The following is a 72,089-nucleotide window of genomic DNA, read 5'->3' on the forward strand; positions in this document are numbered from 1 at the left end:
GCCCATACTAATACTAATTTAAGCCGAATGAGAGAAAAAATGCTATTAAAGTCAAGACACAAACCATCATTCGGCCAATTTATCAAAGACACAGGAATGCGAAGCATTTTACAGTAAAGTCCACTCGAGGGCTAAGAATCACAGCTGAGATAACAATGATGCATTGTGTGTATCATAAATTGTGCAAAAGTCCCTCCTCGTAGAATTCGAGGACCATCTCCCGAATCCTTCGATGGTATTCAGGTGTTAGCATTTGTGTCATTTGTGTGCTATTGCCAAAATCTGTGATTGTGACAGAATTGAGATCGGGAATGCGATTGGGATGAAATGTAACAGCTGGCATTAGCCACATTGAATTTCCCAGGCCATAGAGCATCTTTCGTTGGAGTTCACGCTTGATGCTGTCCAGGGAGAATTGCATCTCTAAGCGATTGAATGCATCTTCCTGGGCACTTTGGGATGAGAGATAGATATGGAGGGATTTTATGAGGGATTTCTGATAGTCTGTGATTAATTGATCGAGATGAGTTTGACGGAAAGCTCTCACGGTGCTGGTGTAGATAAAGTGAAGGATATCAATCACAGGTGATGTACATCGCATTGTCTGCAAATCCACCAATTTCACATGCTCAGCACATCCTGTTGATCTCTGACGAAACATTAGATTATTAATCCATATATCACCATGGCAGATCACCTTCCACGATTCCTCATTCTCCAGCACATGACGCGACATTATGTCATACATACATCCCTGCATCCTCTCAATTTTCCCAATTGCATCTGTTAGATGACCATCGGAATTTGTTGCTTTCAGACTTGTCAGGGTGTCCCGAAGGGAACATTCCAAGGTGTTTGAGATAAATTCTCTGGCTTCTGGACAGTAAACAATTTCCGATATACTTTGTCTTACTGTGTCAAATGTTTCGGGTTCTTTGACCTTCATAGCCAGAGATATTGCATGGAGATTGCCCAATTCCTGCAAAGAAAATGGTGCAAAAAAAGGAAAGAATCCTTGCTCTATTCCACTTTGTTTTTTTTTTGTGTTCAACAAATCCCTGCGTCAAAAGTCAAACATCTCACTTGCATAACGAGTGAACAGTGTGAATAGTCCAATCCCTTGAGTCTGTCCTCCATCTCAAATCCACTCTCCCGGAGATCCTCAAGAATAATCACCTCCTTCTCGGCATCGTCAATTCCGGCAAACAGACACTTTGGGTAGGGCAGGCGATTGCTGGAGAAACGCCGGAGATGGGGAAGTACTTTTGTGTAAGCGGCAATTTCATTCGCAAAAGCCTCGTCACACCGGAAAAGCTGACGTCGAGATATACTCGATATTTGGCGCTTTACGATGAGCTTTCGTTGGTAATCTGCAAAAGGAAGTTCATCTCAAAATCATTCCCCTTTTTTAAAAATTTAAATTTAATTTAGAGAATTTTGTAAATTGCAATTTCAACATTCCAGTCAAATCCTTATCAGCGATAATTCTTGGAAAAATTTCTTCCGCAAACTCGTTCACTTGATGCATTATTTACTATTTCCCCTGACACAAGACCTCTGCTAATTGATTTGCAAACACATTAATTTTTATGATGATTGGCAACTATTAAACAAGTAAATATTCTTATGGGAAATCCCTGCAAATTCGTAGTAAATGCAATTTATTGAACTTCACGGAGGGAGCGATATAAGGGACAGGGAGAAATTTGTAATTTCGGACAAATCAATTTGAAATTTCGGACTTTAATCCGAAAAAGTTAAAATAACATTCCGGAAATGTTTATTTTACCCTGAAGTATTGATCCGAAATCGGTGTAAATATTATGCTTTTTAGGTGTATTAGAGGTTAAAGCTACCCTTTTTCATGTTAATTTTATCCTTTAAAAGATGTAGAATTGACATTAAAAAATGTTGATATATTTTTACACCGGAAAAGTATTAAAGTTATGAGGAAAAAAAGTTAATCGCACCCCCATTTTTTTCTCAGTGATGGTGCTATTTGAATGATAGGGAAAAACATTTTTTAGTACACTGCTGTTCTCAAGTTCTTCTGCATTATCGATTTTTCTTTGGTTAGTTTTTGTCACTGCTGTTTGGTGGTTTTGAAAAATGACGGCTGTGCAAAATTGTCGAGACAGAAACCAATAAAAAGAAAATTTTATAGTACAAAAGCACTTGAAACCGCTTTACTCTACTAAAATGTTTCTGTATTATCGACTTTGCTCGGTGTTGGTTCCCCAGTTCTTGCCGTGTTTTGAAACCACCAAACAGTCGTAACAGAAACCTAAATAAAAAAAGTCGATAATGTAAAACTACTTGAGACTCTGTGACTGTTCTCAAAAGCTTCTGTGTTATCGATCTTTCTTTGATTTGTTCATATCACGACTATTTGGTTATTTTAGAACACGGAAAAGCTGGAGAAAACAGTCATGACAAAAAACAACACAACGAAAACTCACCACAACGAAACTTGCAGAATGCACTTGAGACTACTTTGCTGTTCTCAAGTGCTTCTGCATTATCGACTTTTTTGCGTTGGTTCCTGTCACGACTGTTCAATGGTTTTTTAGAACTATGAGGACTGAGTAAAACAGTCGAGAAAGGAAGTAACACAAATGGAAATGGATAATGCAGAAGCACTTGAGAACAGTCATGTACTAAAAAAATTTTCAGGAGAAAGACTTTCTCTTTTCATTGGAATAGCCTCATTATCCGGGCACTTAGTTATTTTCCGGAATTCAAATTTTTACTCTAAGCAGCGCATCCCTTCGGACGACTCCAAGCTTCGAACAATCCTTTTTTTAATGTGTTTTCAATTATTTTCGGACATTATAATATTATTTTTTAATAGCTAGTTTAATGCCCCAAATTTTCAAAAAAGAGCTATTTCTAAAATGCATTGAAAACATAAAAGAAACTTGTGTTGTAGCGAAGCTTAAGACGTCCGAAGATAACCCGCTTACCCTTACTTCGAATTTTTCTTTTTTTTTCTCGAAAAAAGTGGGTTCTGTCCGCCCATGTATCCTTATGGCAGCTATCTGAGCTAAGAGCCAAACGGTTAGAGATATCGGATTGAGGGTTTCAAATTTCTTTAAAACGTGACAGAAGCGTTAATAAAGTAATCCAAAATGTACTTCTGAATTGAATTATTACTAAATTATTACACTGTGCAACAATTTTGAACTTTTTTTTTGTCCCTGGGTTCTCGTGCTATTTTTTCTATTGCTAGGGTCAAATGATTTACGAAAATACTTATCATTTTGATTTCATTTGGGTTTTGCGCCTGGAATCTAGGCAAAATAGTTTTTGCCGTTTTTTGATACTTGGGTGCCTATATCTCCGATTCTGCTGAACCGATTTATTTCTTAATATGGGAACATTTGTTCTCCTTTACATGCCCGATAAATCCTCTGAACAGATGAAGTTCGTACAACTGACACCAGGGGCGCTGTAGTCTCAAATATGTCAGAAAACATGGAAAAATCGAACTTTTTAGCAACTTTGATCAAGAATATCTCAAAAACTAAAACTGTCCTTAACAATATGATTTATGGGTTTGATAGAGAATTTTATTAGCTACATTTTCGTTCATGTACAACTTTTCTCTCAGATTATTTTTTAACCTCGATATTGAGGTTCAAACGAAAAACGAGCACTCAGCCAACTAAAGAAAAACTTAACTATTTCGCACATTTTGACTTTTTCTTTTCAAGTTTAGATAACCTAGAGTATTATTTTCACTTTCCTTACAAATGTAGGACTTTATTAATACTAATTGCATTATAAAATGTGTTTAGATATAATACAAGGTAAGAACTCAAACAATATCTTCAGTAAGATTTCAGTGTTATTTCAATCTCAAAAGACTATTACAAAAAGGGCATATTAACTGCATATTGCAAAATTTTAAATATTTCAAAGACTATTTCTTGTTAAATTTACGTTTTAGAATCAATAAGTATCTATTGTACCTTTTACATACCATTTACATATGTAAAACTTTGCAAAAAATCCTTTTTCTAAATTCATTTCTTTTTATAATTCTTTAAAAAATTTTCCTACATTTATCTACAATCCTACAATCTTAACCTCATAATTACGTGATTTTCGTCGAAATAAATCTAAAACTAGTTTTTGAACTTGTAATTGTTACTTTATGTATATCACATACGTTAAAGTTTTATACAAGTTTCCAAATAATAAAATAATATTTAAAAATTTAAAATGTCATATAAAAATCACCATAATATCGATATTTAAGTATTAAATAATATAATAAAAGCTTGTACTGCTTAATTGCGAGGAAAAAGAACAATAACACTCGAAATTGTTAAGGTTTTATTTAGTTGGCTGAATGCTCATTTTTTGTTTGAACCTCAATATCGAGGTTTAAAAATAATCTGAGAGAAAAATTGTACATGGACGAAAATGTAGCTGATTAAATTCTCTATCAAACCCACAAAACAGATTGTTAGGGACAGTCCTAGTTTTCGAGATATTTTTGATCAAAGTTGCTAAAACGTTCGATTTTTCCATGTTTCCTGACATTTATGAGACTACAGCGCCCCTGGTGTCAGTTGTACGAACTTCATCTGTTCAGAGGATTTATCGGGCATGTAAAGGAGAACAAATCTTCCCATATTAAGAAATAAATCGGTTCAGCAGAATCGGAGATATAAGCACCCAAGTATCAAAAAACGGCAAAAACGATTTTGCCTAGATTCCAGGCGCAAAATCCAAATGAAATCAAAATGATAAGTATTTTCGTAAATCATTTGACCCTAGCAATAGAAAAATAGCATGAGAACCCAGGGACAAAATCATCGTTGCACAGTGTTATTAATAGATTATCAAAATCTTAACTTTTACAAAGATTTGTCCGACATTTCGTGCTGTCCGACTTTCCAAAAAGATTTTCCACTTCTGAATGTTTACTAACTTTTTTACGCAACAGTAAAAAATCGTTTAAAAAAAAAGAATTACATAATTTTCTGAAAAGTACCAGTTCAATTGACTTAGAAGTGGTGGAAAATTTGACAACGTGAAATATCGGACAGCGCGTAATGTCTGACACACCAATTTTGACGATCGACATGTTCTTTAAAAAGCGACGCAAAGAATAATCAGATATTTCTCTACTCTATAACTCTAAAATTGCATTCTTACTCAAATTAGTGCTAAACTTTTAAAAAGCATTGTCCGAAATTTTACGCTGCCCGACTTTCCGAAAAGATTTTCAACTTCTGAGAATTTTCCGACTTCTTTCTTTATACTTAAAAATAAAAAAAATCGTTTTCAAAAAAGAAATACATACAACGTTCTGAAAAGTTCCAGTTGAATTGACTGAAAAGTCGGACAGCATGGAATGTCGGACAAACCATTTTCTACATTCGACAATTTCTCTAAAAAATGACGAAAAGATAATTAGGTAATCCTTAAAGTACTCCGAATTATCAAAATCCGAACTTAGGCATAGGATTGTCCGGTATTCTGCTCTGTCCGACTTTCCAAAGTTTACTGAATAATGAAGCATTAATGGGGATAAAAACGATTTTTTAAACAACATATTTGGTCCTTATAAAAGGAGTTATACAAGTTTGGAATACCGATGCGTTTTCCCGTCCGAATCCATGAAATTCATGGCATCACTCGAAAAATTCTGATAGAATCTCAAATGGAATTAATAACATTAATTCCTATTCGGCTTAATACGGCAATGTTCGTCACAAAATTTCTGCCTTGATTGTCCACTTGGACATTAATGACCTTGAATCCTGCCTCTTGGCGTTTTCAAGGTCAAAGTTTAAAGAGTTCTTGGGAACGTATTTCATAACCGATTGAAATAAGTTTGGATGCATTTGAAAGGTCTTGAAATCCCGGACAAGTCTAAATCGGTTTCATACGATTTCAAACCAAAGCTGAACCGTTTTTTTTTCATTGGAATGCATTTATCGTTGCTACGTTACAAAATACCGAACTCTTGAGCATTATGTTTTAGAGTCCAATTGTAGAGCTTTTCTTTGGCACTTTCTCTATTCAATTTTATTTTTCACACGCAAACTCTTTGCCCTTCAGCCTTTGATGGACATTTCTCTCAACCGTAAAAGCCTTTCATTACCATTGCACTCCCTGAGGAAATAGAGAGAGAGAGAGAAACATGTACCCTTTTTTGCAATCCTTTCAACTAGCCTTCGTGGATTTGTAGCGTGATTCCTGGAGCTTTTGCGGGCGAGCTTTCAAGCTGAAATTGGCACTTTATGGAGTGTCGGAATATGAGTTAATTTCTAATTATAATATTATGAATTGAGAGACATACAACTCATCTCGGCTGGTTGCCTTGAATGCAAGGTCGTCAATTGTGATGCTTCCTGAATATTTTATAACGTAATTACTCGAATGCAATTTTCTCTTGTGCGCGGGGGCGTTCCTTTTTGCTCTTCATTCATGGTTTTTCTTTGACGGAGACAAAATCCCGCGGGATTTCTTTTTGATTAATAAAAAAGTTTTCACAATGGCACTTTCCTACCTAAATCACGTCGTTTTCCTTGGACAGCAGCACGTTTAATTAATGACATGTAATTATCACCCTGTCGACTCCCGGGTTCACATTCAACACTATCAATTTTAATTGATAAATCATTTTCACACGATTGAAGAACTTTTTCAATAAAAGCCACATTTTCATTTTCACCACTGTCTTCCGTATCAAAATCCATTTTTTTGGCAGGGAATTGATAAATTATTACTTCCAAAAAAAAAATTGTCAAGAAAGTATAAAGAAATTAGAAAAAAAATTATTGGAGGGAAAATGCGTGTCACTTGGACACCTACAAATCGCACCATCAACTGAGGAATATAGTAAACATTTTCAAGTCATTCGGCTGCATTTTATGCATTTGATGATCCACACAACTTGGTACACTGTTATTTAACTTTAGGCGGAAAATTCATTCTAATATTACTTCGACCAAGTTCTGCCTCGGGAAAATGGTTAGAAAATAAATGGTTATTGGCAGTGTAATGTGACCTTCAGTGAACGCACCAATATACTATGTCTATTGAATGCAATATTTAGTTGCACTTGGCATTATTTTTACTAATATACTGTCGCCTCTATACTCTTTTATGACGTCGTTGGTGTGCACATCTCATGAGATAAATGTCTTATTTTTAATGGGATGCACCATTTGGTCAAAATTACTAACATCCACTTCACAAATGCACTCATTTCTCCACTCCTTTTTCGGCAAAAAAAAGGAAACTTGTGCCACAAGACATTGAAATATCGATTCCTGACCATTAGGAGACCTTCACCTACTTTTATCACGTCTACCCTATTTTTTGTTCTTCCTTTTTAGGCTCTAATTGATATAAATTGATGTTTTGTCTTTTTGCAACTGATTGTCTTTAACCACAACAATGGCTTTCCCAGAGGGGCTTGATATTGAGGAAAATCACGTACAAATTCTAAAGTAATATCTTACTGACTTAGTAAGTGGCAGAAAGCTCGCTCACTAGAAATTTCTCTTAGAAAAGGGCCTAGTTACTTTTTATTAAAATCGTTATCTAAGACCGCTATCTAAACGTTATCTAAGAAATATGACAGAACTTCGTGGCTTACTTCAGTCTTATTTAGTTTTGGTGAAGTACTAACAAAGTTTGTTCGCTGTTTTTGAGTGATATTATTGAATATTCATTGAATATTGTGTTGATTCACGTTACTGATGATTTGTACATTTGACCTGAAGTGAGATTTGCCTTGTGAATTATATTTTTCGTGTGAAAAATGGGAAATTTTTTAAGACATTCACCAGTGAGGTGATGATTCTTATTTTGGACAGGTGTTTTTCTCACGAAATTTCGTGAAGTTTTAGCTTTTGTGATGACTAGGTTGGACAAATGCCTGGAGAAATAAAGGAGCATCATCTCTACGAAAGAGATGTAGCGAGAAATGTCCTGAAAGGCTCCCGGAAAAGTCAGGGAATGAGCGAATCCGCACGTACTTGGAGTATCGAAGTCAACTCACTTTAATGAATGATATGGAAAGTTTCCGGGCTTCTGTGACATTCTACGTTTCCCTTACATGATCAGGAAGAGGACTTGGTAAGATTGGTTCATGAAATGAAGAACAATGGGCATCCTGTTGAGGCGGATTATCTGTCCAAATTTACAGACAAGTTGTAAAAATTAATAACCAAGTTGTCCAAAATAAGACTCAAATTCACCTCTACATATCAATTCATTTTTAAACGTATTAAAACTAATTTTAGTAAAAATGAGATGATAAATAGCTTTCCAAGTTTCTAAACAATCCTTCTGAAAAGAGAGTAACAAGAAAAGTCAATTAGTGTTGAAAATATGGCACTTCAAACTTAGGATATCGATGCTTATATGCAGACTGTCCAAAATTATAAGCACTTCCCCTAGTATATTTGGTAAGAAATATTGGATTCGATGCACTTGCTTAAAATATTACTCTAAAAAATGCTCAAAATCGTAAATTGAAAACGAGTAGTTATTATTTTTCGACTCTATACGTAGCAGTATAGAAAAATACAAAGAACTTTGCGGTTCATTTATTTCACAAATTGCGAAAAATTGCGATTTCAATATAAGTGGCAAAAAGTGGGGCACTGGCAAGAAGTGGTTGTTCCACCCTAACTGCATTTGCTTTGTGTCTACATTTGTTGTAAACGACGCATCGCTGTGTGGCACTTACAACGAAAGTACACACAAAATAAATGCAGTTAGCACAGTTGCTGATCTAATTGACGATATGCTAAACTTTTAAGAAACAAAGGGATGTGAATTTTGACTTTATGAAATTTTCCTGATCTAAAAGGTGTACAGGAGCTTTTAATATTCAATTTTGAAGCCTTAAAATCGGATTCATGAGTTTAAATATTTTGCTACATTATTTTCAGCTAAGGTCCCCATTTTACGTTTACTGATTCATAATTGTTTTATCAACCATAATGCACAAATTGAATTTCTAAAGAATTTATTTCTTTTTACATAAAACTGCAAGCTTTAAATCTTCGAATTTCAGAATGTTAAATTTCTTAAAATCTTCTCTTCGTCCTTTGCATTGATACCGGGACAGACATAGAACAAGATGTTAAAAGCCAATTCAAGATCTTGCTCGGGAACACCCCAGAATCGAGTTCAGATACCTTCTAAAGCGGTAGAGGATTGAAAGGCAAGAGGAATTAAGGCGTATTTTCCAAATTCGTAATCCATATTAGAGAAAAGCAGTCGAAAATAAGTGAAGGGTCTGGCAAAGCGTCCGAGCTTTGTGGAATGCTCGAACTTGTGACTTAGACGCTCACCTCAAAAGTGCTTTCGCATCATTTAGCGTTTACCGATTCTCAACTGTTTTATAAATTACTCAAAAAACACCTTTTAGATCAGGAAAATTTCACGAAGTCGAAATTCTAATTCCTTTCTTTCTCATGTGCTTTGCATATGTCTATCTCATTCTTTCGCATACTTCTTCTTTTAAACATTACTCCAAATTCAATTTAGGTCAATCGAATTTCGTATGTGAAAGAATGAGAAAGTCATATGCAAAACATGTGAAACTATCTCATTTTTTCACATACGAAAAATTGAGCTAAATTGAATTTAGAGTAATGTTTAAAAGAAGAAGAATTATTCGAAGAAATAAGATAGACATATGCAAAGCATGTGAGAAAGCAAGGGATTCGAATTTCGACTACATGAAATTTTCCTGATCTAAAAGGTGTGCCGGAGCCATTATGAACCGATTCAGAACTTATTGGATCCAATTCAGTTTTATCGGAAATTTCAAGACTTCCAACAAGCCCAAACCTGATATGATTTGACTTTGAAAAACGGTTGTTAGAAACAATTTAACGGGATTTTTCGTATATGGGCGAATGAAAATAGTTTTGAGAATAATAAAATTGATTTTCGAATGAAAATTACTTAAGGGTTAATCATCGGTTCATACTTGAGGAGTAATATAACTGAATTTGTGATAAAGATTAGTTATCGTTTATGAACCGGTTCATTACCGGTTCAGAACCGATTAAAACCAGTTCAGTTTTATTAGAAATTTTAAAACTTCCAGCGAGCTTAAACATGATACCATTCGGTTGAGAAAAAAGCTGTCTAGAGCCTTTTACACATTTGACCTTGAAAAATCGTTATTGGGAATTATTCAACGGAATTTTCGTATAAGGACGAAATGTCCGCTTGGATAACCACTCTAAAACATATCCAAAAATGAGAAAAAATCCTAAAAAAAAACATGTTTTCGGAAAAATGAGGGGCATGTTAATGTTAATGGTCCCAGGGTTGACGTATGGGGGGCCCCTCGAAGGTGGTTAGTATCTATCTCTGACCATTTGGGCTCTAAACGTGGTAACGGCCGGACGGACAAACAGCGTGACAAAAGGATTATATACTGCTTTCTCTGTGGAGTTCGAGCAATAAAATAAGCATAAATCCTATTTTAGTTCGATTTTGATTGTTACAAGTGGTTGGGATAGATGTTAAACTTTTTCATTGGTTTTGCAAAGATTTTATATTAGCTTTTTTTCTTATTTAAGGAAAAAGGGATATCAAAAGTTAGCTTCCAGTTTTCTTTAAAATTACTTTTCGAAAGGAACATTATAAGCTTTCGATTTAAAATTATTGACACGAGGACATTTCCACTTAAATGGAAAATGTTCCATTACAACTTAATTCTATCCTAATCTTTGATGAACGTTACACATTGCGTGGGCTGAAAGCTGGCTAAAGACATCAAGAAGGCTTTTTTCTAAAAAAAAAAAGCCGAGAAATTGATCAAAAATAGAATGGAAAATGCTCTTTAGTGTCTCAATTTTTTTTTATAGAATTACTTTTAAAAACTGCACCATTTATGATTATTTTGGGACAGATGCGGGAAACTTGAAAAACTCCCTAAAAGCTCTTCTAAAACAACGTTGTGGTTTTTTTTTCAAATTTGATCAAAAGCTCCTCCAAAATCTTTCCAAAAAATTATTTTGAATTTTTTATATAAAAATTTTGTCCATTGTTTCTTAAAAAAAGTTATGAGAAATCCATTTTTAATCCAAATTCAATGATTTTAGACTTTTTAAAAAGTTCATCAGCTATATCTTAGTATTTTTAAATTATTTAATGTTAGGGGGAAGTGCGGCACCTTTGAAAGTGGGTCACCTTTGAAATTGGGATTTTCCTCCTATTCTTTAAATGGAATTGAGCCTTATCGTGATATAATTTAGCTGCAGAAACAGATTGAGATTGACGGGAAAAATCCCAATTTCAAAGCTGCCCCACTTTCAAATGTGCCCCACTTCTCCCTAAGCTTTTTTCTTAATTTTTGAATGTCGTGTTACGGAGTGGGCAATCGCCCTTTCCTACCCTTTCCTCGTTGCTTTTAGTTTGTGAATTTTTTTCGATCAAAACTTTTTTCGTTTTTAGATTTCAAGCTATATAATGGTAAGTTGTAGATTGAGCAAGGAACTAAGTCGATATTTTTTCTTTAACTTTTCCGAAAGGATTTAGAAAGTGTCCTAACTTTGCGTAATACTCGAATTGAAGATTCTTTTTGTGAAAGATAATAGTAAAATATTTTTGGAAAAGAAAAAATAAGAAGTTTTGAACCATTTAGACATCTGCAGTTAAAGCTTTAAGTAATTTTTTAAAGCAATAGGGTAAGTGTACCAAATGTCGGCCAGTTTGCAATTCCGGCTACTTTTTTATTCTTCAAATTTCCATGATTTTTTAGTTTTTGCATAGTCTAGAGAGTGTACAATGCAAAAATAACAAAAAAAATGTCGCTCGATGAACGAAATGATATGAAAAAGACATTGGAAGAATTCCAAAAGGGCAAGGAACTGTGAGAACGAAGGTGGCCGAAATAGTCCACCAAAGTTGTGTTTACATTTTTATTCATTTTTAAATGTTTTATGAATGATTTTAGAAAAAATGAAGACGATAAATTGTCTACAAGGGTTCTAGCAACACCTCTTAAGAAGAAGTAATAAAAAAAATCACTTTGTATTAAAAATGTTATATTTCAAACTTGAAACTTTGGGGCCTGCATGCAACTATGCCGAAATTCGGCACACTTACCCTATAATAAACTTCGACAGTTCACTATCGTTTTATTATCGACTGGTAAATGGTTGAAATGGTTTAAATATGTACAGAATTCCAAGACCTTTCAAATGAATCCGTTTTTTCCCAAATCGATTGAAGAATACGCTCTCTAGACCATTTTTAACTTTCGACCTTGAAAAAACAGTATCAGGAACGATTCAAGGTCATTTGCGAATAAGGACAAAACATTTATGAGGAATTGCCCGAATACTCAAAGTCGCTGTCTCTAACTGTTTGCCCTAGTTCCTAGAACGTTTTTGGCCAACCCAAAACCTCTGTAATCAGGATGTTAGACTGCGTAGCCCCTTTGATGTTGCAGTGTCCCTGAAAAGTGCAGTGATGATGACGTCACTCTTGGGTAGCAATTGAAATTCTTTAGTGAAACAGCTGGCAGAGAGATAATCCATTAACATTGAACTTTAATGAAAATGGTAGTACCAGGCGCCTCCACGGCAACGTATCAATGTGTAAGTGCAATTCAGTTGGACCTCCTTCATTTTTTTTTTTATTAAATGAAATTAATGCTGGGGAATTTGTTGATTTTGTGCGACAAAGTGGGTTGGCGGGGGGAGGAATGTGAAGATTAATATGGGTTTTATTTGTGCGTCTAACATTGGCCTAGATGATGGGAAATTTATGGACAGTATTTATTTTTGAATAGAATGCATCAAGAATGTGCTCTATGAAAGTTTTATGATTTTCGGTTTTGAATATGTTGGAGATTAGACCGTTTGAGGCTGAGGAAGTCATTTGAAATCTTTGTATTGTTTTGGAGGGTTAGTTGATTATTGTTGAAATGTTGATGCTGTGGATTGTCCGTTGTTGATTGGTCATTTTGAATTTTTAAAATAACGCCATCGTGTTTTTGTGCACAGAAAGAGGCAATATGCGACAGTCAAATGCTCGTAAGTTGCTCGGTGAGTGCGAATGTGTAAAGCGCAAGAGTGTTCGGTATCGTGGTGAGATAGATAAAATAATTCTTACAACACCATTGAAGAAAAAATGAATACAGCTCCAGTGTCATGTATACCAGTGTCAAACAAGATGTCTAAGGTGAAGAAAATCCTCTCGGAGGCTCGTGAAATTCAAAATCGAGAGATTGATTTGGTGGATCTCAATATATCCACCCTTGAAGAATGTCCCAGCCTACGTAAGTTGCTACTTTTGGAATTTATTCCTTTTTTGGTAGTGGTTTTTCCTTTCAGCTTTTCAAATTCAATCCGCCAAAACACGCCCATTTCCACTTGACAGATGCCCAGAAAAATGGGATTTTCCCACACAATTAGCCCTCTAAAAACCTTTTTCACTTTTAGTGAGTATGGGATATATCACGAGATTGACACTGAGCCACAATAAAATCCGGGAATTGCCTCCTGGTCTGGCCAATCTCACAAATCTCGAGATCCTCAATCTCTCCAATAATCATCTAAAGGAACTGCCAGTGTCCATATCTTCAATGCCAAAATTGAGAATTCTCAATGTCTCAATCAACCGTCTGGACACGCTTCCCAGAGGTTTTGGCGCCTTCCCTGTCATCGAAGTTCTGGATTTATCGTACAACAATCTCAATGAGAATACCCTTCCTGGGAATTTCTTCATGATGGAGACTCTAAGGGCATTGTATCTTGGTGACAATGACTTTGAGTATCTCCCGAAAGAAGTTGGGCAGCTCAAAAACCTCCAAATTGTGAGTTTTCCCCCCAAAAAATATAAAATAAGCTAGATTCAGCTTATTATAGGTGAGATTCTTCTAAATACTTGAAAAACCCGGAGAAAAATCGATTAACTCTTTCCGGACCGCAGCATATGCTGCAAGCCAATTTCACAATTTTTAATCAAAAATATCTATGCTCAGGAATTAATTGAGGTCCTATAAAAAATATCTTACATTTGGACATCCTTATAGTTTGTAATCATCCACAAGAATAGGATTTTTATCAGTTCTAAATAATTAAAAAACATTGTTTTTCACAGAACATTCATATGCTGCTTTGGCTACGAGAGTCCCAAAAGAGACGAAAGAGTTAAGAGGGCCAAAAAGCGAATTTTGAGTTGTTTTTCCTTTCGCAGGACTTTCATGAGGACATAGGATGATCCCCGAGGATCAGTCTGAGTCTATTTGTGGCTAAAGGTTTATAAATCTATCTTCCTGGATTAATTATCATATTTTTTTCGTAGTTTTTTGCATTAATTTTAGTAAAAATTGCGATTTATTGCTGATTTCTGGTGTAAAATATAGGTTTTAGCGCCCTCTACAATTATGCAAAAGAAGTCATCAAAATCGGTTTATTACAGATTAAGATATTTCAGGTTATGTGTTAGAAAAAACGATTTTTGGGTAATAGCGCCCATAAAGTCAGTTTGACGAACTTGAAATGTTCTAAAAAGATCAAGTATTTCGCAAGACCTTTCATTTGGGCATAAAATGATCAAAAACTAATTACTAAAGTCATCGAAGATTACGAATTGGCTTTTGAAAGCCGATTTAACAATCTTAATTGACAATTAATGGGAAAAACTTTGATTTAATAATCTGTATTAACGTTTTGAAGGAAAGTGGTATAAACAGTGATCACTTAAGAGAGCAAGTAAAAAGGTAGAAAAGAAAATGGACCAATTTTTACATAAAGTACTAATACTTTTAAATGGGGCAGGGAATTATACCTGCGTCCTGTGATGCTTTTGGAACTATATCGTTGAACCCTAAAGGACCTACCCTTCGTCAAATGAGAAGCCAGGTATTCAGGGTAAGCACTCGTTACCAGACGGTGCAGATAAACAAGAGCATGCATCTGAAGGAAGAACGGTCAGCTAAAAAGAGTTCAGCTCCATAAAAGAAAATAGGAAGTAAAAGCGCTCGCTAGAGGAGTAGGCGGGCTAGATTATAGGGTGTGATGTCCGGAAACGTCGAACGGTGTACAAGAAATAGTTAATTTTACGGCATACTGGAAGTAGGAGGAACAGACTAAGATAGTTTTGTTAAAAACAATACCAAGGTTCCTAATCACCTGATCAGCATACGAAATAACGTTATCGTGAAGAAGGATAGGGCATAGGCTCTGATTAACTGATCTCTGTTTAGAGATAGGAATAGCTTGGGACTTTTTGGGAAGTAGTAGACGGACAAGCAGTGCTCGATACGCGCTAGATTTTCATTCATAATTTCAAATGCCAAGTAAGGGTAGGAAGGATCGCCTTCAACACACCCTGATGTCATCAACATATATCTGATACGATCAACCCAGTAGTGCAGATAGAAGGTCGTTTATGAAGAGAGAAAACATTGAGGGAGGGACCAAGAATTGAATCCTTGGTCCCTTACTTGCTTCGGTCCTCATATTTAACAAATTGTGAACGCTGACTAAACTAAGAAGGCATAAGAGAATCCGCGGAACCGCGATGAAGTCTAGCAAGACTAACTCCAAATCCACAAAACGGTTGAGATCGATAGCCTCCGATACATTTACTTTAAGAGGGACGGAAAAATCCTATAGCCTCTGCGAAAATCAGACTAGTTCGAAAACAGGGAAAGTAGGCGAGTAGATACGAAGGACAGGGTAGTAGGCTAATAGGCCTGAAATTGGATGAAGAGTTCGGTCGAAAGTGACTTCCATCTTACGTTCAAGCGAGTCTTGGCCCACTTGTAACGCAGATGGATACAATTTACCTCTGTTTTAGAGAAATTTGGATTTAGTTGATTCTCCTTGTAGAATTTGCAAAACTCTACAAGGCTGGTCCTAAGCTAGGTGTCCACGTCTTGAAGCGTGTTTTCCGTAACAGCTAGAGTCAAATCATCTGCGTACAAGAAGGCCTTGGATGGCGATGGCAGTGGTTGAGATTTCAACAAAGTATCTGCAGTTCTCTAAGAGAACCCCAATTTTGTGCGAGGCCGCAGTCATTTATGAGATTGTAGATCTTTGAAAGAAGGATTCTATGGTTTACTGTGTCAAAGGCTGCGGACAGATCCGCGAGGGCTAGACCTGTGATTTTACTTTTCTCGAAACCGTCCTCAATAAATTGAGTGAGGTCATTGTCTTTGGATCTAAATAATCCCGTAAAGACTCAGATATTTCCGAATGCAAATTAAAGTGAGTTGCTTCGGCAAACGAAGTGTCAGTGGGCTGGCTCTCGTGAGTTTGAGCATCCCCCAAAGCTGGGACTGTTAATGTCCTGGAGCTTAAACGGTAAAAGATATCAAGTTCCGGTCTTCAGTGACCCTCAATAAAAAGACGATATCTCCAGACGTTTTTTTATTATTTTCCCCCCACCCTCCTTCATCCCTTCCAAAACCATGTTTTTTTTTCGAAAACGACTCCTACGATTTCTTTAATTTTTGGGTATATTTTGGAGGTGGTCCAGGCGAACATTTCGTCCAAACATACCTATGACCTAACAAAATCGCATGCGATGATGTAAGCAATGATTAAAGAATTTAAGGATACAGTCAACAGTGACGGGTCCTAAGTTCAGTTAAGCGAGTATAGGTCGTCAATGCCTGCCGCTTCCCTTTTTTTCATCACTTTATTAGTCTTTGAAGCGACATTTCGAATTGTTTAAGGCTTAGCGGTGGTATTCCTATCCCAACTTTGCCATGCAACTGATAAGTCGTTTGGTTCACAGTGACTTCTGAAAGAGTCTTGTTAGTGGTGGGGTCGTTGCCGAGGTGTCGTACTTATCTTTAGGCCTGATGACTACTGCGAATGAGATTGAGACCCTCAACAATTGATACCCAGCGTCCTCCACGGCTCTTCGCAACAACATGGCTAGTGCACTACCAAGATCTATCGAAGCACTACTAAAAGAATCCTACTGCGCAAGCCCCTGATAATGCACAACCTTGAGATCTCTTTGACTGTCTCCACAAACCGCCCATAATTCTCCGGTTTTGGATCGATGCTTCTTACAGCCAAATAAACATTTAACGAGAATCTTCAAATTGCGAATAAGTGGCTCTCAGAGTGAACCGTGAGCGGCAATCGGCAAAGTAGTGCCGATCTGCGGCTAAAGTCGGCAGATCGGCATTTTTTTGCTAAGATATCGACAGATCGGCACAATTTGGCCAGAGATCGGCAGATCGGCATGAGATCGGCTAAGTGGCATCATTTTTGAAAGACATCGACAGATCGGCACACCGGTGACACAGTTATCTCTCTTTAGAATCTTTACCAATTTGCTTTGCATAAATTGAATTAGGTCTGATTTTTGTTGAAAAAAAATCACCTTCCTCTTTTTAAATGCCATTTTACACAATATTTCACGGTATTTTAAATATTCGGCTAACTTAAGACTATTTTAACTAAAACGTCAAAGGAACGTAAGATTATCGAAACTCTCCCGTCAAATCATTGCTCTACCTGCCGATTTTACTCGGAGGTTTTTTTGAATTTTAACGGTATATTCTAGTACATTCAGAGAAAATCTGCAGATTCTCGGCAGAATTTCTCCCTAGAAAATCTGCATAACCTCCATTACTTCACAAAAATATAGTTGATTTATGAAGAAACTGTAGAAGTTATAAAGAAAATTGTATGCTCTGCTTAACAAGCATTACCGAGTACACATTTTAGATAAGTAAGAAAACTGCGAGCAAAAATACTAATTTCTTAAAAATCGCCAATCGAATGATACAAAAACACGAAATTTTGGTCGACACTCTGTTTAAAGTTTTCACTTCACTTTTCTCTACTTGTAACACGGCGTCGCAGAATTCTTTATTTTATATAAACACCGTGATATCACTAAGAATAACTCTATAGAATTTTGCAAACTTCAGTGAAAAATTTTTCCATCTCTTCTGACACATCTTGTCTGGAAAGTCTGGAATGTAGAAAAAATCTACAGAATATCTACAGAAATTCGTTTAGAGATTCGTCAGAAAATCTGCCGAAATATTCTGACAAATTTTGTCCCAAGCCCAAATAAAATTCGTAAGAATATCTACAGAATTATCTGCAGATATTCTGTAGAGGTGTAGATTTTCTCTACAGAAATCTTAAAGATATCTGCAGATATTATTTGACGGGCTACTTACCTCAGATAGGTTTTTTTTTATAGAAGACCAACCTTATTACGAATAGGTCATCCCCCGCTTTGTCTAATTTCATTTCTTGGGAAGAACAGTATTTTTTTATATTCATTTTATTGTTTTAAAACTCTTAATTTAAGAGTAAATGTTTTAAAAGTATTTTACTATTTTTTAATTAATTATACTTCTCTTATTTAGGATTTATAGTATTTTACAAGACCTTTCATTTGGTTCATCGTTGGTAAAATTCTTCCAATTCAATCAGGATTTATAACTATTTTACGAGAAAAACGTAAAAAATGCTCGTTTAAGGTTAGTTTCAAGAGGCGTTGCTCTTAGGTCGTTAGCGCTAATGTTCATTCGCTAAATTTGGGTACAATCTACCAAGGTTTAGAAGAATCTCTCCCAATTCCTTCCAGAAAATCCTAATAAATTCTATTTCAGCTTGGACTTCGCGATAACGATATCTTGGAACTCCCTCGAGAGATTGGGGAGCTGACACGGCTGAGAGAGCTTCATATTCAAAACAATCGCTTAACACTTTTGCCTCCGGAAATTGCCAAATTGGACCTGTTGGGCAATAAATCTGTGCTTAAGATGGAAGAAAATCCATGGGCTACGCATATTAATGAACAATATCTCTTGGGGATAAGTCACGTTCTCGATTACATTAAATCCGAGGCGTATAGAATGTATGACAAGAAATTTAATTTATTAAAAAAAATTACCTTCCTGAAGATTAAAATTCCTTTCCAGACTTTATAATCGCCATGCGGCAGCTGGAAGGAGTGGATTGACTGTCCCACCGAAAGCTGACAAAAGCAAGAAAGCCTCCCGAGCAAGATCCTAAGTCCCATTGCCTTAAAAAAAACCAAAATCGGAAATACTTAAACTTACGTATTAATTAGCCGGAATAACGAGAAAATGCAATAATCCCGATTTGTGGCTTTAAAAAGAAACGAGTGCCTAATTAGTGACAGAATATCCCGAAAAAACAAGCGAAGATCAACGTTCGAGTATCTTCGGGAACGGTCGTGTGTCATCTAAAACGTCAAATTCAAATTTTGAATGGATAACGGAAAATCCGACACTGCTTCTGTGTATTAATTTATAATTTTTTACTAAAATATTAATTTTAATGTATTGTTTACTAAAAAAAAAAAAAGATTTTGTGAATAAAAACAAACTGTTTCATGCGTAGTTTTATTGGAGTTGGGAAAGGAATAAAAAAAACCTTCCAAAGACTGCGTCTGGGTAATCATAATTTACCAGAATTAGACGTTTGCGATGGATGTACGGGAGATGAGAAAATTACAAGTTGTCTTGGACGTTGCCCTGTAATTTGTGAGTCGTGGAAAATTCTTAAGAAATTTTCTTCTGCCAATGACTCTTGAATCTCATATTGGATATTTATGGATGTCTGTTGAATAGCAAAATTTCACTAGGAAACTGTTTAAAGACGTCTGGAAATTAATGATAATCATCTAGGGCTTCTATGGAAGTTCGAATAGGAAGGCGCAGTTTATTTTATTTTTATTGGTGCTTGAGAAAAAAGTGCTCTTGGAATAGAATTATTGAGAAAAAAAATAGTGAGAAAATACTCATTCATTTTTAGAATTCAAGGACTTCTTTGTCAAGGTCTTTTGGCGAAAAAATACGTCATTTTTTGTTGTTTTATAGCTTCTGCTTTTGAAGTTATAATCAGTTCATCACCTGATATAATCCCTTGAGTCACAGTTTCCAAGACCTTTCCAACAAACCTAAATTTGTTCCAAACGGTTAAGAAATACGCTTTCTACAGTCCTTTATTTTTTCGATTTAGAAAAAAATACACGTTATTAAGTGTTCTCAATCCTAAAATCGAAAATTAAAAAAAAATGCTGGGTCAAAAGAAAAATGAAAAAAAGGAAATATGGGTATAATGAATACGTTTAGATTTGTTTTCAGGATAATTTAGATAAGCTTAACAGGCTTAACACGAATCCATTTTCAGCTTTAGGATTTTATGAAAAGTTTTCAGGAATTGTGTCGAAGATTTTGTACTTAAAGGCTTATTTATATGAGAAAATTTTTATTTCGAAATCCCTTTTTCGAAATAAAAATCTACTATTGAGCCCCGTCAAATAATATCTGCAGATATCTTTAAGATTTCTGTAGAGAAAATCTACACCTCTACAGAATATCTGCAGATAAATTCTGTAGATATTCTTACGAATTTTATTTGGGCTTGGGACAAAATTCGTCAGAATATTTCGGCAGATTTATGACGAATCTTTGATGAATTTCTGTAGATATTCTGTAGATTTTTTCTACATTCCAGACTTTCCAGACAAGATGTGTCAGAAGAGATGGAAAAATTTTTCACTGAAGTTTGCAAAATTCTATAGAGTTATTCTTAGTGATATCACGGTGTTTATATAAAATAAAGAATTCTGCGACGCCGTGTTACAAGTAGAGAAAAGTGAAGTGAAAACTTTAAACAGAGTGTCGACCAAAATTTCGTGTTTTTGTATTATTCGATTGGCGATTTTTAAGAAATTAGTATTTTTGCTCGCAGTTTTTTTACTTATCTAAAATGTGACCTCGGTAATGCTTGTTAAGCAGAGCATACAATTTTCTTTATAACTTCTACAGTTTCTTCATAAATCAACAATATTTTTGTGAAGTAATGGAGGTTATGCAGATTTTCTAGGGAGAAATTCTGCCGAGAATCTGCAGATTTTCTCTGAATGTACTAGAATATACCGTTAAAATTCAAAAAACCTCCGAGTAAAATCGGCAGGTAGAGCAATGATTTGACGGGGCTTTACCTTGCTTCATTCTTCTAGTACATACAAATTTCACTGATAAGTTTCAAGTTCGAAAAATATTCATCGTTAAAATTTCGAAACCGTGAACTTTGAAAATCTGTACCTAAAAAGGACTTCGTTCTAATGGATTTACACTTCTTTCCCAAACGTGTATCATGTGAAACAACTCTTGTCAAAATTTTGCAATATTTAGAAATTAAAGGGAAAGAATAAATCAACAGTAAAACGTTAAAAGTGGTCAGCAAATAGGTAATTCGAAATGATAAGTAAAAAATTTCAATTTTGTCAGTAAAAAGTAAAATTTTGTCAGCGAAAAGTATAATTTTGTCAGCAAAAAGTTAAATTTGGTCAGCAAAAACTTCGAATCGATCAGTAGAAATATTCGAGTTATCAGTAAAAAATTAAAAATAAGCAGTAAAAAATTAAAAATGGGCAGTAAAAAATTCAAAATTATCAGAAAAAAATAAAAAGTGGTCAGTAAAAAATTAAAATTGATCAGTACAAATATTAGAATTGATCAGTGAAAAATTTAAAAATGAGCAGTAAAAAATTAAAATTGAGCAGTAAGAAATAAAATGTTGTCACTAAAAAGTTAAAAGTGGTCAGTAAAAAAATTAAAAGTAGTCCGTAAAAAATAAAATGGTCAGCAAAAAAACAAAGTGTGGTCAGTAAAAAATTAAAAGTGGTCAGTAAAAAATTTAAAAAAAAGGGCAGTAAAAAACGAAAATTGGACAGCAAAATATGAAAAATGAGCAGTAAAATGAAAAAAAGTGGTCAGTAAAAAATAAAATGTGGCCAGTAAAAGTTTTTATTTTTTAATAACTATTTCTTTTTGTTTTTTTACTGATCATTTTGAATTTTTTGCTGACCAAATTTGACTGTACTGCTCGTTTATTGAATGCCGAAATTAAATAGTGTAAAAATCTACTTGAATTTCAATTATAGCACAGATACCCTTAAGAGGATCGTCAAGGAAAAAAAAGCTCCAGATTCAAGCTCTCGCGGAGCTACTCAAAGCATCCGTGATGTCCCCTGGTGGTGAAAAGAGTCATCACCCGCCATCAGCTGTCTCGTTTTTTCTACTGTTTTTTGTTCACGCTCATCGTCTGTCTATTTTTCTCCGAAGCGCTCCCCAGACCCAGAGCACACAAAAAACTCATTGAAAAGGTTGAAAACCCAAAGGCAGATTTTTAGCCTTGCGATGCATTATGAGATTTTGTGAAGGAAAGAAAAAATGAGACATGCATGTTTTACGCATATCTTTGTCTCTAAAAATTGATAAAAAAAATTAAATTTTCAAGTGACAAAATTTCTATTTTTATTTTCTTCATAATCCAAAATTTCTATTTCTTCAAAAAAGACACGTGAATTTGACACATTTGAAAGATAGGGGGAAACAGGTTTGTTTTTTGGCCTTTTTTTTGGTACGGGAAAGTCAAACTAATAAATAATTAACATGACCTTTATTTTTCCTCCATTCTTTCCAAAAAACCATGTTCTTCTTGGGAATCTTTAAAAACGCATCCTGCGATTTTTTTATTTTTAAATATGTTTTATAGGCCGACTCGGTGATAATTTCATATAAGAAAATACTGTTGAATCAAAGATTTTTCAAGGTCAAAGGTTAAAAATGCTCTATAGAGAGCGTATTTTTAAACCGAATAGGGTGACATTTGGTATAGTTCCAAAGGTCATGCAATTTTTTACAATTCTGAAAAGGGTATATTTTTTTATGAATCCATATAATAAACCAGTTATGAAACTATAACTAATTTTAATCTGAAGTCCAATTGTAGTATTGTTAGCAACCCACCCGGCAAATTCTGCAGAATTCTGCAGAAATTCGTCAGATTTGAATTACTAACTGCCGAAAAATCAGCAGAATTTCTGCAGAATTTTGTTCTAAGGTGGATCCGATCGTTGTATGAAAATTCTGCAGAATTTTCTGCAGAATTTCTATAGAAAATTTTAAAATTATCGGCAGAATTTCTTTAGAGTATTTAGATTTTCTTCTACCCTTTCTAATGTTTCTAAACATTATTTTAACTACATAAAAATATGTATTTCAATTTATTTAAAATTCAATTTTTATTCAACAATTTTACGTGAATACTCTCTTTTTTACAATATTATTATAATGTTATAATACAATATTATTAAATCAGCCATAATAGAAAATACGAAGGGGAAGGAAATGGTTAGAAAACACGAAAGAAATTCGCGATGCTCACGAAGTCGCACGACTATCCCGAAGCCACACGAAGTATCCGATTGAATGACAAGAAACGTTAAAATTTCAAAAGTGTAGAATTGCAGATCGAAGTTTTGCTGGGAAATTGCACAATCACAGTAAAAACTTTTGGACACTGACCAAAATATTGGTAAAAATTTTCTTTAGAACAATTTTTTACAGAACAAATATGTACCTAAAAAAGATATTTATTCGTTCCAATATTTTTTTTTCTTTACGGTTTTGTTAAGAATAGTGACAATTGTGTAAAAGTTTTCTTTTAGAACCGTTTCGATACGGTGGAATACCTACAAATTTCAGTAGATTTCGTTTTATACAAATTTGATCTGTGAGTTAGAATAGAATTTTGTTGCGCTCTACTGTTTTGTTCCCACTGTCAGGAACAAATTTGTAGATTTTTTTTATAAAAATACTATCCCTACATTTGTAACATATTCGTTTCAAAAATTTTCGGTATCCGTGGACGATTTAATTTTTGGAACAAAAATCGTTACTAATATGGGGAATCCTTTTGCCTCTCTTAAAAAGTACAAATTTGTTGCTAAAAGTCGGAACCAAAATATAGACATTTTGTTCCAATTATCGGGAACAAATTAATGCAATTTAAAAGATCTCGTCCGTTTCGTCTAACAGTTAAGGTCTATAGTTAAGGTGCCAGTGCTGGTAGCAGGAGGAGAAAAATCTCGCCAATCTCGAATTAAAAAAAAGTGAAACCGTAAATATTATAGCTTGAAAAATGCCACAAATTTAACGTCCTTCTTGCTGCGATGGTGACTTTCGGAACAAATTAGTTACTAATATTGAAAATCTTTTTGTTACTCCTTGAGGGTACAAACTGGTTTATTATATGGATTCATAAAAAATTATACCCTTTTCAGAATTGTAAGAAATTGCATAATCATTGGAACTATACCAAATGTCACCCTATTCGGTTTAAAAATACGCTCTCTAGAGCATTTTTAACCTTTGACCTTGAAAAATCTTTGATTCAACAGTATTTTCTTATATGAAATTATCACCGAGTCGGCCTCTAAAACATATTTAAAAATAAAAAAATCGCAGGATGCGTTTTTAAAGATTCCCAAGAAGAACATGTTTTTTTGGAAAGAATGGAGGAAAAATAAAGGTCATGTTAATTATTTATTAGTTTGACCTGCCAAGATTGTAAAGTTTTTAAATTTCGAATCGTAAGGGTTAGGGGAAAGAACTGTCCTTTCGAACGTTCATGCCTGCGAATAGCGTGATTTTTCTTTTATTTTTCCTAAGAGACTTATAAATAATTATCACATAATCATAAATATTGATGATAAGCTAACTAATATTTAATAGAAATGTGTAGGGGAAGGTCGTCTGCCTTCAAACGAAAAGTGTAGTTCCAAATTTAAGATTTTTTTCTGAAGAATCCACAAAATGGATTTTATTTTCTACTACACCAAAAAATTCTCTTGTTCATTCGGCGTATATGATTACCTCCTTTAGCACTTACAAGTCCTCAGTTTTTCCTTCTGAGGAAATTAAAAAAGTGATGTCAATTTGTATGAAGGCAGCTGGCATAGTCTGCCTTCAAACGCGAGGCAGCTGCCTTTAAATGTTTTTTTTTTCACTGAGAATATTGAATCAATAAAACTAAATGGGCTATAAATGATTAGATTGAAGCCTAACGCACTCACTAAAATCATCACTGCAGTCAAAAGACATTAAACAATAACTTTTCTTCACATTTTTCTGTGTTTGCACTTGAAAATTTGGAAGAAAATGCCATTGAAGTTGACAATTGTCAACTTGAAACATCCCGGCCGGAGCAAGATAGCGGGTTATAAGTATTTGTATGACGTTCGTCAGAGAAAAGTAGGAGTTCGATTTCACATGTTTTGATGTATGGAAAGATAGGATTTAAAGGCACACGACATTAGCATTTAAAGGCTGCTGCAGGGTGATATTTGCAAATTTTTGACACCCACAAAAATTGTGTCATCTGAACTAAAATGTATTAACAGAAATATTAAGCCTGATTAACCTTCTATGTGTCACAATGGAAGATTTATTTGTAAAATGATTTTTACTATGAAAAATCACATGATTTGTGGAACATCAAAATTACAGTTTAGAGCTCATTTTCATTTTTTTTTGATCTAGCATCTAGGAAATAGGAGCTAGGCTCTCCATTTTTTGATGATTTGTGAGGATGATGGATAGCTACCTAATAGTTAATAGAATATAATTTATGCTTTTGAGAACAACGAAAAAATCGCAACATTTAAAGGCTGCTGCATTTAAAGGCAGACGACTTTCCCCTAAGTCTCATACGAAAAATAAAAGAAAATTCCCATTATTCCAAGGCATGAACATTCGAAAGGAGAGTACTTTCCCGTACCAAAAAAGGCCAAAAAATAAACCTGTTTCCCCCTATCTTTTAAATGTGTCAAATGCACGTGTTCTTTGAAGAAATAGAAATTTTGGACTATGAAGAAAATAAAAATAGAAATTTTGTCACTTGAAAATTTAATTTTTTTTTATCAATTTTTAGAGACAAAGATATACGTAAAACATGCATGTCTCATTTTTTCTCTCCTTCACAAAAGTTCCATTTCAAAATCGGGTTTTCTATTGTAGTCTCGAAATCATGTTATGCTTTTTCGCTACTTTTAGGTTTATTTTGTAACTTCGCGGATCGCGGTGTGTTCGTGGATTTTAGTGGGCCGCGGAATTTTTCGTGTATTTGCGTGGATCGCGATGTTGCTCCCGGATTTTCTCGGATCGCGGAATCGTTCACGAATTTTCGCGAACCGCGAAATTTCTCGCGGATCGCGGAATCTTTTGCGGACCGAAGAATTTCTGACGGATTTACGCAGCCGGCAGAATTTATTGTGGATTTTCCCGGACCGTGGATTTTTTCGCGGATTTTTGAAGATCGCAGTATTACTCGCGGATTGCGGAATAGTTTCTGAGCCATTTTGGCATTAAAGTTTTACATGTATTTTTGTGCATTTCTGACAATCGAATGTGCACTCTTCAATTTTCAACGACCTCGAGTTGCACGTATTTCGAGGTTTCCTGTAATAAATCTCAGCTAGCATAAGGTCATCTGGACTTCGATTTTGCCCCCAATTCGAATTTGCAATGAAAGAATCACACATAGCATAAGCCCATTTAGGCTTATCACTGACTTTTTTCTTCTCCGAGAAAAATTATATCCGCATATTATGTAGTCACCGATATTAGCTGGTTTTGTGAAATGCCCATGACGATTGACGATTCAAAATTTTTATGATTTTCTACAATTTTTTGAAACAACGAGACTGATCGTGAAAATCATAAAAATTCGCTCAGCTGTAATTCATAAGATTTCTCACACGCATGGGATGAGTTTTGTATTCTTTTTTCTCCTCCGCCTGATCGCAAAAAACTGCAGGCGTGCTGAAGGTCAGAGAGAAAAGGAAAGACATGGTGAAAAATGCGACGCGTAATCTTGTGGCGATTTGCTGAACAATTTTGAGTAGAATTTCTCGGAAGCTCGGAAAGCTATCAAAAGTTCATGAAAATTTCCAATTTGGAGCATGTTGTTTAAAATTTAATTGCAAAAAAACTATTAGGAGTTTCTCCAATTCTAATGTACCATTTGAAAGCTAATGAAATGTAGATTGGTACAAAAATAATTATAAATCCGGAAAAAATGATATTCTCGGTACAAAGATGCAATGAAAACTGTCATTTTTTGGACAATTTTCAATTGAAAAATACTTGGAAAATTTGTATGAAAAGTGAAAGAAGTGAAACAGGCATTTTGTAGAGCATGTCTTTAGGAACAAAATTAAAAAAAAATATACCTCTCTATCTTTCATATTATAGGAGATAATGCAGCTTCTTTGTGGCATGTTTTAGGAGTATAAGAATGTTTGGAAAATTATATTACGAAAGCAAAACAGTTTTTCAGAAAATTAAAACAGGGAATTCAAAGATAATATAAAAAACTACCCTCAGTTAAATTTTCAAGGAAATATCTCAAAAATTGTAAGACTTGATACACTTTTAATTTTGGGTTTTTGTATGGAGGCGCCATTTTCTGGCTTTTCGATCCTCTTAAGAAGGTTATACCTTTCGTTTAATGGGCTAACAGCGGTGACAGCCGGAGTTTGAAAAATTCGAAGATCTGTTTTAAAAGACAAACAAGAGGCACTGCTTTCTTTTGATATTACTGCAAGGTGGCTCATCTAAGTTCTTGTTCGAATTTCGAAATCTCTTGAGTGTCAATATGACGCTACTTGGATAAGGCAACTGTGCGTTTGCTCTGTGTTCATTTCTCTGCTGTTGGATTAAAAATCTAAACAAGGAGATGTGTAACATAAAATGTGCTGTATGTAAAATACATACAGCACCCTGAGAATAGTTTCAAAATTTTTTTTTCCTTGTTGAAACACCCTAATGTACACTCAGCCACCTTGCGGAATTATCAAGAAGTAAGAAAGTCTCTTTTTTGGCTTTTCAAAGAAATTTTCGAGTTTTTCAATATCTACTTATGGATGGTAAAAATGTGTGCTAGGCTTTCTAATTTTAGTCAAGACACCCTTGGAGAAGTTATAACAGAGGTAGAGAAAATTTATTTCGGAAACGAACCACTAGGAGAGATTTCCCGAGACTCACACTCAGAAAAATAATTGAGTAAAACTTACTCGAATCGACGTTGAATTAACTATTTTTCGTTGTGGTTTGCGATTACCTATATTTTAGAGTTGATTTTACTTCTATTTAGATGTAATACAGTAGACTCTCGCTAATTCGGCTCTTTTAAGATCGAGCTACTTTTTAATTCGGGCGGCAGTTAAATTAGAAAATAGATTGTTGACATTTTTCAAGTTTGATTCTGATTATCAAATGAAGCAAATATGCTCAAATTTGTCAGGATTTGTCTTAGTTTTGATGTGATTTTGCATTATTAAGCGGTTTTCATACAATTTATAATAGCAATGAGCATGTAAACTCAATATGAGTATGCAAATGAACAAAAAATCGTTACATTTCAAACAACTTGACGCCCGAAATTCTCTCTAATTCGGTTGACGTTTCAATCCCAAATGCCCGAATTTGAGAGAGTCTACTGTATTCGGAAGAGTTATTTTTAACTTTTTTGTCCTAAAATTTACATGACAAAAGAGAGTGTAAATAACTCTATTTAACACTGAAAATAACTCGTTTCAAGAGTTAAAAAATTCTTTTTTTGGAGTCAAAATAACTTTCAAATCCCGAAATGGATAGATTTTGCAATTTCATGTTTTTTTTTATTTTATCATTTTCTTTATTACTATTTTCTTGACTTCAAGTTCTCTAAGTTCCTAGCGAGGTATTACGTATAATGCACGCACATATATTCATGAAACACTGTTAGGCATATTTCTTGTTGATGTTTCATATGAACTTTGTTATACGAAAATCTTCTTGACTGAAGTGTATTCTTAAAACGAAAACACTTAAGCATACAGGGGAAGTGTGCCAAATTTCGGCATAGTTGCGTGCAAGTGTCAAGGCTTCAAATTTGAAATGTAATATTTTTAATACAAAATGATTTCTTGTTACTTTTTTTATAGGGAGTGGTGCTTGGTACCTTATAGACAGTTTATCGTATTTATTTTCTCTAAAATTATTCTTAATACATTTTAAAATGAATAAAAATGTAGACATAGTATTAGTGGCCTATTCCGACCACCGTCACTCTCATAGTTCCTTGTCCTTCCGGAATTTTTCTAATGCATTTTTCAGACCATCTTGCTCGTCGAAGCTATATTTTTTGTTATTTTTTTACATTGCAATATAATCTCTATGCAAAGACTAAAAATTCGTGGAAATTTGAGGAACAAAAAAATGTGGCCGGAATTGCAAGCTGGCCGGAATTTAATACACTTAGTCTACTTCAGTCGAGATGAAATTTACATGGAAAAAGAGTAATATTTACATCGATTATCCGACGAATTAATTTAACTCGCACGAAGAGTTTTTTCAACTCTAGGGGAAAGTACTCTCCCTTCGAACGTTCATGCCTTCGAATAATGTGAATTTTCTTTTAGTTTTCCTAAGAGACTTACACATTTCTATTAAATATTAGTTGGCTTATCATCATTTGTTGATAATTCCGTGATAATTTAGTGTAAATCTCTTACGAAAAACAAAAGAAATTCACATTAATCGAAGGCATAAACGTTCGAAGGGAGAGCACTTTCCCCTACAGTTTTTTTTTTCTTAGTGTATGTGTAAACACTGAAAGGTGGATTTTTAAATATCTCCGTTTAACTGAGATTTTATATGAATTCTAATCAAGGGATAACTCATACCAATTTTTTCCGGCAAGAATTTCTGTTTTCTCGGATTTCCCGATGCAAAAATTGGATTTCTCAGGTTTCGTGAAGCGTTTCTCGGACAATTGACAAGGGTTTCTCAATATGAATTGCCCCTTGATTCTAATGGATAATTCGAGAGCTAAACGCTCTCACAATCAATGCTTTAAGGAAGTAGACTTTAAGGAAAAGCTTGATCGATTTAGAAGATATGAACATTATTATTAAGGAAAATGCTGGACACAAAAAATACTGTAATAAAGTCTACCTGTCTAACGTCACTCGGAAAGCTTCACAAATCTACAAAAAAAATCTTACAATGAGGTCTTTCACCGTTTGCAATGTAAGAATGGGTTGAGTCATTTAAGGTACTAGAGGAAGAAATAGCCCAAAAGAGAAGGAGTCAACTCCTCCGGCAGTCAGGCAAAAAGTTTGCAATGTTTGCAAACTTTCACTCTCTCTTGGATATTCGTTGGTAATGCAACAACTTAATATAGGTCGGTTAATTGACTTTTAATCTCTGAACTCTACTCCCTTGATCGATTATCTTCCAAAATTAACACGCTCCGCATTTTTTGATCCACTTTGTGGGGATGTCCCAGAAAAATTTCGCCAGAGTTTATGCTAAAAATTATTTTGATGGAAGGGAACTTTTGTAAAAAGCTCGTGCTTCAACTGGCATCGCAATTTCCTTTTGAAAAAGCAATTGCACTGGGTACTCGTGGCTTTCTCGTACGATTGCCGTAACAAATTTTTGCTTGGGCTTGGGAGAATGTTTTATGCCGATAGTCTCGGAGTGAGCCTAGAGGCAGTGTTATATGGAATGATTTGGAAGTTATCTCATGAAACGAATTGCTTAGGAGAGTAATCGCTGTTGGTGCTTCGCACTGGCCCGTGGAGTTTCAGTTGGTGAATGAGACTCGTTCCGTGTGGATGTTTCTTTTGTGTCTCGGTCGGAGGTGTTTTTTCTTTCTTTTAATGTTTTAAAATCGTTCAGCACTTTCTTGGAGGTTTTTGGAAGAATTTTTGGGTTATTGAGGGTGTCCTTCGGTGTTTTTTTTTGTGCGCGGAAGAAATTTGTTGCTTAGGCCTTTTGATCCAATTCTGTTTTGGGTTGAAAACCTATTAAATTTCTCAAGTTACAAAATCAACTTTTGAGGCGGGAAAAAAGGTCACCATGAGCGTTTCTTGGGGATATACAGCAACGAATGGTAAGGTGTCTCATTTTTTTTTACTTAGTCTCACTAAGTCGGGTTGTCGTGTGGTCTTGTGCTTTATACGAAAGTCACTTTTGACCTCAGAATGGCCTGAATTTTAAACTCGTGCCTAATGATGTTATTCGAAAATTTAAAGTGACAAGAACATGTGCAAAAAACGGGGAGGGTTCTATTGGATTTTCCATGTTTCACGTTTTTTCGGCTGTTTAAACTTCCAAAAAGTATATAATCATTTATTTCCCATTAATCGCGTTGTGTACGCTTCCATAATTCTGCCCCCATCCTCCTGCCCCAGAGTCACAAAGAATCACGTGCACTAAAAGTCTGACGAAGGCACAATTCTCCAGTTTTTCGAGTGCACTTTATTTACTCTTTTCCACAACATCACTCGAACATTGAACTTTCTCTTTCTCTGCGTGCAATTTTTAATGATTTTCCCCCATTCCCCCAATTTACAGTAAAATCAACTCACTCTGTGAGCACACCAAATGAAAAACCCATTTTACTTGATAAGAAATCATTCCATTGCAATTTCCTATCACTTTTCTGATTAATGCCACATTAAATCACCATCGCACATTGTTAGAATGAAAAACTGCGACTCTTTGCGTTATCACAGAAAAAAATGGCACTATTCTAAAGTTGTGCTTTTACTTATGTATCTGGGCAAATGAGAAAAGTGCCACAGAAATGTGCATAAAATCAATGTCAAGTCATTTTTTTCTCAATACACATCAATGAGCAGTTTTTAATGCAGCCCCACAGTCTGTATTGGCGGTTTATTGTGCCATGATCTGCACTTGTTGGAAAATACACGATCAAGGCTCTTTGCATCAATTGTACAATGTTCTCGAGCACTTACTTACAGTCACGTGCAAAAGAGTTTACTCAATCTGCTGCAAAAAGAGACTCTTTCTAGACAGTTTTTTTGGAGGCCGAAATGAGTAACTGAAACATATAAATTCAAATAAAATTGTATTCGTCATTGGACAGATCATTAATACAAACAGAAGACACTGAGAAAAATATTTGAGTTTTTTAGCCAAGACACAAAACCTCGTTAGAACGTTACGGGCTTCAGACGGCTTAGCGGTCGGCTTAAATTTTCTGATTCATTAAATTCTGAAAACTGATAAAATTGATTGTTATTAAAGATTTTGAGACCTTAGGAAACTGGGATAATCCTCTAGTCTAGATCGTTGTTGAGTCCGATTGTTCCGTTGTTACGTTGTTGAGTAATGTGCGTTGAGTAAGTTGAGTTAATTAAGAAAAATTTATCAGAATTTGTCGTAACTTCCATTTTTGGGGAAGTTACGACAAATTTTCATACAAAATTTTCAATAATCAGCATTTGTCGTAACTTCTTTTGCTCACTTGCGTGGCTTGTAATTTGCAGCAAAATTGCAATATTTCTCAATAAAACGTTTATAAACTCTTCCAAATATCGAAAGACAGTGCGAATAGTGTAACATCAAATCATTTTAATTCAATATTTGCGAGAAAAAAGTGAGAAAAAATCCCTACCCATCTGTCATTAATTCAAAACAAAACAAGCCACGTGGCGCACAAAATTTATTCAATAAAACTTATGAAATATAAGCTTTTAGGGACAGGGATAACAGTATTATTGACTAATTTAGTAAAATAAAAGCATTTATTATCACTAGAATAATTCAAATTGATATAATGCATTTTAGAAAATTGTCGTAACTTCCAGAATCTCCATACATTGGATGTTACGGCTTTATAAACGATGGAAGTTACGACAAAATTATTGTGTTTCTTCTAACATATTTCTCAATATTGCAGATTTTAAATAATTTCATAAAGATTTTCTCGAGTTAACTTACAGTTTATTAGTGCCAATTTCATTATTTTGACTCAAAAGCATTCGGGGCTCATTTTTAAGAAAAATAATATTGAACTGAAAATTTTGTCTCCTGAAAAGTTGTCAAAAGGAAGTTACGACAAATGCTGATTTAACTAACGATATAAGTCTCTTTTTATATTGAAAACACCAAATAGGGCTACAAGACGATCCTTTGGAGTCATTCCCTTTCGAAATTAGTAGATTTTATTACAGTTATTCAATACACCAACCAATCCTTTCGTTGTAAAAAATAGAATGATTTTTATTCAGAGACTCTGGATACTTTTACTGACTTTTTTTTAAAGTTCTGATTAGTTTGTAATTTTCCTGAATTAAAACTATTAGCAATTAGGGAAAAGTGGGTGTATTTTGAGCTCTAGGAATACATTATATATATGATTTTTTGACATAGTTCTTACTTTGCTCTAGTTAAGTTTATTTGAATTATCTAAGACACCTATCTGGCTTTTGATGACATTAAAGTTGAAAAGAAATATACGATCTTCACAAAGAAAACAAAAATATATGAACTGAAGGCATTGTTTTAAGAAGCGGTAGAATATGTTTTATTCAATGTTACAGAGATGCTATAATTTATTCACTGCTTTGACTTCTTTTAATTCGATTTTAAATAGCAAATACACCAACCTTTTCTGCGAAATTGGTTGAACTTCTTTTAGAAGTATGAAGGCAGGACGCGAGTGTCCCTTCCGGAAGCGTCAGTGGAGGACTAGTCCAGGGGCCTCTCGACATTCATTTTTCCATACATATTTCTATAGAGGCACTGAAACTTAATGGCAAGTATTTTCCTAAAGAGAATTGGCTTTTCAGTCTGATATATTCCGAAATTGTGTATTAAAAGCTATCTAAAAATACATAATTCATATTGTTCGCCAAAATAGTACAAAAACTACAAACAAATTTCTTTAAGTCTCAGTGCAATATCTGCAACATTTTTACAAGGAAAAGTGAAAAATAGCTTCACTTTTTATTAGGCTTGATGGGCCCCTGACTAGTCTCTTTTAGAAGTTATTGAGTTTCAGTCCGAATGAGTGAATACCCTATCTTCAGTTCTCATCTGAGACTGGAAAAATTCCTGCCTCCATTCGGATTTGAACTGAGGACATAAAGCATGAAAATCGTGATTTCCAGCAAATTGATAAACAATTTGATAGCAAATATTCCAAGACCATTTTGAGAGAAAGAGTAAAATGAAAGAGAAAACGATATATTTTGCAACGCCATTTATTGAGAAATTCCCATGAAAACCAGATTTTGAGAAAAACGTTTACAGGAATTTTGTTAATTCATTTTTGGTGGCTTCGGTTTTATCAAGATTTTTTGTTGAAAATGAAAAGATTTTACGAGATATTTTTTTCAGAGTAGAAGTCTTTGTAATCAGTAGACTTTATTATAATTATCCAATACACAAACCTTTTTATAAGACCTCATCAAAAAAAGAACTAAAACCAAGCTGTAAAAAAATTGCTTTAATTCAACGTTCAATGATAAAGATAATTCTTAGTTTTTCTTGTTCCTTTTATTGAAAATTTATTACATTTGGATTAGCCAAGACACGGACCATTTTAGCGAATTTTCGACTATCTCTTTGACCCATAAAAATATGGCTACGATTTTCAGAGTAAATATTAAGAATCAATTACAATGTCAATGAGATATACATTCTGTATTAATTAAAAAAGAAAGAAGTACGTTTTTTATTATTTTATTTTCTATAGCAAACACACAAACCTCTTCCGGGTATATTGCAAACTTTTTATATTACATATCACGATATATTACATATTGCATGTCACAATTGAGAATTTGAGACATAACATGAAGAAAATAAAAAAAATAATAATTTTATCTGCAAAAAGTATCATACCTAATTCCCCTAATTCCCTCTTTGAGTAACGAAATTTTTAAATTGAGAAGTATTACGGCCTAGTCGACTCTTAGTCATTATTTGACTAGCTCAGATTTATTCTTACAATTTGGATTCTAGATTAGTAAAGAGAAATATTTAAAAAAGGAATCAAAGAAATATCTTGAATTTTAAAACTATTATATTTTATTTGTATTGAACTAGAGTAGCCAATGCATCAACCTTTTCTAGGTACTTAGGAACGGCCACATAAAATTTGTCTATTAATGTAACTAACAATATTTTTTTTGTGAGAATTGTCCGCATAATAATTCTAGCTAAAAACTTTAATAAAGTAATAACTTTATTATCTACTACTGCAGACTAAATTATTAAAAGTTATTGAAATCAATAAACTGATACAGGACAGGCCTTCCCAAAGCAATTTATGAACGTTTTTTGTATTATCGAAAATTTACTCTTAATGATTTTTTCGCTTTAAAATTTACATTTTGTCATCTCAAAACTTTCTGGCTTAAAAATATTTATATGGGGACTACATTTATATTATCCAAGACATAAACCTCTTAAAACGACTATAATTTATGGAAGATGTCGGAGATGTCTGAGACCTTTTTTTAATAGTGTTCTGTGCATTTCGTAGACTTATTAAGAAAACATATTCACAATGTAGGAAACTTTAGCTCATTTGCTTATATACGAGGAGGTGCGGTAGTTTCAGACATGCATTGTTTTCGAAAATACAAAATTCTGCATATTTTGAAATAGCTTATTATTATTAATCGTATCGGGATACTTGTTACAATGTAATCATTTTTTTATATTGCTGTTGTATCCCGTGTTGGAAGAATCTGCTAAGTCTCAATGTGTAGACCGTCCAGGAACGCCTTCCCCGTAGTGTGGATGCGTCTTACATGCCCCTGAAATTTTGTGGGCAGAGGCGGTGCATTCTTGCGTTTTATCACAGTGAAAATGTCTTTTTCTAACATTCAATTGTGTGCACCGGGCGGGACTCGAACTTACAACTGTGAGAGTCGAGTCAGAGATCTCATTCGCCCAAGACCCAACGGTCTTGCCTACTGCGCCACTGAGATCCCCTTGAAATAGCTAATCTTTCCGTACAGAAGTTAGATGTTGAAAAAATCGAAAATCTATTCGAATATCCAAAGAAGAGACTTTCTTACTTCTTAATACTTTCGCAAGGTGGCGATAGTTATATCTTGTTCGAATTTCGAAGTGCACAAGTGTCACAATGTGACGGTCTTAACATTGTTGTTAAGAAAAAAACAGAACAACGACGTTTACTGTTCTTGCCCCAGTATTTAATCACTCCATAATCACTGAGTAAGTCTTCTGCCAGCTTTTTAATGGGATATTTGATAAATTTTGCCCACTTTGTTCGAAATTGAATTTGAATTCTTCGAATATCAACGACTTTTTGTGCAAATAGTTCTATTTACCTTTTATCCAAGACACTATTGGAGAATCAAAATCTACTTCTGTTTGTGCTCAATAGCACCAAATACTAACCGGTTTCAATTTAACTGAAAACAAGTAATTTCAGCTGAAATTTGCTAACATTAAAACGACATTTGCGAAGCAGTGCCATTTCCATACGTTTGGTTAGCAGTTTTTGTTTGAGAACTGCTGACCGGTCAGCGTATTTTTGCTGATCGACTCAGCAAAAATATGCTGAAAACGTTGTCTTTTTCAGTTATCTGTACTCCCTGGGTAGTTGAACTAAATTTTCGGTGAATACATCTTGAGGAAAATCTAAACTGTCCCATCCTTCGAAATAGCCAAGACACCCACCTTTTGTTAATTTATTACAAGTTAGTTATTTATTTCAGTAATTGTGGGAGCCTTTTAAATTAATCCTATTAACACAATTACTATGAATCCCCAGAAGATATTCAGTGATCTTTTGATTTAATAAAAATGCTTCTTAGGGTTTTGCCCCCATAAAATACTTCAGAAGTCCAATAAACTCTCTTTTGTGCAATCATTTGCGTTGACGAACATAAATTAATTGACTTATCTGGTTTTTATTAAACCCTGTTCCACTGTATCTTTACAATTGCTACAATTTTTTTCTCTCAATTATCATGCGTCAATCTTTTAAGATACCTTGACTGTGAATGTCAAGATTTCTGCAATAATTAAAAAATATATTAAATGACAATCAAGTGAAGAGTTTTGCATAACACTGTGCAAATTTTTCCACTCATAAAATTCCTCAAGTGGAGGAAAAATGTGAAATTTTCCTTCTGGGGTTTGAGGAGGGGAGTGAAATCTCACAATTATCACCCACAATTTGGTCATATGATATTTTTATCGTTGATGATATTTTTTTGCCGCAATACTACGCTAAATTAATTTTTTGGTTAAATTTTTTTCTGCTTATTTCCTTGAGATTATTAAACGTGATAATATGCTCGGGTTCAGTCATGGACCATTAGTAATCAGAAATATGTAATAATTTTTTTTAAAGTGATTGACACGTTTCCTTTTAAGCACCTATCTGTCTAATAGTGCTAATATGTTCTAATTTGTGCCGCAAATCCAATTTACAGATGTCTTTCGCACCTTCTTTTCACAAAAAGATGTTCTATAACTGAGGCAGTTTAACATGTGTCACGAACTCAGCAAATATTGTTCATTAAATATTTCCTCTCGAATTTCCATTCGACTAAAAATGGATACAACACCCAAAGTCACGAGATAATAGAGAAATGTGCTTCTCTTGTCTCGTGCTTTTGTCACGGCAGTGTATTGTCTTGCAATTGATCCCAGCATCTTGGTTGATTCTTTTTTATACGCACGAGACACTAAACCGGTTGCCTTAAGTGAGCAATTCAGCTTAAAAAGAAAAGATGATATATATGAAAGACTTTGCCTCAGGCTCAATTCAAAGTATCTTTTCTGTGTGTTCTCTCTGTCGAATTTGTATGGCACAAAAAGCTTAATCATATGACTCGTCACGTGAGAGCATTCATGCTTCTTTACCTGACTTGTTGACAAGAAATTGCTTTTTATTAGAATTTTCTCCTGTGCTGAAAAGAATAGAATTTTTCTAATTTAATAACTACCTTTTTTTATCTAATAGTGCATGGGAAACCGTCTGAGAGAATTTCCAAAGCTAGAAAAATAGAGATCGTCACGAAATCACGAAAGAAAGAGGAAAGAATGCAAAAAAAAAAAAAACTTTTTAATAGTTATGGGAAAAAGATGGGAAATACCGATTATATTATTGTTATTTTTTTTGCAATACTCGGAGACACAGCAAAATGTCACTCGTTAAGTAAACAAAAAGGGGAATTATCTGGTTTTCTGTGCTAAAAGTTAATCTGTTTATTTATGACCATAACTAATTTCCTTTTTAAATGCAAAAAAAAACAATTTTGTAAAATCATTTTAAAACTTATTACATTGAACGGTTTAATAGACTTCGTCCCATCGAGTCATCTGATTGGCTGGAACTTAAAAGCTTTCGGAGTTTTGGCCAATCAGAAGCCACCACGTTCAGTAAATAAAACAGCGATAATCGTTGGTTTGGTTTTGCGTAAGACAATTATATTTAGAACGGTGGCAACCAGAAAGCCGAAATCCAAAATCCTGCGGAGCTAATAATTTCCTTTTGCCATATACAAAAAAAATCCTTTGTCCTCTAAAAACGAAACTAATAATTTCTCAAAACAAAAAATTTCCCTTTGCTGCTGCAAAGTGAAACTAATAATTTCCCTAAATCTAGAAAATTCCCTTTGCTTCTACAGGAGAAGTTAATAATTTCCCAAAAACTAGAAAATTTCCCTTTGATTCTAAAAGCGAAACTACTAATTTCCCAAGGCCCAGGAAATTGCCTTTTGTCCCAAATGGCGAAACTAATCATTTCTCTAAAACACAGGAAAATTCCTTATGCCACTAAAAGCGAAATTAATAATTTCCCTGAACCCATAAAATTGCCTTTTGTCTCAAATGGTAAAACTAATATTTTCCCCAAAACACAGAAAAGTTCCCTTTGACTCTACAAGCGAAATTAATAATTTCCGCACAAAAAAACACAAAAAAATCCCTTTACCTCTTCAAGAAGAATTAATACTTTTCCAATACTCAGAAAATTTCCTTTTGTCCCAAACGATACTACTAATAATTTCCCAAAACAGACAAGATTTTCCTTTGCCTCAGTAAGAATAACTAATAATTTTCCAAAACCCAGAAAATTTCCGTTGTCCTCAAAAAGACGAAACTAATAATTTCCCAATACTGAAAATTTCCCTTTCCTTCAGCAAGTGTAAATAAATTTACCAAAATTAAAAATGTCCCTTTGTTTCAACAAGCGAAACTAATAATTTCCTAAGATACAGAAAATATCTATTTGATTTTCGAAATATAAAACTAATGATTTCTCGGAGTTCAAAAAATTTCCTCTTGCGTATACGGACAAATTAATAAATTTCCCAAAAACACAGAAAATTTTCCTTCCAGCAAGCGGTAGCAGCGGTAGTAATATTCATAAATTTTGGCTTTTCAGGATTTTAGATTATTCGGGATTTTATTCCTTTCGGGGCTTCGGTTTTGGGATTCCGACTTTCGGAATTTTGACTGAGCCCCTTTTTTAAAAGTTATACAATATATTTTAGAGAAATATCTAAAACTATGTACAGTAGAGTCTCGCTATAAGCCATCGCTCTATAGTCCACAATTTATCGACTGTTGATTTCAAAACACTGATTTTAAGTTAGGTTATGTTTTTTTAGTACGCGACATGCAATGTTGTCATAATTATTTTAATATTTTTGGCAAACTTTATTAAGTAGTTGTGATAATTGTGATCCACAATGAAGAGAGCGAGGACAAGTACCACAATCGCAAAGAAAGTGGAAGCCATCGAGCAATTTCAATACTAAAAGTCGTTGATAATTTTAAAAAATGACATGTACTATAGTGCAACCCAAGTGTCAAATCTGAAACCAAATATGGACTATAGCGAGACTACTGTAGTAGTACACTATATAACTGAAATTCAAAATAAGGAACTAAATTTCACAGTTGTGTATATTTTGTTACACATTTTGCATAGATTGTGAGACCAATTGTGTAAAAATTACATTAATGTGTAGAAGTACACAAAAATTACACATTGCTGAATTACATTTGTACTTATTCTTATGTGTAAATTGTGTTATTTTTAAAACTAAATTATATCATAATAAGGTCCAGTTTCATTTAAAAATAGGAGAAAAAAGCTCAATTTCAAAGCTGCCCCAATTCAAAGGTGCCCCACTTCCCCCTATGCTTGCAATGTGCCTCTTATTCATTTGAGCAATTTTCTGTTTAGTCGCAAATCGATAATTGGCCCTCCAATGATATTAATGGAGAAGTTTTTCTTTTATTAAAAAAATAAATACAACACATTCATTTCAATTGGAATTAAACCACAAAATGCACAGTTCATTAGATTTCTATATAACCTCTCTATGACATTTTAAAAAGTCATTTTGGTTAGTTTTGTTTTTGAGGTTAGCAATTGATGTTGAACATGCAAAATAAGTTGCTCAATTTTCTTTTAAATTCTATTTTCATTTTTAATAAATGTCTCGTTCTCTTTCTCAATCAAATTTTAAATGTTAATATTTCTGATGAGTTTCTGAGGTTAGTTCTTCTTTCAACATAACCTCAAATTTTAAAATTATTTAATCAAATGTGACAAAATAAAATCCATTTTCTGAGGTTAGCATTTGTACTCTACGCCTTAAAATTTAAAGATAAATAACCAAATTTCTCCAATTTTCCTGGTTATCTTAACATAAATTTTAAATTATGTAGAATTAATAAAAGTTTTACATTGTTGCGTTTAAAATATCGCAGTTATCAGGGTTTTAAATGCAAAAAACTTGGATTTATAAGTCTAAAAGTATCAGATTCGGAAAACTTAGGGTTTATTCATTCCCATGATACCAAATTGTCTCAATTGTTAAGTCTATTAGAACTTTTACAATTGAGGCCCAAGCCCTGAAACGCAACAATTTTAGCCATGTTTATCGTTTTTGAGGTTAGTTCAACATAACCTCACATTTAATAATGTATACTTGGTTAAGCGTTGTATTCAAATTATTTTTTGGTTATAAATTCACCAATAAATACTTGATAGGAAATTCTCTCCAATATTAATTAAAAGAGATTCTCTTTAGGCAAACCGCAATAAACTTTACGGAATATTAATTGCTCAATTGGGCAAATTATTATTCCTGTAACAGTTCATAATAAATCAATCAGTTAATCATTAAATAAATAACCAAGAGGTGAATAATTAAGTGTGGAGCTAATTTAGAAGTTCTGTGTGTCGCAATCCAGAAAGGTGAACAAATAAGCAATTCTGAAGAGATTTTGGTGATGACAAGATTCTGTCAGAGATGAAAAGAATATAGCATGATTATGTATATGAATCTCTGTGCGTAATTTGGGAATATTTCTTCTTTTATTGTGTAATTTAGGATCGTCAAGAAAATTTATATTATCTCACAAGATAGAGGCATTGTCTGACGTGAATGCGAATTTAAGAGTCTGTATTATTGCAGAAAATTGGTGCTATTTGTTTTACAATTTTTCTCTCTCAAGCAAAATGAAATAAAATGAAAATACTTCAATCTGTTCACACTGCAGTGCAAGGTCATTTGATGGAAATTGATGTAAAAAAAAATTGGTTTTCTATTAAAAAGCGTGAATTACTTGTAACATCCCAACAGCTGAAGGTGCTTCTGACTTGTATGGGGAAATATTGCGTCATAAGCTAATCAAATAATCAGTTATATCTATTTAAATTTAACTAACATTTATTCAGCATTTACAAATTTGACGTCTTCATCAATATTTTGGCTCTTAAATTAAACTTTTAGACAATTTTCCACTGTTTTTTCTTCTGTTTTAGTTTGTTTGGCTAATTCTATTTTAGTTTGGGTCCAATGACTCATGAAAATGACGATTATTTTAATTTTAATTTGCTGTTGCGCCTGGAATGTAGGCAGAACAGAATTTTCTGGTTTTTGGTATTTAGGGGAATATAGCTCAAATTCTGCTGAACCGATTTCTTTCCCCATAAAGAAAGAATTGAAGGCCTTCGGATAGGCTACAATTTATTAGAATAAGTGAAGTTTGTAAAACCGACACCATAGGCGCTGTACTCTCATATAAGAAAATATTGAAAAATTACATTCTTTTTTAGGAAATTTTAATGAAAATATTGTATAATTTTGAAAACAAAAAGTTAAGAAAATTCTAACCAGAATGAGAAGAGAAGTTGAAGTGAGGAAAAGTTGTGAAGCTTTTCTTGATTTCATCGAGTGCTCCGGTTTCCTCTGAATCCAAGGGGTTACTCATAAAAAAATCAGAGTGACTCGAGTTGACGGGTCCTTGAAATGATATATGAGTTCCCAGAGTTCCTCGGGTTTCTTGAAAAACGTATGGGTTCTTCAAGTTCCCTGACAAATGTATGGGTCCCCCGAATTCCCAGAAAAGTTACATGGGTTCTCAGGGTTTCCCTGGCAAATATATGGGTCCTCCGAATTCCCTGATTTTCTAGGGTTCTCTGAAAACTGTATGGGTTCCCCGTGTCTCTGAAAAATTGTATGGGTCCTCGAATTCCCTGAGATCCTCGGACTTCTTGAAAAGAGTATGGGTCCCCCAGGTTCCCTGAAAAATGTATGGGTTCCCAGTGAGTCCCCTGAAAAATGCATGGGGTCCCCAGGTTTCTTGACAAATGTATGGGTCCCTCGAATTGTCTGAGTTCATCGGGTTCTCTGAAATCTGTATGGGTTCCCCGGATCTTTGAAAAATTGTATGTGTCCACGAATGTGTGAGATCCTCGGGTTTCTTGAAAAACATATGGGTCCCCCAGGTTCCCTGAAAATGTATGGGTTTCCAGTGAGTCCCCTGAAAAATGCATGGTTTTTTGACATATGTTTGGGTCCCTCGAATTGCCTGAGTTCCTCGGGTTCTCTGAAAACTGTATGAGTTCCCCGGGTCCCTGAAAAATAAGATGGGTTCTCGAATTCCTTGAGATCCTCGGGTCTCTTGAAAAACATATGGGTTTCCCAGGATACCTGAAAAATGCATGGCTTCCCTGGGTTTCTTAACTCTTTCGCGTCTTTAGGGTCATATATGACCCGGGGAAAAAAGTTTCTTTTTGGCTATTTACATTAATTGAAATCTAACTGGAGTCTTGAGAAAATGAGCCAAGAATCTTACATCCTTCTATTATGATGTCGTGCACGAACAGATAGATTTCAATTAATGTAAATACCCAAAAAAAACTTTTTTCCCCGAGTCATGACATTACCCTAAAGACGCGAAAGAGTTAACAAATGTACGAGTTTCCTGAAAAATGCATGGGGTCCCCAGGTTTCTTGACAAATGTATGGGTCCCCTGGATTTCTTGAGTCCCCAGAATTCCCTGAAAAATCCAGTGGGTGCCCTACGAAATGCATGGGTTCTCCGGGTTTCTTGACAAATGTATGGGTCCCCCGAAAACACTGAGTTCCTTGGGTTTCCTGAAAAAATCTGGATTCTCAGTGATTTCCCTGAAAAGTGTATGGGTTCCTCGTATGTATAGATGTGTGTATAGATTTTCTCCATTTTCCCTAAAGATTGTATTGGTTCCTCGGGTTCCTTAAAAAAATGTATGAGTTCTCTGAATTCCCTGGGTTTCCCATGGATCCCTCGCCAGGCTAGCTTAAATTCCCTGAAATGACTTACCCCTTGTCTGAACTCCAATATCGAGATTTAAACAACAGAAAAGTTGTTTAGAAACCTGATAATAGCTAATAAAATTCTCTGCAAGAAGTAAAAAAGCGAACATGAAAATCTATTTTGATTTTCAAGACAGATCTCTTTAAAGTTTCTTGAAATAAAATTTTATTTTCTCTTCGGATATTTATATAAGACCATAGCGCCTCTGATGTTAGTTTTACAAACTTCATGTGTTTTAGAGAATTGTCGACAATTCGAAGGCCTTTAACCTTTTCCTTTGTATAAATTAATTCGGTTAAGTAGATTTTAAGTTACAGTCATATTAGTGCCAAAAATTGAGAAAAAATATTTTTGCCTACATTGCTGGCGCTAAAACGGATGTAACTCAGAATGATAAGTAGTTCCGTAAATTAATTGAATGTAATATTGAATAAAAGGGGGCAAAGACGCATGCTTTTACCCGTGGATGACTAAATATTTGTGAAGAATTAAATTTAGACCTTTCTTATCATTGTGTATAGGCATTGCGATAAGATGCACTTTCGTAAGACACATGCTCTTGAGACACCGTGGTGTATTCATTTTTGTTTTATTGCTCAGGAAACACGTGATAAACACTCTTGTGATAATTTATGATAAGAGACATTTGGTGCCAATGAGGTGTTTTCTCCCTAAATCAATCATACTTGAGGCTTCTAACACGTTCAATGCGATAAATCAATCCATTCAGTCTCACGGGGGCATTTGATAAAGTCCCCAATCAGCTCTTCATCAACCAATTCACCTGGAAATTTATCATTCTACGAGCTCTACGGCATATTACGTAACATTGTCTCAATAGTTCTGACCAGAGGTCAGTGAAGACAGTCGTAAATTCTAATCAAATAAATTCCTAATGCCATCAATCACAGCCATTGAGAACGGAATTAGTCAGAAAAGTGATTTTGATAAAAGACTCCTCAAATATCTCGTTTTTATTAAATTCGCAAAATACTCTTTAAGTGCAATTCCCTATTAATTTGCTATCAATACCCAATCAATTATCTACAATTCATCATTTTCCGATTGCAATCGAAGTTGATCGAATTCTCAGATTTGATGGAAGACGTTTCTCTTTTGACGAGGCCCATGATGGACATTTGGATGTTTTTTTTTAATGCTTTGTGAACATTTTTATTTGATGAATGCGTTAAAATATCTTCATCTATTTTCGTCATGCTGTTTTGTAGCTTTTGTTGTAGGCAACAAAGTACATTTGAAATTTTAGAATGAGGCGTGAAATGTGCGGGAGTTTTCACAGGAATTCCACATAAAATGTTTACTGAAGTGTGAGAGTGCAAATAAGAACAGCGATTTAATTCCCAGATTGATAATGATTCAATGATTGTAAATGTCATTTTGCGGAAATTGCTTGAAATAAGTCGTATTTTTCAAGCAGATAAAAAAAATATAAAAGAACTTTATTTCACTCACCTATTAAAAACTAGGTATTCTTTCATAAATAATTTTTAACTGTGAAAGTCTAAAAGATTTTGGAGACATTTAGCTTTTATGACATTTTTCTGAATGGTGATTTTGGAACCATTATTTCATGAAAATATTTCATAAAATCAATACTTTCACACATACGTGTTAATCAGAATGGCAAGTGGAGACTTCCTCCCCCCCCCCCCCCCCCTTCTCCGTCAAGTATAATGTCAAAAAATTTACAAAATTCTTTTGAAAAGGAAGATTAAAGCTAAATATTTAAAGTCAATAATAAAAATTTCCTGTACTGAATTAAATGTCCTTTTTAAGATATGTAGACTTTTATTTCGTTCTTAATCTGATTTATTTGGAGAGTAGAGTTGATTTGAAGACATTTGAAAATTTAACAACTTTAACAAAGACAGTAGATTTTTTTTTTATTTATTTCGAATTTACATTATTCTTGAAACCATGGATCTTTTTTTAAATTCATAAAAAAGTAAGAGATCAGCATTTTGGAGACTTTTGAATATCTCACTATTTCGAAAAATACATCAAATAATATTTTTAGAAAATTTTTCAAGTTTTAGCATCTAATAAGAGTGTTAAAATTAGAATTATTTACTGCAATGAAATTCCAAATTTTGTTAAGTCTTTTGGAGACTTTCTCTAAAACTCATAATGATAATTTCTGACATGTTTCTGCATAATATTTTTTATATGGGTTATATTGAATTAATAAAATTTGAGGATTTTAAATGATTTCTCTTTTAATCTTGAATTACTTACAGAGAATATTATTTTTGTAGACTTTTGGAAGATTTCTTTTTAGGAAAAATTGTTCTGTTTTCTATGGAATGCTAAAAAATAGCTTAATTGAGGAGCTCAGAGCAAAAAAACGCTATTTTAATAGGGAAATGCATACGACTTAGAGTTTTTTTGCTCCGAGCGCCTCAATTATCAAAATATTGTAAAAGTTTAATATTCTTTTAAGACTTTAAACAATTGTTTAAAACCTCTTTGTAGATTTTGTAGGCTTGTACTTGTGAAAGGTTTATAGTCCTTCCGTAGGAATTACTAGCTGAATAAATCAATCAAACATTCACTGGCTGAGAAAAAACTAAAAATATAATATTTTCTTCTTGTCGTTTTTTAATTTGAGTTATTTAGAGTGTAGTCTTTATTTGTAGACTTTTGAATATTTTGAAACTTTACTAAGACAGCCGGTATTCTATGTGTTTTTAAATGTAAATCACTCTTACAGTCTCGAAATATAAAGCATTATTCGATCCCTCTCGTACTTTGAAAAAAAAAACACACATGAAATATTTCTAAACTACAATTTTGTAGACTTTCTAAAACTACTTAGATTTTGAGAGACAATTAATATAATATTCTTATTAGATAGAGCTTTTTGGAGACTTTTTTTTAAATGCGAATCTGAAATATTTGGAGCTTCGTATTATTGTAGACTTGCTGCATGTTTGTGATAATTTTCTTTAAAGTTTTGATAAAAACCATGACTTAATAAAATCCAAAGATTTTGAATGATTTATCTTTTATTCCTGGGAAAGGATTCGAGGTTCTTGTAGAGTATTATTTTTTGTAGACGTTCTAATTTTGATTCTCAACTAGAAAACACGATTAATATTCTTCCGTTCAAATATTGCGGAAATTTTTGGGCTTTTAAAATAAGAAATAAAAGTTCATCATCGATATTTTTTAAACATTGAGATTAGAGGATTTTTGTAGACATTTTAAAAATTGCTTTAACAGTAATTTTTTGAACGTTAAACGAATATTTGCAATATTGTGTGAGATTACTGCAAAAGAATTTTTTTTCCACCTAGAAAAAAGTTTGAAATATTTGGAGATAAGTCTTCTTTGTAGACTTTTAGAAAACTTTGGTTTTTTTTTTACTATTTCTTGTTATTTCCATTTGTTAAAAATACAATCTGGTAATCATCATAATGGTAGGAAAATATTTTTCGTGACTTTTGCCAAATGTTTTAAATATTTGCAGACTTTGTAGACTTGTGTAGAGTTTATATAATCCTTTTAACAAAAATTAAAAGTTGCAAAACAAGTTGAGTAAATCTTGTACACTTCACCTAAATGAGCAAATTAAGATAATACAAATAAAAATTGTGGAAACTTATACAGTTCCTGTTTTCTTATTCGAATAATTTGGAGACAAAATGACAGTTTACTTCATTATTCGGATAATTTTTTTTCAATTCTCAAAAATAAGATTTTTTGTAGGATTTAGATGATTTCTTTTTAAAGAAGGATTAACTTAAAATACGTTACTAGATAATTTTTTTTTAATAATTCTTTTATTAAGCAAAAACTTCACAAATTAATCAAGTTTTTTTTTACAAAATGAACTATTCATTTTAAATAAAACTGTCAAGATGTAATCCGAATAATTCCGATCTTAATCTGATCTTGAACCATAATATTCTTCATTACGACTACAGTAGACTCTCTCTCAATTGGGCATTTTGGGCAAAATGTCATCCGGTTTATCGATAGATTTGGGCGTCAAAGCCTTTGTACATTCCACAAAAAGCGCTCAATTATAAAGAATTACGATAAAGTAAGAGGAACTACAGCGAATTTGAGCAAATTAGCTTCATAATTAAACTTGAAAATTGTCAACAAAATTTTTCGCCCAATTGAAAAAGAGCCGATTGAGCGAGAGTCTACTGTAATTTTGATTTATTCTTTCTTCTTTATTTTCTTATTTTCTTCTTCTTATTTATTTATAAATTACTTAGAAATTAAACAAATTAGAAATCTCTAAAGTAATTTTTGACAACTATGTATTTGACACATTTTTGCTGGATTTCATTTTGTAGAATTTTTCTTCCTTCAATCGGGCAACCCTTGGAGAGAATTCGCCATTACGAATAGATTTTACTTATTTTTTTTCTTTTTTTGCCAAAAATAAAGAATTAAAAAATATATTATATTAGCCCTTAGTATAGTTGATGTTACGAGGAAAGGATTTAAGATACGTTGCTTTTCTAAATGTACAATAAATGCTTACAGTTTTAAGTTCTTCAGTAATGTCAGGGCTTTTGGATAATTTTAAATTTTCAAGGATAATGATTTTTCAAAAATAATTTTCATAAATTTCTAGAAAATTTTTGATCTAGGTAATCTAGATATTTCTTTTCTTTTTTGTTGAATGGTGCGGAAAGCTCATACAATCTAGAAAGAGATTGGTTTCCAATCCTAAGACAGCGGATCAATATGAAATTCTCAAATCTCTGTGTCTCTGAAATATTCTTTCAAGAACACTGTTTCAAAAGAAAATAAAAATTTAATTTTAGTTTTTAAAATAGCCAAAAGTGTCTTACTCTCCCATTTCTGTTAAACTCTTTAATTAAAAAAAATATCTATTATTCGGAATGGCTTCTCAATTGAATGTCTGTTTACTTCAATAATTTGCTCATTGGGGAGAATGGGGAAAATAAATAAAAATGCAAATTAACTTTATTCGTTTTATTAAAACAAAATGTTCACTGAAAAACTGACAAAATATTTATTATTTGAGTCATTGGGAGAGGCCTCCTACATAGATGCTCCCCATCTAAGTTATGCTAATTGCTGATGAATTGAAATCTTTTGCCCATTTGTGATTAGGAGCAATTTTTCTCAACTGGATTTTTATTGAGTGTGATTTATGCCGAATTAAGTGCCTGAAGTCTCATAAACAATTACGCGCATTTTCTCTCCAATTCCAAATCAAGCAAATATTGTGCTTTGGTCTTATTTGTGAGTTCCTTCCATGAGAAGAGAGAGAATTGGCATAAATTTGCATACTGCAAATTTTATTCCACATGCCATTCACAATTGATGCACTTGTGATCTTGGGATGGGGAGGAGGAGGAGGAGGAGTGAGGAAATGGCTAAATATGTAGGCTATTTAGCTGGCGAGAACAATTGTCCAAATTAACCCTGATGAAACTGTTACGACAAATTGAAGTTAATTTATGGGTGTTCCGGAAATTTATCTGAGGCTCAATTTCTGAGATCAATGTGTCTCTTGTAGGTCCACAGAAGTGGCCAGAGTGGTTCCCTTCGGCATCTGGCCATCGTCAGTCGCCCATAAATATCACAACAACAGCCAGTAAGCAGGACAGTGACCTAAAATCTCAGCCACTGCGATGGAAGTACGTTCCGGACAATACCCGAAGCCTGGTCAATCCTGGCTACTGCTGGCGCGTGGATGTCAATGGGAAGGGATCAGAATTGACTGGAGGACCTCTGGGCACGGACAAATACCTTCTGGAGCAGTTCCACTGTCACTGGGGATGCTCCAACAACAAAGGATCAGAGCACACAGTCGATGGAGTCTCCTACTCCGGGGAATTGCATCTGGTCCATTGGAATTCCACAAAATATCCCTCCTTCGGCGAAGCAGCCAAACAGCCCGATGGTCTGGCTGTTCTGGGCGTCTTTCTCAAAGTAAGTCAAATTTCGCTGAACTCATCCAAAATTTTTTTCCGCGCATTATCGCAATTTCCCCTCAACGGCCTATTAATAAAACAGTCCATGGCTTGAACTTGAGAGAAAATGATAATACCCCGTCCTTCGTTGTGTAATTTAGCAAAAAAAAAACAACTAACACGTTTTTCAGCCAGTTTCTCGGCTGACTTGAGAAATTGGGAGGGGCTAAAGTGATATGATTCAGTGGGAACATTTTACTTTTGAACTTGATAAGATTATTTGGAAAGGTTCTTCCTGATGCAACAGTCACGCTTTTGGGATGCTCTGAGAGATTTCAGTTGCCATGAGAAATTTTTTATGTTTCCCTATTAATGCCCGAGATTAATGGGATTGATTCTCTTAAAGAGGTTATGAAGGAATTTGAGGTTATGAGTCACCTAACCTTGAAAAAAAGATCATGTTTCTAAGCATCATTCTTTTAATAATTCCTAAGAAATCCGTTAAAAAAGTGAGGTTATCTTGTACAAAACTATTAATAGGACTGATTCCCTTAAAGAGGTTATGAAAAAATTTGAGGTTATGAGTCACCTAACCTTGATAAAAAGATCATGTCTTTAAGTTTCATTCTTTTAATAATTCCTAAGAAATCTGTTAAAAAGTGAGGTTATCTTGAACAAAAGCATTAATAGGACTGATTTCCTTAAAGAGGTTATGAAAGAATTTGAGGTTATGAATGACTTAACCTTGAAAAAGATCTTTTCATATAAGGATTAATTTCTTTCTTTATTCCCAAGAAATAAGTTAGAAATCTTGGATTACGCTGAACATAACCTTCAAAATTGGCATGGTACAAAGTTTAAAAGGAAAAAAGGGAGGTTTTGTTTACTTGACCTAGATAAGATTATTGGGGAAAGTTGTTCCTTAAGCAGTAGTCACGCTCTTGAGAAGCTTTAAGAGATTTCAGTTGCCATGAGAAATTTTTGGGTTATGAGAAGAATTGGGTTATGAAGGAATTTTAGGTAATGAGTCACCTAACCTCGCTAAAAGATCCTCTCGTAATGCTTAATTCTTTTAATAATTCCTAAGAAATCTGTTAAAAAAGAGAGTTTGTCTTGAACTAAACCATTAATAGGATTGGTTCCCTTAAAAAGGTAATAATAGAATTTGAGGTTATGAATGATTTAACCTTGAAAAAAATGATCTTCTCGTAAGGATTAATTTTTTATTTATTCCCAGGGAATAAGTTAAAAATCTAAGGATATGCTGAACATAACTTTCAAAATTGGCATGGTACAAATTTTAAAAGGAAAAAAAGTGAGGTTTTGTTTACTTGACATCGATAAGATTATTGGGGAAAGTGGTTCCTGATGAAGTAGTCACGTTTTTGAGAAACTTTAAGAGATTTCAGTTGCCATGAGAAATATTTGGGATTCCCTATTAATTCCTGGAATTACTAGGATTGATTCTCTTAAAAAGGTTATGAAAGAATTAGAAGCTATGAATTACCTAACATTGTTAAAAAAAAGTCTTCATATAATGCTTAATTCTTTCTGATAAATCAGTTAAAAATTTGCCAATAACCTTTAAATTTGGCGTGATACAAACTGTGAAAAGAACAAAAGTGAAGTTTTGTTTACGTGACCTTGATAAAAATTATTTGAAATGATTATTTCTGTCACGCTTTTGGAATATTTTGAGCTACAGTCGAGTTCCTCAAATTTGAACGACCGATGGTTAAACTCAAAATGTAAAATTTGAGGTTATGTGAAGAAAGTTTTGGGTGGAGTCTGAATTAGAACAATTTATCTCTGATATTTCCTCAATATTATCGTATTATATTAACTTCCGCAACAAATTCCATTTATTTCACAATAAATTAAATTGATATATTCTATAAAGATATTTTTCTTAATTTAGGTAAAGTGCATTTCACATGAATTCGTTACGTTTTTGAAAATATTGTTCAAATTTGAGGAACTCTACTGTATTTCAGTTGCCATGAGAAAAGTTTGGAATTCCCAACTGGAAATCACTCGGCCTGGTAATCTTAAAGAGGTTATAATAGTATTTGAGGTTATGACTGCTTTAATCATGCAAAAAAGATCTTCTCTTTAGGATAAATTCTTCCAATAATTCCTTTATAATTTGGGGTTATGTATGATTATAACCTAATCTTAAAAAAAAGATATGATAATTTCAATAATCTCATTAAACCAACAAGTCATTTAAAGTCAGCTCTGGCTTAATTTCCCTCTTTATATTCAGCTAAGAAACTAAAATTCAGTATCAGGATATTTTGAGCATAACCTTGAAATTTTGTACAATGAGAAGCTTAAGAATTCTCCGAACATGTTAAAAATTATTCTGACAAATTTGTCTTTATGAGAGACAAACAAAATTATTTTGATTTTTTTTCATTTAACTATGTGTTCTTTTTTATGTATAATTTACGTTTTTGAGGCTAAAATTTGATACAAATAAAATTTAAATTGAGTCTTAAATTATTGCTCATGAAAATCCTCTACACAGCAGACTAAATATATTTTGAATTTTTGAGGTTACGCTCAATATAACCTAAATATACTCAAAATAACCTATTAGAGCAATAAGAGAATAAAGCCCAGTACGAACTTTAAAATAAAACAAAAGTGTCTCAAATCGCTTTATTTGTCTCTTAAATAGAACAATTTGTGATAAAATTTGTTTCCACACAAGGAATGCTAGCATTCTTAAGCCTCAAAATGCCTCTAAGATTTTTTAGGTTACGTGAAATGGATGTAAACATAACCTAACTTCGCTAGCGGAATCCGAGAATAAGGTCCAATAAGAAATTTTCAATACCACCCTTTTCTAGTTCTTTTCTACTTAAAAAAAAATTACAATGCTGTTATTTCATAATTTGAGACACTTTTGAAAAATTTTTGAAGGGGGTCTGATATACTTCAGAGGTTAGGATGTGAAACATTTAGTATTCAAAGTACTTTTTAGATCAGAGTTATTTTATTCTTTATTAAATGATTAATATATAAGTTCTGTACAAGACTGAATCAGTGATTGGTCTACATATTAAATGTTGTATTTTTGAGGTTATGTTTAACATAACCTAAAACTATTTAACTTGATCTCTTGATTTGATATAACAAATATAGGAGAATGTGCCATAAAATCAATGAGCCATTGAGAGATATTGGGCAAGGATCCTGCTAATTTGCTAAATAAATCATTCTTAGAATTTGAGGTTATCTAAAATAACTTAACCTCCCAGAATTCTCTATTTTAAATTTACCATGTTTTTTTTTTATAATTCATAAATCTTAAATCTCCTTTCAAAATCCTTCCAAACCTCTGCTTCAGAAGATCATAATTTCGTGGAATCACCGCCAGGGGCTCTGTGATAGAAGAATACATTTTCAAAAATTCGGTATCGAATGTCTCCAAACCTTTATAAACGATATATCGCATTTCTCTGTCAATTAACAATTAAAATTAGAATGATCATTTTCCTAACTAAATTAAAGGTCTCGTAAAGCGATAGAACTTCTGAAAACATCTGAACTTTGTGTCTAAAGGGGTGCTAAAAACGAGAAATCTGCGGTGACATGATAACTTATTTTCGATACTATCGACTGTCGATTCTGCAAAATTTAAACGATAGCAGGACTTCCTGTAACTAATATAGATATTTATCAACAGTCACATTCTTTTGAAAATGCCATAATGTATTAGCCAACAATGCGTTGAAAGTCAACATTCACTTAATCTAACAGATATAGATTTATCGATACTATCGATTCGATAGTGTCGAAAAGTTATCGTTTCACCCCTGTATTTACAAATCTATTTCGAATATCTCGAAAGCTTTATTGTCAATTTAGATGAAATTTTAGTACTTTTAGCTGAGTTCTAAACCTTTTTATCGATTTATCGTACCTGAACCGATAAAAGGTATTCGAAAATAAAAATTCTAATGATCATTATTCTAGTTCTAATGGCCAGAATTGAATCATTTGGGGCTCAAATGAAAGGTCTTGTGAAATTCTACAAAGATTCAGAATAGAGTGGACTCTCGCTCAATCGACTCTTTTTCAATTGGATGAAAAATTTTGTTGACAATTTTCACGTTCAATTACGAAGCAAATTTGCAAAAATTCGCTGTAGTTCGTCTTATTTCATCATGATTCTCTATAATTGAGCGCTTTTTGTGGAATTTTGCTTTGATGCCCAAATCTATCGATAATTTGGTTGATATATCAAACTTTGATTTTGAATATTTCGAAAACTACTTCATAGAGTTTTATTAAATTTTAGTATGTTGTATCTGACCTGTAGGCCTTTCAATCGGAAGGTATCATAAGTGTGTATATGGTTTCCGGCCGGAGCTGTTGAGGATCAAAATTTATAGCTCCTGTACTCACCATAAAGAGCAACTCTCTGAATTTTCCAGACTTGACAATATTTCAAGGGTCAGGAAGATCACCTTGTAAAGAATTCCAGCTTATCTCTCTTCATTCTTTGGGTTCTTTGTCAAAAAAAAATGCATTTATCATCTCTCCTCATATTTCTTTATCTCTTTTCTGGGAATCCCTCCGGTTTACCAATCTCCACAGAGAATTTTTCGACCTTGTTTAATTTCTTGGAGATTGCAGAGAGGGCAGAGAGAGTTAATGAATGGTTTCTTTCTCTTCCAGCCTGGGAAGCATCATGCGAATCTGGACAAAATCGTGCAGCTAATGCCCTTCATCACACACAAAGGCGACAGAGTAAGAAGACAATGACAAAAAAAGTGGCTTTTTTTTGGGAAAGAAGTTTTTATTGAGAGTACTTTTTAGGTGACCCTGCCAACTCCATTGGATCCGGGAACTCTTCTGCCGCCCACTTCTCGAGCCTACTGGACGTACTTGGGCTCCCTCACGACTCCTCCGTGCTCAGAATCGGTGATTTGGATCATCTTCAAGGAGCCCATTGAGGTGTCTGAGGAGCAATTGAATGCCTTCCGGAAGCTACGGTGCCACGATGTCTGCGAAGATACTCCACGAGGGGATCCGGCTTCTTCCTTCTCAGACGGTCTCGTGATGAATAACTACCGTCCACCGCTGCCGATGGGCAACAGAGAACTGCGAGAAGTCGGTGGCCACTGAAAAGGGAAGGAGAGAGTCATCCTGAAAAGGGGATGAGATCATGCTCAAAACAAAAAAGCCATAGCTAGAAAGAGTGCTTTCTCGAAACTTTTACTAATGTTGAAGCCGTTTTTTTTTGTCCAGGAAGTAGATGAAGCACATTCTCCGGATTTGGAGGATGTCTGAAGGAGGAGGAGGAACTGCACAAGAGATATTCTGTTTTAATCGAAAAAGCCTTTAGAAGTGCCTAAATTTAGTGAATAGACTTAGTTAAATTGTACCACTGAAAATGTTCTAAATGGGGCACCAGATGCTCTTGCATCTCCTGACCCTTTTGTATTTCACTTTTAATTTACTGCAAGTTATATACTGTATAATTGGTGTTGGTGGAAAATTTATTTACCATTTTTTTAAGGGTTTTAACTAACCTTGAGAAAATTTTATCATGTGAAAATTTGAAATGTTTTTTTGAGTAGAAAATAAAACTGTGATCTAAAAGGGTGTTTTAATGGGGCTTCTGGGGGGATTTTCCAGGGGATTGTCTCCTAAATAGGTTTGACAGGGATCTGAGAAAGGTTTTGAGGGAAGAAATCCACTTCCGGACAGAGATTTTTCAGTCTTTTCCCTAAAAAGGATCGAGAAAACCTTCCCGGAATTGATGGGAAATGAGAGTAATCCAGTAAAATGTCAATTTATTTATCCCTCTGGGCGGACTTTTCAGGGAATTGTCCTCTAAATAGCTTTGATAGAGATCTGAGGAAGGTTTTAAAGGAAGAAATCCACTTCCGGACAGAGATTTTTCAGGATTTTTTCTTAAAATGGATTGAGAAAACCTTCCCGGAATTGATGAGAAATGAGAGTGATCCAGCAAAATTTCAATTTATTTATCGCTCTGGACGGAATTTTCAAGGAATTGTCTTCTAAATAGGTTTGATAGGAATCTGAGGAAGGTTTTGAGGGAAGAAATCCACTTCCGGACAGGGATTTTTGAGGATTTTTCCTTAAAATGGATTGAGAAAACCTTCCCGCAATTATTTGAAAATAAAATTTGATCAGGAAGAATATCGATTTATTGGTCCTTATTGATCTGAGGAAGGTTCTCAAGAACAAAATCCACTTCCGACCAAGGGTTTTCTAGTATTCTTCCTTAAAAAGTTCTGTGAAAACCTTCCCGGAATTGATAAGAAATAAAATTGGTCAGGAAAAATGTCGATTTATTTGCCCTTTTGGTGGGGTTTTCTAGAAAATAATCTTCTGAATAGCTTTGACAGGGATATGAGGATGGTTTTTGGTGCTAAAATGCACTTCCGGATAAAGATTTTTCAGTAGTTTTCTTTAAAAGGATTGAGAAAACCACCCCGGAACTGATTTCTGGAGGGATTTATTGGAAGATTTACTCTCAGGTGCCTTTATTGTCTATCTTAGTAGGATTTTTAGTAATAAAATCCACTTCCGGATTGGTAATTTCCAGAGTTTTCCCTCCGAAAAAGCATGAGGAACCTTCCTGGGATTTTTACGAAATAAAGCGAAATTAAACTGCTATTTCATTGCAACTTCTGGAGGAAATATCCACGAAAATATCTCTCCACTAGGTTTATTAATTTTTCAAGAAGCTTTTTCAGTGAAAAAATCCACTCCCGGATTGTGAATTTCCAGAGATTTCCCTCCTGGAAGCATGAGAAACCTTCCCTTAGATTGGCATAATAAAACTGATTTTTAATACATTTTCTGGAGAAAATATCCTCAAAATACCTCTCCAGTAGCTTTATTAATTTTCCAAGAAGGATTTTCACTCATAAAATCCACTCCCGGATTGTGAAATTCCAGAGATTTCCCTCCTGAAAGCATGAGAAACCTTCCTGGGATTTTTACAAAATAAAGCGAATTAAAACTGCCATTTCATTGCAGTTTATGGAGAAGATATCCTCAAAATACCTCTCCAGTAGCTTTGTTAATTTCTCAAGAAGCATTTTCAGTAGGAAAATCGACTCCTGGATTGTGAAATTCCAGAGTTTTCCCTCCTGAAAGCATGAGAAATTCTTCCCTGGGATTGGCAAGATAAAACTGATTTTTTAATGCAGTTTCTGGAAGAAATATCCTCAAAATATCTCTCCAGTAGCTTTATTAGTTTTTCAAGAAGGATTTTCACTCATAAAATCCACTTCCGGAAGGAGATTTCCAGCGTTTTCCCTCCTAAAAGCATGTGAAACCTTCCTGGGATTTTTACGAAATAAAGCGAAATAAAACTGCCATTTCATTGCATCTTCTAGAAGAAATATCCACGGAAATATCTGTCCAGTAGCTTTATTAATTTTCCAAGAAGGCTTTTCAGGCTTTTCAGTCATAAGATCCACTCCCGGATTGTGAATTTCCAGAATTTTCCCTCCTAAAAGCATGAGAAACCTTCCCTGGGATTGGCGAAATAAAACTGATTTTTTAATGCAGTTTCTGGAGAAAATATCCTCAAAATACCTCTGCAGTTGCTCTATTAGTTTTCCAAGAAGGATTTTCACTCATAAAATCCACTTCTGGAAGGAGATTCCCAGGAGTTTTTCCTCCTCAAAGCATGAGAAATCCTTTCTGGGACTTGTGATTTGCAGGTAATTAAACTTCCTCATTTTTTTGCTACATATTTTTATTGCCTATCCAAGTAGGCTTTTCTCAAACAAAATTCATTTCCTGGCATAAATTTTTCAGCGTTTTCAGTGCTCCGTCTTCCTGCATGCATTTTTCTCGATTTTTCCAGAAAAAAGCGCCAAAAAATGTACGGTAAATTCAAAAAATTGCATCGTGAAGTTAGCAGTGAAGCATTGCAGAAATGTCAACTCAACATTGAGGTTATGCGTGTCTGTGAAAATTTGTGTTTCGTTCTTTTTTTGTGGTGGATGTTGATTGGATTTTTGTGCCGTATAAAAGTGCATTTTTCACCTGAAAGAAAGTGCTAAGTGTGCATAAATTTAGTCAAATTGTGAACTTTTTGTGCCCCCAAGGGCATTTGTGGTGAAATTTTCCTGGGAAAAGGTAAAATTCTGTGTGAAAATTGCATTTAGTTTTTCAGTTGTCAAGATATTTTGCCCCTCCATGATGATTATCGATTGTTTTGTTGTGAATCTCATGTTTTCCCCGAAATTGCTCCAAATAGGCAGATTTTCTGGGAAATTTTGTGGAATTGTGAGAGTTTGGGGGGTAGGGAAGGGATTCCGGGGGGTTTTTCTTTGATTTTCCGGGGGATTCTCTGTGAAAATCGAGGGAGAAAAATCGCTATATATATGTATGTAGTTGTGAGATATTTTGTTTTTTTTTCGGTTTGTGTTTTATCACCCCGGAAAATCAAAGCCTCCGTGATTTTCCGGATGATTAATTAATTGCTGTGGTTTTCTTCTGTTTCCAGAAGCCCTGAGGGCAGGAAAATGATGTAGATTAGTTGGTAAGTTTGAGAAAAATCCCAATAAGACTGATCGTGATTGCTAAACAAGTGCTTTCCCTTGCTTCTAGATCCTGGAAAACTGTGTCAGTGAATGGAAAAATCCTCCGGGAAGGCCGTTCAACTGATTTCCAATGTAAGTCCTTTTTAATTTTTCTCATTTTCCTTGCCAAATGATTCATTTTGGGGATTTAAGAACAGCTTTGGAGACTTTATCCAAGACAGAAAGTGTCTTGGGTTTTGAGTCTTGGGAGTTCCAATTGGAATTTTTCAGTGTTCCCTCCCATCTGTTCCCAATAGGAAATTTATGGATAAAATTTTCCCAGGATAGTTTCTAACAATTCGACGAGTTGTATCCTTATCCGGGAATTGTGCTCTTGCTAATGTGACATTGCTAACCCTTTGGATAATGTGCCTTCACTAATTCCGTCCCTTTTTCGAAATTATCCCCAAAGTCCAAACACTTTTCGAAGGATATGCAAGAATCCTTTTCCCTCCCCGTGGTGAATATTTCCCAGGACCCCCTCCACTTTTAGACGACTCCCAGTGGAGGGGTAAAAATGAAGCAATGTGTAATTTGAAAAGTAAACAGTCATAAAAAGGACAATAATTCAGCTGAAAATTATTGACAAAATGGGAATGGGGCTAAAATGCAAAAATTCCACAGGGATGGGAATACCCCTACCCCGACCCAGAAAACCCTTTCACTGGGCCGAAGGAGGCTGCGTTTCTGGGGACAAGTGACAGAGGGAAATTTGTGCTCAGGGGCTCTCTTGAGATTTATCTAGTTTGGGTGACTATTTGGCAGGATGTCGTTAGAGATGTAGAGTTAAATGGAATTTGTTAGAATGTGGTGTAGGGTAGAGACTCCAAGAGTTGAACAATGATGAGCTCCTATTTTTGGGGAAGGGATGCTCAATTGGACGATATACATCCTCGTCAGTTGTAGTCCCCTAGTTCCTCATTCATACTCATGGGATCATGAATGGCATAAGAGAGAGAGAGAGAGGCATGAGGAATGGGGTGTTGGAAGAAAGAAAGAGGAAAAAGCCACAAGAGAGAAAAAGGGAAATAAAAATCACACAATCTCATCATTTTTCCCACCAGTGTTATTTTTCATCATGAAGTTCATATTAAAAGAAAATATCGTCTGTCTAAATTGGACGGTAATGAAGCCTGTATGGCCAAAAATACAATTACTCCAATTAAAATTCTTCTTGCCTAAAATATCAGGATCTTTTTTTCTTCTCTCAATTGAACCGTGGTAATATTTATCAAAAATTCCTTTCAATTTCCCAGAAATTTGTTTTTGCGCCTGTAAAATCTGAGCAAAACAATTTTCTCGGTTTTTTGGCACGTTAAGGATTTATAGTTGCGGTTCTAGTAAATCGATTTTGGTCTTTGCAAAAAGATCGTTAAGGTTTTTGAAATGTTCCTAGTTGAATTTCTGACAAATAGGGTAAAGTGGTACAAGTTGGACAGTGGTACAAGTTGGACAATGGTATAATTTGGACAGGGCTTTTCGTCTTGATAAATTTACTACTTCATTTTTATTTGTATATTTTTAATGCTTTAGTTTTATAATTTGGTTTCTTGTGCTTAGAAACAAATTTTGTACTGTATTTATCAAGAAAAAAGCCATGTCCAACTTGTACCGGCGAATTGTCCAACTTATATCACTAATTCCAAATTATACACTTTACCCTAAGGATAATCATAGTAATTTTTGAATTGAAAGCCAGTGATAAACCTAAATGGACTTAGGGTAGGTGTGATTCTTTCATTTTAAATTCGGATTGGGGGCAAATTCGGAGTTCAGATAAACTTATGGTAGCTGACCGTGGTGTCACATATAAGATTAATATTAAGAGTAAGAAAAGACAGAAAGAGAAGTGTATAGTATGCCAAATACCAAATGGAAAGTCACGTGTGTTAGAAAAAGTACACTCTATTGGAGTAATACGATGAGTAAGATATTACTGTTCGTATTAATTGCTTTCTAAATCGTATTACAGGCATTTCGAGCAATTTTCCATGCGTGCCAACTGTGATTCGGTCAGTTTTCGAGGGAAACGCGAAAGAGAGGCAAGATAAAACACTTGCCATCCTTTGTTGGCATTCTAGCAGTTCACAAAGTATTAATCTTAATATTAACCCATTCCTTACTGACTGATTTAAGATGATTTATTTCTGGGCAATTGATATTCGAATTTCTGTCTGGAATGGATCTTTAGTTACTTTAGTCCTTCAATTACTTGGAAAAAATAGCACGACAGAGATGGAAATACATTTTGTTGTTTTTTTCTCGCTTCGCGGAAAGTCATGCAAAATTTTTGCTCAAAATTGCGGACGGAAAATTCGACATCCCGTCGAATTTGTTAAAATTGACCTCCATCCTCTTTCCTGATTTGAATTCTAGTTGCCAATTTGTTTTCTTGGATAGTTACTCTATCTAAATCAATAGAGTTTGTAATAAATTAATGTACAGAATTTAAATTCAGTGACCGTTAAGACGCGTGTTTCAGGGCGGATCCCCGCGCCCCCATAGGGTAAGTGCTCATAATTTTGGACAGTTTCTAAATTTGGACACTTTGAGGGTAAAATTGGACACTAAAAATAAATTGATTAAAATGATGGATTTTTATTCCAATATTTGATGAAAAATGAATTCTATCTAAATATTTGTTCTTTTTGTAAGATTTTAACACTAAATACGTTAAATTTTGAATATGATTTGAGTTGAAATTGCTTTGTTGAAAATTCAGTGTGAGCAATTGCTTACGAGAAATATGACAGAACTTCGTGGCTTACTTCAGTCTTATTTAGTTTTGGTGAAGTACTAACAAAGTTTGTTCGCTGTTTTTGAGTGATATTATTGAATATTCATTGAATATTGTGTTGATTCACGTTACTGATGATTTGTACATTTGACCTGAAGTGAGATTTGCCTTGTGAATTATATTTTTCGTGTGAAAAATGGGAAATTTTGATGAATTTGAAAATGTGATGATTCTTATTTTGGACAGGTGTTTTTCTCACGAAATTTCGTGAAGTTTTAGCTTTTGTGATGACTAGGTTGGACAACTGCCTGGAGAAACAAAGGAGCATCATCTCTACGAAAGAGATGTAGCGAGAAATGTCCTGAAAGGCTCCCGGAAAGGTCAGGGAATGAGCGAATCCGCACGTACTTGGAGTATCGAAGTCAACTCACTTTAATGAATGATATGGAAAGTTTCCGGGCTTCTGTGACATTCTACGTTTCCCTTACATGATCAGGAAGAGGACTTGGTAAGATTGGTTCATGAAATGAAGAACAATGGGCATCCTGTTGAGGAGGATTAGCTGTCCAAATTTACAGACAAGTTGTAAAAATTAATAACCAAGTTGTCCAAAATAAGAGTCAAATTCACCTCTACTTATCAATTCATTTTTAAACGTATTAAAACTAATTTTAGTAAAAATGAGATGATAAATAGCTTGCTAAGTTTCTAAACAACCCTTCTGAAAAGAGAGTAACAAGAAATGTCAATTAGTATAGAAAATATCGCACTTCAAACTTGGAACTTCGATGCTTATAAGCAGACTGTCCAAAATTATAAGCACTTCCCCTAATGGATTTTTTTTTCTTTTCAAAAAATTCATCTATTAATCTGTTGGAAACTAATTCCAAAATATGAATTTTCTATCTCAAGTTTTTCTGGTACATTGACTGAATGGGTTAATCTTATATGTGACATGGTCATCAATCTTCGTGACCATGTCACATATTTCTGAACTGCGAGAATGGAAAAATAAGATAGCAATTGTTTTATCTTGCCTCTTTCGAGTTTCGCTCGAAAACTGACCGAATCACAGTTGGCACGCATGGAAAATTGCTCGAATTGCCTGTAATACGATTTAGAAAGCAATTAATACGAACAGTAATATCTTACTCATCATATTATTCCACTAGAGTGCACTCTTTCTAACACACGTGACATTCCATTTGAATTTTTGCAACTATATACCTCTCTCACCGGCTTTTCTTAATATTAATATTAATCTTATAAATGTAACACCACGGCCATTTCAAGCAACCTCGAAATACATGCAACTCGGTGTTCTTGCAAATTGGAAAATTCCTATGCTAATTCGATTGTCAGTGGAAATTTAAAAGTCAAAATATCTTAGAAAACTGTGATAGATAGAGACCTCAAACTTGACATCCATTTAGAGCCTTCATTAGGTTTAAGATATGCTAAGTTTCATTTGGAAAGTTTCGCGGTCCGCGAAAATCCGCGAAATATTCCGCAGTCCGCGAAAAATTGCGAGCTCCGAAAAAATCTTCGTGTTGCGGCCTTGTGCATCTGCCTCCGTTTTGTTAAAATATGTGAATTTCTCCATTTTTCTTCAATTTTTCATCTTTTAATTCATATTCAAATAGAAAGGGACAGATAATCCTAACCGGCTTATGTGGGTGAGATTCTTAATGTGAGCTAACTCGGAGTGCATGCAAATTCGTTTTAGAGCTGAAGTTGGGGTACGCCATTCAGTTATCTTGAATCAAATTCATGAAATTATACAAATTTTGTATTAAAACCAAAATATCAAGGATTTGAATGAACTGACAGAAAAGTGATATATGGGTGAAACGTAGACCGGAAAGTTCTCTATAATTTTGCCGTAGAACTTGATCTCATCGATTAATCAGAAGCCGAGATAATCGAAGTTGTTTGTTTCTGAACTCGTTTTTTTTTTTGACCAGAACGCCCCAAGTGTTCATTTGATGAACTTCACCTACATCAAAGAATTGTTGTATTTTGTGAGACTTTCCATTTAAAATCCTATTTTAAGTGTCTTGGTCGAATAGAGGCAGTCAAATTGGCATCTGAGTGGTTTAAAAGCGTTATTATGGGAAAAATCAATTTTTTTTCACACTTAAACGACAAAATCGGACAGATAGCGTAGTCTGATCGGAAAGTGATGTAAGGTAAAGTACCCTTACTCGACCGGGTTCCTCTATTCGACCGGTGGGTCAATTTTTGAATATTTGATGGTGAATTTCATCAATTTCTATGAATTTGTCACTGATTCGTATTATTTAAAGAATAATTGACCTATTAATGTTAGATCATACACAAAATATTATAGCAAATATAATTAAATTGAATAAATAAATCTACAGGTCGAATAGAAGAACCGGTCGAATAAAGGGTACTTTACCTTATAGAGGAAATGTAGATACAAATGTCCTCTACAATTATGTCGAAGTAATTATCAAGATCGGTTCAGCGACAGTCGAGATAATTGAGGTTATGTGATATTGAAATTGGTTTTTCGACTGTGGCGCCCCTGGTGTTGGTCCCACGAAGTATAAATGTTTGAGAAAGTTGTAGCGTTTGATGAGATCTTTCATTTGAGCCCTCAATCGTCAAAATCGGTCAAATAGAACCGGAGATATGATTTTTTGAATTTCGTGAACTTTGACCCCTCATATCTCCGGTTCTATTATAACCACAGTTCACTTGCGCACCATTTTGGAAACGTCCTAAACTGGACTACAACATACTAAAATTTGATTAACATGCACAATGCCGTTTTTGAGAAAAATTAGTTTGCATTTCGATGAATTTTGACGCTATCGCAGCGCCACCTGTGGTGACTTTTTGAACTTACATCTAAAAGTGCTCATCGAGACGAAACCAAAAAGGTAAAATTTAGCTCAAAATGTTAATTAGAACCGGAGATAGAGACCGGTCAATGTTCGAACTTTGACCCCTTATAGCTCGGGTCAGGGGTTATGGATCGACTTAAGTATTTTTTTTTGTTTGATAGGTATAATCAGCGGCTACAACATACTAAAATTTCAGCCCGATTGCATAGCGGAATTTTGAATTATGTAACTTAGAAAATTGAAAAATCTTTTTAAAAATAGCGCCCCTAGCGGTGGTTTTATGAACTTGTGATGTAAGAAAGGGAAGTGGCATTTCATGAGAGCTTTCCAATAAGCCCTCACTTTTTAAATTCTGACAATTAGAACAGGAGTTATGGCCATTTTAAGAATTGATTTTTGGACCCTTATTGCTGGGGTCAGGGGGGTCGGGGGACCTTAAGTTTGGTATTAGTCGAAAGCTCTAAGACCCAATTATAACATACTAAAATATGAGCCCGATCGATGGCGTAGGGGCGAAGCCATTGAGAAAACAAAAAAAGGGGAGTCTTCAAAATGGCGGAAGGAGGGGTGGGGGGTGGGGGGTCAATGCACCAAGTTGCAATTTTCACCCGATATAAGGTAAAGTACCCTTTATTCGACCGGTTCCTCTATTCGACCGGTAGATTTATTTATTCAATTTAATTATATTTGCTATAATATTTTGTATATGATCTAACATTAATACGTCAATTATTCTTTAAATAATACAAATCAGTGACAAATTCATAGAAATTGATGAAATTCACCATCAAATATTCAAAAATTGACCCACCGGTCGAATAGAGGAACCCGGTCGAGTAAGGGTACTTTACCTTATAACCTTTACCGAAAACCACAAGTCGATATCTCTTTTAGTTTAGGAGCTATTAAGCTCCAAAGACCTGACGAACGGATGGGAACGGTTTTTAGCCACCCTTAGGGGGAAGTACTATTCCTTCGAACGTTCATGCCTTCGAATAATGTAAATTTCTTATGTTTTTCGTAAGAGATTTACACTAAATTATCACGGAATTATCAACAATTGATGATAAGCCAACTAATATTTGATAGAAATGTGTTAGTTTCTTAGGAAAACTAAAAGAAAAATTACATTATTTGAAGGCATGAACGTTCGAAGGAGAAGTACCTCTATTCATGGTCAAGAAGTGATGAAACACATTTTGGTCAAGATTGAGCTCGATCGGACGACATGAAATTTTGTTAGGATTATAGTAGGTGAGATTATTAAGAATCTCACTTAATAAAAATCAATGTTAAAATAGGAATTTGTGTTTTGGTTATAAAAACGATATTTATTATTAAAATGTTTCCATTGAGTTTTTTTTTGCAACAATTATTGCTTAAAACATAATAGAAAATATAGAATATTAAAATGATAGTATTACATTTTGCTAAATTTGATTGGTACACATTGCATTGCCACTTAAGTGACCAACTAAACTTAATCAAATAATACCATTTGAATGGAAGAAATAGAAAAAAAAATATCACTTTAAAACTTTTATGACAGAATTAAAATTGTCACAGTTTGCAAAATGAAGTATTTTAATTTGAGTAAATGAGAAAAGTTTGAATCAGTATTGCCAAAAAATAATTTAATTTTAAACCAATGATAAGAGATTTTAATATTATTTTCTTCTTTTCTATTAATAGAAATCACTTAGATATTTCAAATAGTGCAGCGACCACAGACTAAGAAAGCTTAAGTGCCATTTCGGAAAATAATGAATATTGAGCTTGATCGACAATTTTTCGAAAATATTCAATTAGCGTGAGAGAATAATTCATGAATGAATTCAAGAATGAGAGAATAATTCATGTACTAAAAGATTTCATTTAGTATTTCTATAAAATAATTTTAAATTTGCCAATTGAAATCATTGAAAAACTTTGTTTAATGTAGTTAAATTTGCAAATTGAATTTGAGTAAATTTACCCAAATTTGAAGTGTTAAGCTCAATGAAAATAATATAGAGTCTGAAATATTTGTCTTTCACTTGTCTATTATTCAAATAGAAACAAGTCAGAATGTCTCATAATGTTAAGAATTTTGTATTGCTATTAAAGAATTTTGTCGAGAGTCTAATTTCCTTCGCTCTTTTGAGTTCTGAGGCAAAAGAAACCGGAATGTAAATTAGGTTTCTGTTAAGAACCATCTTCTCCTTTTCAATTTATCTAAAATTAAACACAAAGGTCAAAGTTTTCTCAGAAAGTTCACTTGTAATACAAGCAAAAGTGAAATGCTATACCAAGGGCTAAATTCTAAGAAAATTTCAGGCATGTGATATTTTAACGTAATGGCAAAGGAAAATTTGCAGAATGCCCGTGTTTTCGTGTTTGAACACTGAAATTTTTGATTAGTATATTTGATTATCAAATACGGATTGCTAAATTACACATTCGGATTTTTGATTACAAAAACGGATTGTGACATTTACAATCCGAGTCTTGGATTACAAAGCCGGATTGTAACATTTAGAATCCGGGTCTTACCTTACAAAGCCGGTTTGTAACATTTACAATCCGGATTTTAAATTACAAAGCCGTATTATAGGATCTACAATTAGGGTCTTAGATTACAAAGCTGGATTATAGCATTTACAATTCGGGTTTTAGTTTACAAAACCGGATTGTGGCATTTATAATCCAGGTATGAGATTACAAAGCCAGATTATAGGATCCAGAATTTGAGTTTTAGATTACAAGACCAAATTTACAATCTGGGTCTTAGATTACAAAGCTGTATTGTATCATTTGCAGTTTGGGTCTTAGATTACAAAACCGGATTGTAACATTTCCAATCCGGATTTTGAATTACGAAGCCGGATTATAGGATCTACAATTAGGGTTTTAGATTACAATGCCGAATTGTAACATTAACAATCCGGGTCTTTAATTACAAAGCCGGAGTGTAATATTTACAATCCGGATTTTGAATTACGAAGCCGGATTATAGCATCTATAATCGGGATCTTAGATTACAATACCAGATTGCAGCATTTAAAATGAGGATCTTAGACTTTAAAGCCAAATAGTACCATTGACAAGCCGGGTCTTAGATTTCAAAATCCGGATTGTAGCATCTACAAAACGGGTTTTAGATAACAAGGCCAGATTATAGTATTTACAATTCGGATCTTAGAGTACAAGGTTGAAGAGTATCATTTAATATTCGGGTCTTAGATCATGAAGTCGGATTGTAGCATCTAAAGTCTGGATCTTAGATTACAAAGCAGGATTGTATCATTTGCAGTTTGGGTCGATTACAAAACCAGGTCGTAATATCTGCAATCCGGTTTTTGAATTACGAAGTCGGATTATAGGATCTGCAATTTGGGTCTTAGATTACGAAGCCGGATTATAGCATCCACAATCTGGGTTTTACATTACAAAACCGAATTGTGGCATTTACAATCCGGGCCTTAGATAACACAGCCATATTATAGCACCTACAATCGTTAAGTATCGAAAATTCACGTGACTTTACATATTGCTTTCCTACTGAATTCGAGCAATAATGTATCCTCTTATATTTCTTTTGCATTCAATGTAGAAAACCCCAAAGAAATTGTGAATCAAATCATCTCTGGGATACCTGAAAAATCAAACTATCTACTTGGAAAATTTCTTATGAGAGTATTTTTTTTTCTCTGATATATCTCCTTCGAGATGAAAGTATTCCTGAAGAATCCCTGGGTAAGATAGTGAGACAAATTTGGCACGAAGAGGAAGTTTCGTCCCTATCTCTCGAAAAATCACATTGGATTTTTGATATTGCACTTGAAAATCTATCAAATCAGACGCATTTTCTCATGTGTTTCCCAGGCACACAAAACTCCAATGGGTGCAGGCATTCGCTTGATAAATCGCCAAAGAAGATGGAGAATGTGTTGCAGTGCGAAGCAAGAACTTGAAAGCTCTCTCTCACATTGAATTCCCACGACAGATTTTTCTCCTCTTTTTTTTCTCATCCCTGCTTATCTTTCTCAACATCTTTTTGGATTCTTTTGCACTTTGTCACACATCTGGATTTTTCTTATGCTCAAAAATCCCACATTTCTATTTCGATTACAGACTGACACAATATTGTGATTAAATTTAAAGTGCAGCCGTGCAACTTTGCCATTTCTCCATTGATTAATAGAGCCATGAGTCGTGTCGGGACCGTTTGGGCAATAGTAAAAGTGCTGAAAGGTTAAAGATATCTATTGTAAGAAAATTATGCGTTTTTTTTTATTTAACTTATTGGAAAGAAATTTACATGAAAACGTAAAGTATCACATTACTTAGTAAAATCGATAACGTTTAAGTCAATTTGGGTAAGTTTTAGAAGTTGCCTAGGTGAATATTTCGTCCAAATTCGAAAATAATTCAATCTCTGATTTCCTCTTTTCTGACTACTTTATTTACAAAAATCAACTACATTGAAATAAAACTAATTTTATTCAATTATTCCTCTAAGGCAGAGATGTGCAAGAACCGTTTCAATCTGAACAAACGTCAAATGAACCTTGTACGTCAATTGTCAAAACGCTATCTGAACAAACTTATTTTGACGTTGATTCGGTTTCAAACGGTTTCTGCACACCCCTTCTAAGGTATCTCCTCCTCTAACTGTAACAAATTTACAAGATGATTTGACTTGTTTTAAAGTTCTAAAAATTTACCAATTGATAAAATTAACTTTTCAACTGAACAAAATGCTTTTTATGCTAACTAAAATCGTTTTTTTTATTGACCAAAAGCATTTTTTTTTACAAATCATAATCGATTTGATTTACTGATCAAAATTGATTTTGTACTGACGAAAATTTGTTGCTTTTGCTAATATAAATTATAGTTTGTACAGAACAAAATTGATTGCTTTGCCTGATTAAATTTTATGTACTGACTAAAATTGATTGTGTTTGCTAATCAATATTGGTTATTTTCCTGACAAAATTTAATTCTTTCACTGACGATTTTTTTTCATTTTTACTGACTAAGATCGATTTTTTCTCACCAAAATCGACTGTTTATACTGACCAAAATCGAAATTTTATTGAAAAAAGCGATTTGTTATATTAATTAAATTTATTGGTTTTCATTAAATGACCAAAATAGATTTTTTAAAATCAAAATAATGTTGATTTACTGACTAAATTCTTTTTATTGATCAAAATTGATTTTTTTACGGATTAAAATTCATTTTTTTGCTGAGCAAATTTGATTTTTTACTAATCAAAATCTATTTTTTTTATCAAAGTAAACTTTTTACTGATTTAAATTTATTGTATTTACTGATTAAAATAGAATTTTTGTGGACCAAAATCGATTTGATTTACTGACCAAAATTGGCAGTTTTTAATGACAAAATTTGATATTCTTACCCTCTATTATTTATTGGTCTTAGCTAATCAATATTGTTTTACTGAACAAATTTGATTCTTTTAGTGACCAAAATATAATTTGTCTAGATCAAAATTGATTTTTTTTTTTGTTAATCAAAGTAGGTTTTTATTATTCGAAATCGATTTGTATTACTGACTAAAACTTTACTGTTTTTAATGACAAAATTGTATGTTCTTGCTCACTAAAATTGGCTCTTCATGCTGATAAAAATTGATTATTTTTGCTAACCGAAACTGATTTATATTGACCAAACTCGTTTATATTATAGATTGAAAGCGATGCATGTTACTGATCAAATTTAGTTATTTTACTGATTGAAATTGACTGTTTTTAGTGATAAAAATTGAATTAATTTTGACCAAAATCGATTTGTCTTGCTAACCAAAATTGACAGGTTTTGCTGACCAAATTTGATGTTTTTATCCCCTAAAATGGATTTATCTAGCCAATCAATTTTCTTCGCTCATTAAATTAATTTTCTTTATACTAACTAAATTTCATTCCTTTACTGACCTAATTTAGTCTGTTTTACTGACAAAAATAGATGTTTTATTTATAAATTTCGATTTTTTTCTGACCAAAATCGCTTTGTTTTAATTTCGTTTTTATGGCTCCGGAACACCTTTTGTTATGATGTTTAAAAGAAGAAGAAGAGTGCGAAAGAATGGTATAGACTGATGCAATAGATTTGAGAAAGAAAGGGATGCGAATTTCGACTTTATGAAATTTTCCTGATCTAAAAGGTGTGCCGGAGCCATTACCGACTAAATTTCATTTATTTTTTACTGCAATTAATTTAGTATTTTTGCTGGCAAAAATAGATTTTTTATTTGCCAAATTCTTTTAGTTGTCCTGATCGAAATCTAACAAGGGAAGTACTCGAGTCATCAAATTCAGAAAAATCTGAGGCTTTGCTCAACTACGCATAAAGGCATCAAATTAAACGTGGTATATTCAAAAAGTGCGAAATCGGGTTAATTTTTTTTTAAAAATTCCCCAAAGTTGAAAATGACACCTTACGCAGCACATAATAAAGAAAATTCGTATGGGACTACAAGCGGCGCTGGCTCAGCGGTAGCGCACCGGACGTTCAACGGGAGTGCCGCGGGTTCGATCCCTGGCTCCTTCTGCTTTTTTTTCCTTTTAATATCTTTTTTTTTCAATTAAACATTCTATTCTTTATTAAGTAGTATTATTGTAGTGTAAATTGCTTATCTAGAGTGCTGAATTAAAATCCCCAACAAATTTTTAAAAGCGATGAAAGTGCATCCCATAATTTATCAAATAATCAATTTACTAGTAGAAAAATAAAAAATAAAACCTGTATGTACTTACAATCAGCTATCTGAGGATCGTTGTAAATATTATTTGAAGTTTTTATTGAAATTTTATAAAAGATTAGAAAGGTCGAAGACCCAAACCAATTTTTTTGGAAAAATTCATTTGGAAACCTGTGCTCAAATAAATGTTTAAGCCACACTTGTAATCCATATGCTCTCGTTGTGGTACTTTCTGTTTTAATCATTACCGAAATCCACAATACACGAATTAGTTTTTTTTTAAACTAATTAGTGAATATGGACTTCAGTAAAGAAATGATTAAAACAGAGAATGCAATCACAATGTGCACATCGAATGAAAGATATACTTTCACAATCAGTTCGAGCACAGGTTTCCAAATGAATTTTTCCAAAAAAATTGGTTTGGGTCTTGGACCTTTCTAATCTTTTATAAAATTTCAATAAAAACTTTAAATAATATTTACAACGATCCTCAGATAGCTAATTGTAAGTACATACAAGTTTTTTTATTTTTCTACTAGTAAATTGATTATTTGATAAATTATGGGATGCACTTTCATCGCTTTTAAAAATTTGTTGGGGATTTTAATTCAGCACTCTAGATAAGCAATTTACACTACAATAATACTACTTAATAAAGAATAGAATTTTTAATTGAAAAAAAAAAAGATATTAAAAGGAAAAAAAAACAGACGGAGCCAGGGGATCGAACCCGCGGCACTCCCGTTGAACGTCCGGTGCGCTACCGCTGAGCCAGCGCCGCATGCAGTCCCATACGAATTTTCTTTATTATGTGCTGCGTAAGGTGTCATTTTCAACTTTGGGGAATTTTTAAAAAAAAATTAACCCGATTTCGCACTTTTTGAATATACCACGTTTAATTTGATGCCTTTATGCGTAGTTGAGCAAAGCCTCAGATTTTTCTGAATTTGATGACTCGAGTACTTCCCTTGTAAGTGACCAAAATTGATTTTACGGAATAAAATCAATTTGTGTTTCTGACCAAATTGAGTTGTTTTATAGACCAAAAATTCAATTTTAATGGCTCCGGCACACCTTTTAGATAAGCAAAATTTTATAAGATCAATATTCACATAACTTAGAAGTTTAGCATACAGTGGCGGTCAAAATTATAGAGTCATCTTGCAAAGCTTATATTTTTTTTACCTTTTGCATTTTTTCCTAATTTGTTGATATAATTCTGCAGTAGAAATCTTCAATTAGAACCGTAGAATAAGGGTTGTTTTGGCCGCCAGAGGTCTCTATTTTACACAGAATAAGTGAATAGTGAAATTCAGTTCGGCCAAAAAAACTGGAAAACTGTCATTTATAGTTTCTAAATATGGCTTTATTTAAACTTAAATCTTCTAAGTCTTCTAACTTAAATCTAGGTCTAAAATCTTGGTCTAAAAAGGTTTGCCGGAACCATTACTGACCAAATTGATTTTGTTACCTCTCGATAAGTATTTTTTTGCTGATAAAACTGTATTTCCATTCACTGACCTTTTTTTGCCAAAATGCTGCTCAATTTGCTGCATACTGGTAAAAATAAAAGAATCAAATTGATCCATGATCCTTTTGCAAAGGTTGGGTCGAATTTCAAACTCCGAATGCATATTTATGATAATAGAACATGTTAATTTGATCCATCCTTTTGCAAAAGGATCAAATTTGGATCAATTTGATCCTTTTATTTTTACCATTCAGCTATGATTTTATCGTGAGAAAGATTTCGAATTCTTCTTAACTGACTCGGGTAGATGGGTAGGGAATCCTTAAGGTTATTGAAGTTATAAATACTTGACTTTAAGAATTTAGCATATTTTTCTGTAATTGACTTTTCGACAAAAAGTACATTGAGAGTTGTTTTACCTCCTCACCTTTCCCGGAAAAGCACGATAAACACCTCCCCCCAAGAAATATAATAATACTCTTTGACCTAGATGGCGCTTCAATGCTATATAAGCTTGTACTT

The 72,089-nt window shown here is 33.8% G+C and overlaps 3 protein-coding genes and 1 long non-coding RNA gene across 4 annotated transcripts in view; 3 read left to right on the top strand and 1 right to left on the bottom strand.

The window, feature by feature from the left end:
- The window catches only part of LOC129809353 (uncharacterized), a 10,815-nt gene extending 3,396 nt beyond the window's left edge, over positions 1-7,419 (bottom strand). Inside the window, exons 1-3 of the mRNA XM_055859169.1 lie at positions 6,527-7,419; positions 1,084-1,370; positions 1-979 (exon numbers count right to left, since the gene is read on the bottom strand). The exon at positions 1-979 is cut by the window's left edge and continues 3,396 nt beyond it. Of these exons, the coding sequence (XP_055715144.1) occupies positions 173-979; positions 1,084-1,370; positions 6,527-6,716 (1,284 nt within the window). The 5' untranslated portion in view covers positions 6,717-7,419 and the 3' untranslated portion in view covers positions 1-172. The remainder of the gene's footprint in view (positions 980-1,083; positions 1,371-6,526) is intronic.
- Positions 7,420-13,027: 5,608 nt separating this feature from the next.
- On the top strand, positions 13,028-19,351 carry LOC129809354 (ras suppressor protein 1-like). The gene is made up of 4 exons (XM_055859170.1): positions 13,028-13,282; positions 13,446-13,819; positions 18,602-18,849; positions 18,914-19,351. Exons 1-4 carry the CDS (start codon positions 13,135-13,137, stop codon positions 19,005-19,007), a joined length of 864 nt encoding a protein of 287 aa, XP_055715145.1. The 5' UTR covers positions 13,028-13,134; the 3' UTR covers positions 19,008-19,351.
- Positions 19,352-30,336: 10,985 nt separating this feature from the next.
- LOC129809355 (carbonic anhydrase 13-like) lies at positions 30,337-54,804 on the top strand. Its single transcript, XM_055859171.1, has 4 exons — positions 30,337-30,755; positions 48,792-49,207; positions 53,878-53,949; positions 54,019-54,804. The coding sequence occupies exons 1-4, from the start codon at positions 30,722-30,724 to the stop codon at positions 54,325-54,327; spliced, it is 831 nt and encodes a 276-aa protein (XP_055715146.1). The 5' UTR covers positions 30,337-30,721; the 3' UTR covers positions 54,328-54,804.
- Positions 54,805-57,163: 2,359 nt separating this feature from the next.
- LOC129809356 (uncharacterized) lies at positions 57,164-58,151 on the top strand. Its single transcript, XR_008752640.1, has 3 exons — positions 57,164-57,327; positions 57,698-57,733; positions 57,802-58,151. It is a non-coding gene; the product is annotated as an uncharacterized LOC129809356 (long non-coding RNA).
- Positions 58,152-72,089: the final 13,938 nt, after the last annotated feature.

The sequence above is a fragment of the Phlebotomus papatasi genome, unplaced genomic scaffold (assembly GCF_024763615.1).
Source record: "Phlebotomus papatasi isolate M1 unplaced genomic scaffold, Ppap_2.1 HiC_scaffold_68, whole genome shotgun sequence".
Taxonomy (NCBI): Eukaryota; Metazoa; Arthropoda; class Insecta; order Diptera; family Psychodidae; genus Phlebotomus; species Phlebotomus papatasi.

What these genes read in the sequence shown, in the direction of transcription:
- LOC129809354 (XM_055859170.1), top strand. Translation starts at nt 13,135, where the DNA reads ATGAATACAGCTCCAGTGTCATGTATACCAGTGTCAAACAAGATGTCT. An exon ending in AGCTCAAAAACCTCCAAATT is followed by an intron (nt 13,820 to 18,601) that starts GTGAGTTTTCCC and finishes ATTCTATTTCAG; the next exon opens with CTTGGACTTCGCGATAACGA. An exon ending in AAATCCGAGGCGTATAGAAT is followed by an intron (nt 18,850 to 18,913) that starts GTATGACAAGAA and finishes ATTCCTTTCCAG; the next exon opens with ACTTTATAATCGCCATGCGG.
- LOC129809355 (XM_055859171.1), top strand. Translation starts at nt 30,722, where the DNA reads ATGAGCGTTTCTTGGGGATATACAGCAACGAATG. An exon ending in GGGATATACAGCAACGAATG is followed by an intron (nt 30,756 to 48,791) that starts GTAAGGTGTCTC and finishes TGTCTCTTGTAG; the next exon opens with GTCCACAGAAGTGGCCAGAG. An exon ending in TTCTGGGCGTCTTTCTCAAA is followed by an intron (nt 49,208 to 53,877) that starts GTAAGTCAAATT and finishes TTTCTCTTCCAG; the next exon opens with CCTGGGAAGCATCATGCGAA.